The following is a 72089-nucleotide window of genomic DNA, read 5'->3' as shown; positions in this document are numbered from 1 at the left end:
TTCTTCCTCTTTTCCTTGGTGGTGTGGTCGGCCCTTCCTTCTTCTCTTCTTCTTCTCTTTATGGCCGAACCTCTTCATGCTTATGGAGTTTTAATTGGTGGCCGGATCTAGCTTGAGGAAGAAGGAGAGAAAGCCTACATCCCTTGGAGCTTGGTTGGTGGAAAAGATCTTCATCTTTTGGAAGCTTTGTGCTTGGCTGAAATTTGAAGAAAGGAGAAGGTGCTTTGGTGGTTTCTCATCTCGGAAGATCATTGCCCACACAACGTCCGAGGTTAGAAGAGGAATACGGTAGAAGATCAAGAGGTTTTTCTAAAAGGTATAACTAGTATTTTTTTCTTTCCGCATCATACTAGTTATTTTTGGAAATAATACTAAATACAAGAGGCATATGATTCTAGAGTTTCGAATTTATTTTCGATATAATGTTCTTTTATTTTTCTTTTCCTTGTGATTTGATTGTTCTTTTCGGTTAACCTAAAGTTATTTTAGGAAATTAAATATTAGCTTTCCATAAAAGGTTTTGTCTAGTCGGTGGTGGTTGCTCCCATATCCAAGAAGGCCATGTGCCTCGCCACGTCAGTACTGGGAACCAATTATGGAAATTAATATTTAATGGAATTAATAATTTAAGGTGACTTGGGTCGAATGTGTTAAGTTCCGCAGGAGATCCAAGTCAAAACCTAAAAGAACAAATAGATTAAGTTTTGGATCAAACGTGTTAAGTTCCACAGGCGATCCAAAATTTAATTTAAAAGAACACATGGTAGCTAGGAAAAGGTTCAGACCTTTATACAAAATTTTTGTACAGTGGAACCTCTAGGTTTTCCGAGTAGCAACCAACAATTGGTATCAGAGCTAGGGTTTTGCCTCTGTGTATTTGGTATTAGTTTAATTATGCACATGTCATACATAATTTAGGCAGGTTAATAGTAGGATGTGCTAACTTTGTGGATGCAGGATCCAACTATTATGGCTTATAGTTATTATGTGTGTGATTGGACCCTTGGACATGTCAAGGGCATTTTATTGTGTGTGCATGATTGTATTATAAAATACAGCAGGAGCTGTATTTAGTTTTATTAGGATTTTATTTTTGAGTTACATGTACATTCCTTTTATGGAATATAGGATCGATGGATGTAAATTTTATTTTATGTTCGATCTAGTTTACATGTACATTCCTTCGAGGAATATAGGATCAAAATGTAAAATTCTATTTATGTCGCGGATCGAATCTTGCAAAGCGTGGAACCTTCTAAGGACCAGAGGCGCAGCGGAACTAGGAGCAAGATGGATGCGACAGCTAGACCCGGTGGCAGTGGCCAAATATGGCAGCAGCTTGGGATGACAACACACGGAGGACAACAAGAGATAAAAGCCATAATAGTTGAAAATTAGATTTTCTATTTATTGCTTTTATATTGTGCTGTGTGTGCATGTTAGTTTACATATTTAGTAGGCTAGCATAGTTAAAATTCCTCATTTATAAATAACTAAGTGGGAGAGGGATTTTTAAGTAAATCCCATGGTCTCCATTACTGGTTTGTAAGTGATGCAAATAAGCTTGCGCGTTGGCTCTGAGTACCTTCCTCCATAACGGATGAGCTTGTTTGTGGATCACTAGAACAAACTTCCATTTTTGGATGACTATAGGAAGTTAATTAAGAGCGTGTGATCTTCCCCAACGGAAGGGGCATAATCTTATTAATGGACTTAGTGTCAAGTAATGGTATACACTTAGACACATCTAATAGTATCCTCCCCATCGGAGTCACTACTATTATTTGTGTGACCAAATGATACCAACTATTAATTTTATTTGTCAAAAAGTTAGGTTGACAAGATAATAAAATTAATGGGTTAAAACTCTCCTTTTACAAATGTTGAATTTGTATACGTCCACACTAACGTGACATGCAAAATTCACGGTGTTTGAGGTGTTGATGAATTTAAATAATATTGTTTGAGGAATCAATATTTTTAAATTCAAAAGTTTTTGACCAAATATTTGATCAAAGACAGATCAACTATTAATTTTATTCGTCATAAAGTAAAGTTGACAAGATAATAAAATTAATGAATAAAATCTCCTCTTCGATTTTGTATACGTCCACACTATCGTGACATACAAAATTCATGGGGATTTTTAAGGAGTTGATCTCGACCAAGTATTTTTGTGATTCTTAGGATTTAAAATGTTTGTCAATCCCCTAGTAGTCATACTATAAGAAAGACTTAGTAATCCCAATTGTAATGATTGGAAATAGGACTTGGACATTAAGGTAAACTGTCTTCTTAGAACTAAGAACAATATAGGTGTATTTAATTCATTAGTTGAAACATGTTTAGTGGTGTTATCTACCAGAACCTAGAGTGTAGATACAGATGCCATTAATCATGTCCGCAATTCATTGCAGGGTTCCAGGAAACCCGGCGACTAAATGAAAATTAAAACACTGTCTACATGGGCACTACTGTAAAAATGGTAGCTGTTGCAGTGGGAGATGTTTATCTTTTGATAAGAATAAAACATGGATTTTTCAGTAATTGTCTTTACGCACCAAGTTTAGAAAGAACTAGTTTTCAGTTTCTAAACTATTCTAAGAACTTGATATTCTCCCTTTTTTAATAACAAAGTTGTTATTAAGAAAAAGAGGGAAGTTATCTGTTCTGGTACGTTGGTTGGCAATTTATAAATCCAATAACTCTCATGATGCAATAAATGGAAATTAGTAACACATCTTCTAACTTTAAGAGAAAGTAACCTTCGAAAATGAACCAATTATATCTTTGGCTTCTAAGGCTAGGTTATATTAACTTGAGTAGAATTCATTGGTAGCTGATGAACTTTTGGGTTCATTAGTAGTGGAAATCTTTCCAACCTACGAGTCTTACTTGAAAGGAAAAATAACCAAGAAGCTTTTAAGTCTAAGGGGTATGGAGTCAAAGATATATTGGAATTGGTTCATTCTGATTTGTGTGATCCTATGACCATCCAGGCAAGAGGTTGTTTCAAATATTTCATCTATTTTATAGACAACTATTTGAGATACGGATATATTTACTTGATGTGCCGCAAGTCTAAGTGCTTTGATTAGTTCAAAGAGTATGAGGCTGATGTGGAGAAACGACAAAGTAAAAGTATCAAGACACTACGGTAAGATCATAGTGGCAAGTACCTCTTGGGAGAATTAGGAGTCATTTATCAAAAGTAGGGATTCAATCTAAACTAACTGCACCTGGTACACTCCAACAGAATGGTGTAGGAAAAAGAAGGTATAGGACTCTTATGGAAATAAGTAGATTGATGAGTTATTAAGAATATTATCAAAATCATTTTAAGGATATACTCTGGAAACGGGAGTGAATATAGTACCTTCTAAAGTCAGAACTCTCTACTCATATAGAATTGCTGAATAGGCGTAAGCCTATTTCGAAGCATATTCGGATTCGGGTAGTCCAACACATATGCAGAAGAGAGACAATGATAAGTTGGATAGGAATTCACTTGTTTGTGGGTTATCCTAGTAAAATGAAAGTAGGTTTATAGTCTTAAAAATCAGAAGGTCATTGTTAGCATCAATGACCGATTTTTAGAAAAGGACTATGTAATAAACCATGTGCCCATAAGAAAATTTGTTCTTAAAGAAATAATAAAAGGCATGTCTAATCTAGTACCAACTGTACAAGATGAGATACCACAAGGAAACTGCAACACGTATCACAAATGATACACAATTGCAGAAAGTGCCTTGTCGTAGTGGGAGGGTTGTTAGGCAACCTAAAAAAATTCATGTTTTGGGAGAGTTTTTGGACTCGATCCCTGGAGGACATGAACCTGATCTCCGGACATATGATAAAACACTCCAAGATAAAGATGCAACATCTTGGCAAAGAGTAATGAATAACAGAATTAGAATATATGTATTCTAATAAAATCTGGAAGCTTGTAGAACCACCAAATGGTGTAAAAGCCTTTGGGTGTAAAAATGTCTATAATAGGAAAAGAGGGATAGAAAGGAAGGTAGTAACTTTCAAAGCAAGGCTTGATGAAAAAGGAAACTTTTTCACTGGTAGTCATGCTTAAGTCTATCCGGATTCTTTTATCTATTTGGCAAGTGGATGTCAAGACAACATTCCTTAATGGAAGTCTTGATGAAAGCATCCATATAAAGCAACCAGAAGGGTTCATTGCAAAGGGCTAAGAGCATCTTGTGTGCAAGCTCAATCAGTTTATGGACTGAGGCAAAGCTTCAAGGTCTTGGAACATCCGGTTTATCAAAGTAATCCAGACCTATGGATTTATTGAGTAAACGGATAAGTCTTGTGTATACAAAAGGTGTGATGGAAACGTGGTGGTATTTCATGTACTATACGTAGATAACATTTTTGGTAGTTGGAAACAATATCAAAATATTGTCAGAAGTAAGGGTATGGTTGTCCAAATAATTCGATATAAAGGACTTGGGAGAATGTATATATTTTTGAGATCAAAGTAATAAGGGATCGAAAGAAAAAATATATTTTACTTATCCCAAGCTTGATACATCGGAAAATCCTTGCTCGTTTTAAGCATACAAAACTCCTCGAAAGGTTTCTTACCTTTTAAGCATGGAGTGTCTTTATCTAAAGAGATGTCTCCGATGACATCAAAGGAGATTGAGGACATGTAGGCAGTTCTTTATGCTTCGGCAGTTAGACAACCTAATGTATGCTATGCACGAGATCAGAAATCTGTTTTGCCAAGGGCATAGTTAGCAGATATCAAAGTAACCCTAGACAAGGACATTGGACTGCAGTAAAGCATATATTAAAGTACCTTAGAGGCGCTAGAGATTATATGCTAGCTTACAAGGCAGTTAATTTGGTTCCTGTGGGTTACACGGATTTTGACTTCCAATCGGATAGGGACAATAATAAGTCGACCTCGGGGTTTTGTGTTTACTTTAGGAGGAAAAGTCATAACTATGGAAGAGTGATAAGCATAGGTGTTTTTCTTGACTCCACCATAGAAGCTGAGTATATGGCAAGCCTCTGAGGTAGCCATAAAAGTTGAATGACTTAATTACCTCAAGATAGACTTAGATATGATTTCTAGTTTGTCCAAAGATTATTACAATTTATTGTAATAATAATGGTGCAGTAACAAACTCGAAGAAACCATGAGTCTATAAGGCAAGTAAACACAATAGAGCGCAAGTACTACCCAATACGAGAAATTGTATAACGAGGAGAAGTTGTTGCCGCCTAGATTGCATCAGATGATAACCTAAGGTCCTTAAGGCAAGAGCTTTTTGAAAGGCATGAGAATCAGATGTATGACAGCTTAGTCTTTTAGTATAAGTGGGAGATTGTTAGAGTGTATACTAAAAGCCTAGCTTTTGGTATAAATATTTATCTAGAAATAAGAATCACATTGGTCAAATGTCTACATTTATGATAAATGTAGTTGCTCAATTAATTTATATTGTAGATAACATGGTGTGTGGTGTCACACACAGAAGATCATGTTATCGGTTCCTTATAAATTATAAACAGTAGCTCACGACCAAGATGGAAAGGAACAAACCATTGGAAGGTCGTAGTGTAATTAGGTATTAGTTTATCTTAACTATATAATTACACTAGTACACTTAGAGTGTATTGAGTAGGACCATTTGAGGTCGTTCCTTTTATACTGACTTTATGAAGGAACAAAGACCTCAGTTATTATGGAAGTGTGTGCTCTTAATCCTAATATAATAACAAGCATATATATTTGATATTTATTTCTTTAATTTATCAATGGGTGAGATTTAGTTCGATGAATCAATAAGCCCGATAAGTTGGGAAATGATATCACTTATAGTGTGTGTTGTTGATTATAGAAGGAAACTGTGTCCTAGTAATCTAGGTTGAGAATGTCCCCAAGAGGAGCTCATAAGGATTGTCATGTTAAACCCTGCAGATGGACTTAGTTCGACATGATGATGAAGTTGAGTGGTACTACTTTTGGAGCTAGATATTAATTAAGTGAGTTGTCAGTAACTTACTTAATTAGTGGACATTTGTTATCTTAAACACAGGGAGACTAACACACTCATAATAAGAAGGAGCCCAAAATGTAATTTGGGATTGGTACGGTAGTTCAATAATAGTTCTTTAGTGAAATGAATTATTATTGATGAAATTAAGTTATGTGTTCGGGGCGAACACGGGATGCTTAATTTCATCGGGAGACCAAAACCAATTCCTCCTCTCGGTCCCTATCGTAGCCTCTAGTATATAGAGATTTATACCCACCGCATACCCACCTTCTTACCCATCCAATGGGGCCGGCCAAGCTAGCTTGGAACCCAAGCTAGGGCCGGCCAAGATCAAGTGGATGAGTCATGTAGGTGGCCGGCCAAAGCTTGGGTCCCAAGCTTAGGTGGCCGGCCACTAGAATATTAAAAAGGATTTTTATTAAAATTATTTCTTATATGGATATCATGATTTTAAAAGAGAGTTTAAAAATTAAAAATTTCCTTTTATAGCTTTCTACAAAAGATTAAGAGAAGAGATTAATCTCTTTCCTTATTTGTAGTTTAAAAGGATGGTTTTAATTTTTTGGTAAAAACTTTCCTTATTTGTAAATCATCTATATGTTTAAAAGAGAGTTTAAAATTTGAAATCTTTCCTTATTTGTTGATTAAAGGAGGATTTTAAATTTTAAGAAAACTTTCCTTTTTAACCATGTTCATGATTTAAAAGAAAGTTTAAAAATTAATAATTCTCTTTTATTAGTTTCTACAAAAGATTAAGAAAAGACTTGATATCTTTCCTTATTTGTAGATTAAAAGAGATTTTAATTTTTAGAGATAACTTTCTTTTTATCCACATGTTTAAAAGAAATATTTTAATTTATTAAATTTCCTTTTTATAAACCAATCATGAAGGGATTAAATTATTGGAGAAATTTTTATAAATTTCCGGAAACAAATTAGGAAGTTTTAATTCTTGTTTTAATTAAAACTTTCCTTGATTTGGGGCTTGAGGTGGCCGGCCATTGTATTTGAAAAAGAAAATTATTTTAATTAAATAATTTTTCTTTTCAATGGAAAAAGAATTAAGAAATTTTTTATTAAATTTTTCTTATTTGCCAAAACCAAGGATTATAAAAGAGGGGGTAGAGGAGACTTCAAGGTGAACGACTCTATTCTATTTTTCTTCCTCTTTTCCTTGGTAGTGTGGTCGGCCCTTCCTTCTTCTCTTCTTCTTCTCTTTGTGGCCGAACCTCTTCATGCTTATGGAGTTTTAATTGGTGGCCGGATCTAGCTTGAGGAAGAAGGAGAGAAAGCCTACATCCCTTGGAGCTTGGTTGGTGGAAAAGATCTTCATCTTTTGGAAGCTTTGTGCTTGGCCGAAATTTGAAGAAAGGAGAAGGTGCTTTGGTGGTTTCTCATCTCGGAAGATCGTTGCCCACACAACGTCCGAGGTTAGAAGAGGAATATAGTAGAAGATCAAGAGGTTTTTCTAAAAGGTATAACTAGTATTTTTTTCTTTCCGCATCATACTAGTTATTTTTGGAAATAATACTAAATACAAGAGGCATATGATTCTAGAGTTTCGAATTTGTTTTCGATATAGTGTTCTTTTGTTTTTCTTTTCCTTGTGATTTGATTGTTCTTTTCGGTTAACCTAAAGTTATTTTAGGAAATTAAATATTAGCTTTCCATAAAAGGTTTTGTCTAGTCGGTGGTGGTTGCTCCCATATCCAAGAAGGTCATGTGCCTCGCCACGTCAGTACTGGGAACCAATTATGGAAATTAATATTTAATAGAATTAATAACTTAAGGTGACTTGGGTCGAACGTGTTAAGTTCCGTAGGAGATCCAAGTCAAAACCTAAAAGAACAAATAGATTAAGTTTTGGATCAAACGTGTTAAGTTCCGCAGGCGATCCAAAATTTAATTTAAAAGAACACATGGTAGCTAGGAAAAGGTTCAGACCTTTGTACAAAATTTTTGTACAGTGGAACCTCTAGGTTTTCCGAGTAGCAACCAACAATTACACAGTCACTTTCTAATCATAGCACTGGAGTATCCACTTCAATTAGAATTCCCTAACAAGAATTAGTCTCTATGTTGAGATCTTTTAACTCTAGAAAGTGGGTAAGTATCGATGCTCTCTGTCACTAAGAGCATAATATGTGCAGTTGAATGGGTATCATCTGTCACTAAGAATCTCCCAGTTATTGTTAACGTTCCGCAAGTGTACGGATACGTCTTCAATAATAAAGAAAGATATCATATCCACAGGGACTGGTTATAACCACTAAAGATATCTCAACACGAATTAGCTAAACAACTAATCAATTGGTTTATAAAAGCTAGGTGCAACTATAGAAAGTAAAACCTAGAAGTAAAGGCATAAAAACAAGGATAAGGGCTATCATAAAGGATTTTCTAGGAGTTTTGGTTTCTTTGCAATGTTATTCAATGCAAATGATCTACCAAATCTTATTCCTCAATTGTCCATCATTTGTAGAAGGTTGTCGATTCTCTCTTGTAATAGACAATCGGCTTAGGACTAAAATCTATATCTAAATATGATCAATTAAGAATGATTCCTATGATGTCCTTACACGGGCTTGCCTGTCACATGCGTCCCTCGGATAATCAACATAGGAATGCATTACTTCTCAACCCATATTAAGATATAAAAGATTAATGCATACAATCTATCCTACCCCCTTGAATGTCCTTATTTCCCTTTCAAGATTTTTCCTCAATCGTCCTTACACGGGCTTGTCTATCACGTACATCCCTCGGATAATCGAATGAGAGATTACCTCTACAAGATCCACAAGACACTCAAACATTCAATCAAGTATGGTAATTAAGTCCAATCACATCAATCCACACAAGATGAAATAGATACAAACAAGACAACATCATAAAAATAGGAAATTGGCAAATCCACAAGAGTTTACATCAAATCACATTACAAATACTCCCTCCATCCTATAACAAAGAGATCTAATCCATAGAACAGGAAAAGAAACCCAAAGACAAGAAGATTACAAGCATCTTGATCCCAAAATCCAAGAAAAGAAAGGGAAGAAAAGCTTATCTACGATGAAGAACGGTCTTTGGATCCAATCCTTGTTCTCGGAGTCGATTCATTGAAGATCTACCCTTAGATCACCGGAAAATCCCTCCAAGAAGGTGAGGAATCACCCAAATCTCGTCCTCTCCCAAGAGGGAGAACTCCCCTTTCAAATGATGCAAGAAACCCTTATATAGGGCAGAAATTTTGGGCGTCACACGACCCTGAGACTAGGCCATGTGTGAGACACGACCTTGATCATTCCCTTCACTGCCCATCTCACATGACCGTGTAGTGCACACGACCGTGACATGCTCTACCACTGCCCTTCTTGCACAGCCGTGTAGATCTACATGGCCTCTGCTGCCTCCGGTTCTGGAACTCATGCACGGTCGTGTCTGCGACACGACCAGACCTTGTTTAGCTTTTAGAAGGCTTGCACGGCCGTGTCTGGGACATGGCCATGTACTGCTTTGGCTCTGGAAGGCTTGCAAATTGGCACGGCCGTGTGATACACACACGATCGTGACCTCTTCCTTTTCTGCAGAGGCTACACGGGTGATCATCACCACACGGCCTGGACATCGCCCTACTCTGCCAATGCTACATGGGTGAGGATCACCACACGCCCTAGGTCACTCTCCCAGACATGGTCGTGTTGCACTCCAAGACGGTGTCTTCCTCCTTTCGTTAACTTGAAGATTTAGCCTCGATCATAAATTCTTCTCCAAATACGACTCCTACGTACAGAAAATGCATAAAAGCATATCTCCGAACAAAAAGAGTAAATATGTTAAAAGCAAAGCTGGAAGTACGAAAATGCATAGATAAAGCATGTACAAAATATGTGAATATGCGTCAAAACATGCTAAACAAGTATATACAATCTACGCACATCAGTTATCTAGTATAGTAGCAACCTTAATATAGAGATAAATCCTTCACATCTACATGAATTGACCTCACATACATTTCATCAAATATATACAAGACACAATACACATAGAACATGATATAAATACTTCATAGCATAAGAAAATGTCCAAATACATAGTTCATACATCATAACTATTTTCTATATCATAGATTTGGAGAATCTATTCTATTATAAGGGATTACAATCCAAAGATAAATAAAGAAGCAAACTACAATTCAATACATGGAGATAGAGAGAAGATATGCTTATCTTTGAAGCGTAGCGTCCTTGAAAGCACTCTCTTGCTCTGGAGATGAACGGATTAATAAAGATGGGCGAGGATGAAGTCTAGGGCTCTCCCAAGGGGGAGAATCCTTCCCCAAATCCAAGATTAGTGAAAAGGGAGAGAAACCCCCTTTTATAGCAGGGGGCACGACCCATTCGGGTAGTCCGCCACAACCATGCCTTTTGGCACGACCTAGGTGTGGTTGGGCACGACCATAGAGGCACGGTCGTGCCAAAAGGCACGACCCCTCTTTGATTAGGCTCTGGTAAGTTGTCATGGTCGTGCCATTTGGCACGACCATGCCTTGATGTAGCTCTAGAAGAAGCACACCATCGTGTGAAAAAACGTGGCCCTGGCAAGGTCTTGACATGGCTCTAGAATGGCCCTAACATAGCCGTGTCTCATGAAAACATCTTTTAGACCATCTAGACGTGGTTTTCTCTGGTTGAAGTCTGCATCAAAGTTGTAGATCTTGAAGTTATCTACATTTTAATATTTGGAATAGCTCAAAACTCCAACTGAGAACAAAATTATGGTCGTTACAAAATTAGTCTACAGTGTAAAAAATTTCACACGGCTGAGACACGCCCGTGTGAATTCCACACAGCCAAAGCCTTGGAAAAGCTTGATCTTCACATGGTCGTGCCTCCTAAGCATCGCCCATACCTTTTGGAGGCTCTAGACTCCATTTAAGCTCCATTTTTGCTCTAAATCGCGTCATGTCAATAAGAAAATACACAAAGAGTAGATCTCCAAACAAAAGGAGTGGAAATATGATATTATAATGAAATAGAGTATAATAAATATAGATTATTCTAATGAAATATAAGTAGATGTGCTTCAAAATATGTATAAAAGTATATATAATCTACGCATATCAATAATCCTAAATCATTATCCCAGAGGATAGGGTGGAGTACATGACCGTAAGATCACTTAAATGAGACAAAGGTCTATCAAATTTTCTTTGATCGGTAAAATAGTTAGATTTAGTTGAGGCTTGTTCTACTTAAGCTTGAAAATTAGCCTCCAATTGTTATTATTAATTGCTTTGATTGATCAAGGTGAACCTTGGATCTACTAAGTATGTTAGTACCATGGTTTAAGAGGTTCTATAGTTATTTTAGGCACAAGAATTTGCAAAAAAAAATATCTCATCAATCGAAGGTCTCATCCTTCATTGTAGAAGAGTTCTTGGTGACATCTTTCTCACTGAGTGTTTAGATTATTATATATATGGTGAGAGAGATAATTTTACTTTCTCACGAGCTAAGACACCCAACTTGATCCAACTCACGATACATGTCGTCGGACTTAGCATAATATATCTATTCATGTGCCATTCTACACAACCCAAGTGGTCATGTATAGTTTTTTTAAAAAAAATCAAAATCAAAGTAAGTTAAGTCAAATTAAATTATTTTATCTCCATACATATATGTGATCAGACTATATTATCATGATATGGTATCAAACAAATTGCTGAACTCCTCTACACTAATATAGTATACGGATGATTCGGATCATCTCTCAGAAAAAAAATATAGCCATCAAATGATAATCTTAGGATTAAAATGTTGTTGGGATTTAGATTCTAATTTTTAATATTGAAATGAGAGTTCGTTTTGATTCTAAGACTAATAAATGGAAGATAATACAAGTAATTAAAACTCTAATTTAGCTAAACTAGAGTTGTAGAAGAATTAAAGGGAACATAATGCATTCAACACAACATAATCTAATCTAACATACTTTGAATCCAAATAAAGAACAATCTAACACTATTATTCAAACGAAATAAATCATTGCAAAAATTTAAATGAATTGAAATGCATTAATAGAATTGAGGAATGTAAAATGTAGGGGGCATTAAACTAAACACATTGCAAGCGTAAAAATTAAGCTAAGTTAAACTCTAAAGATAAAGTGGAGTTCTCTCTCTTCGATCAGATGGACGGTGGATGCGGATCGTGTAAGTACCTTATGGTAGTGTGATGTGATCAACCAAGTTAGAGTTAGGTCTTGTTATCCTTTTGATGCCTTGTGTCTAATGTGCAGGAACTTAGGAGCACAGTTAGTCGAGTGAAAGACGCGGCTAATGAAAAGGATGACACAGGAGAGAGTCGACGGGCTCGGTGTGCCTGAGGGACGATGTGCTACGGAAGAGTACGCTTGCAGACGAGAAGGAAGCACGTGGCATTTCCGAGGGATGAGAAGATGAAATGGAAGGTTGCTCGAGAAGGTCGGAAAATAAGTTTGGGTGAGCTCTACTGCGTATGGCCGAAATCATTCAAACGAGCGGAGCCAGAGCAGAAGACCCGGATGAAAAGTCAACCAGGAGTTGACTGGAGTCCGGGCACCTGGAGCTATTCCTGGCGCCCGGATCGACTTGGTCCAACTAGGGCGCCTTGGCAAGGCGCCCCTGTGCGAAGTCCATCCGGGCGCTCGGACTAGAGATTTTATCCAGATCCATTGTGATGGATCTGTTGCAATGTGAATACAGTTTTATGCACACCCAAGTGTTTGGAACCCTTCTAGGCGCCTGAATCAAGGCTGTAAATACAACCCTTGATCCCACTAATTCAAAACAATACTTGTAAATAATTTTCTTTTTTTTAGCTTTATAATCGAGTGCTTTAACTACTGTAAGAAGTTTCTCCTCCAGAAGGAGATTTGATAGTGCGCTTTCAATATTTTGGACTATCAATCCCCTGATTACAAACTAAGTAAAAAGATCTGCCTCTTCTTTCTTTTCTAGTTTCTTATTGATCTAGTGTTTTAAACTTAGTTTGAGAGAAAGGTGTTTGTTATTTTTGTTATCCAGGGCAATTCACCCCCTCTTGCTGATTGTAAGAGACCAACAAGTGGTATTAGAGTTCAACTGCTTCAGAAGGACTAATCACCGACCGAAGCATAAAAGATAATGGCCGGACCGAGCATCTATCCACAAAGTTTGAAGGGCAGTTCGCAAATTGAAAAAAGAAGATGGATGTATTCTTCAAAAATGATTTTTCAATTATTAATTATTATGAAGTATGGTTTTGTAGACCAAAGGGCAAAGGAGAACATCAGTGGACGAAAAAGGAACAAGTCGACTTCATGGCAAACGACAAGGCAGAGTTTAATCTACTAAACGTTTTACCTCCTAAAAAAGTCAACTAGATCAGATCCTACGAGTCAACCAAAGATATATGGGAAAAATTCCTAGAAATCCATGAAGAAACCTCGAAAGAAAAACTCGCTAGACGGGATTTGCTCTGGAACCATATTAGTAACCTCTGGTTAGAAGAAGGTGAAACCGTCGCACACCTCCACTCAAGGATCAAAAAATTCATCACCGAACTCATGAATCTTAGAGAAAAGGTAACCAACCGAGATTTGCTAAGGTACGCGCTTAACTCATTTCCTAGAACTCCTAAATGGTCAATCCTAGCAGATGCATATTTCATCTCTACAAACTTAGAGGTAAGTAATTTAGAAAAATGATTCTCCACTTTTGAAATTCATGAGTCAAGATATGCAGATCTAAAGAAGGAGTCAAAACACAACATTATCTTAAAGGCAAAAATGGATGAACTAGAATTCAAAACTTCTCTCGATGATGACGAAACGACATTCATGGTAAGGAAGTTCAAAAGTTTTTTTAAAACTAATAAGTTTAATTAAGTGCAGGCCAAAAAAAGAAAAGTAAGGTGCTATCATTGTAATGAAGAAGGGCATATCAAAAATAACTGCCTAAAGTTGAAGAACAGAGACAAGGGTAAGGAAAAAGACAAAAGAGCGACCTAGAAGAAACACAAGAATCTAAAAGCGACATGGGATGAAACATCGTCATCAGATTTAGATATCGTAGCCTATGCCGGACTTGCATTGATAGCAAGTCACCAAGAAGACGATGGAGCAAGTTCATCGGAGATGAGCATCGATGAAGGGGGAGCAACGTCAAAAGAAAGCAGCTCTATAGGGGGAGCATTAGAGATCGATAAGGTAAGTCAGGTATGGTCTCTACCTCCTGACCAGTTATTTAAATTTATTAAAATTTTATCAAAAAATTATTATCAATTAGAAAATAATAATAATAAATTATTAAAAGAAAATAATGAATTAATAGGAACTTTAGTAACATCTTGTCGATTAGAAGATTTCGATAAACTAAAAATTTAAAATAAAAAATTGAAAGTAGAAATAGAGAATTTGAAAAATTCTGCATGTTGGAATATTGCTAATTCAAATTTTAAAAATTATCAAGGACTAAATTAGTATTTTAGATATCACAAGGGCTAAATTAGAAAATTATCAAGAAAATATATTCCTAAAAATTTCTTAATTAATCCAATAGGAAGGAACCTATATTAGGTTTCAAAATCGTACTTAAATTAAATTTTTATGCATGTCATATTTTTAAATTGATTTAATTTTTTTGTTTACTTAGAATTATCTAAATTATTTCATATAATTTCTATTGGAAATTAATTTATTCTTTAATTTTTCCAAGAAAGGGAATTTCATCACTTATATGTAGGAAATATTTTAAATTTTTCTGACCATTAAATTATTTTTTATGAATTTTTTTTAACAAAAACTATATTTTTTTAATTTAAAAATAATTTATAGAGTAATTTTTTCAAACTTTATTTTTTTTGTGAAAATTTATCATGTTCCCTATTCAAAAAAAATATTTTCAAAATATTTTGACTGTTATTACATTTTATATGAATTATTTATCTAAATGCTACCTTTTAATATTAAAAATTCTCGAAAAGTTATTGTTTAAAAATTTGTTTTCTTTGCAAAGATACTTGCTATAATACACACTTAGAAAATTTTTCAAACTTTTTTGAGCTTTAAAACTATTTTTAAGAATTTTTTTTAAGAAAATATGTTTCTATATAGAAAAGAATTTATTATTACTTAGGGTAATTTCAATTTTTTGTAAAATTTTTATTTTTTGCTTTGACTATATCTGTTTAACAATTATAATTATTTTTATAATTTTCCCATGATTAATTTTTTTTTCATAATTTATCCCTTAGACCTCTGTTCTGAATTTATTTCCAGTATTACCCCTTTTTTTAATGTAATCAAAGGGGGAGAATTGGAAGTTAAGTCTAGGAGGAGCGTACATCTTTATTTTGTATTTTTTTAATAAAATTTTATACTAATTACTTTACTGTTAATTGTTTAAGATTATTCTAACTTAACTTGGATTGCTCACATCAAAAAGAGGGAGATTGTAAGTATCTGTGGTAGTTTTGATATGATCAACCAAGTCAGAGTTAGCTCCTATTGTCTTTTTGATGCTTTGTGTCTTAGTGTGCAGAAACTTAAGAGCACAGGAAGTCGAGCAAAAGATGTAGCTAATGAGAAGAACAGCACAGGAGAGAGTCGACGGGCTCAGTGCGTCCGAGGGATGAGGCGCTGCGGAAAAGTACGCTGGCAGACGAGAAGGAAGCGTGCAATGTTTCTGAGGGATGAGAAGCCGGAATGGAAGGTTGCTCGAGAATGCCAGAAAATAGATTCGGGTGAGCCCTATTCTAGATGACCGAAATCACCCAAGTGAACGAAGCTGGAGTGGAATACCCGGACAGAAAGTCAACGTAGAGTTGACTAGAGTCCAAGCGCTCGGAGCCATTCTGGGGACCTGGAGTCCAGGCGCCCAGAGATATTTCGGGTGCTTGGACTGACTTAGTCCAGCCGGGGCACCTTGGCGAGGCGCCCCTATGCGAAGGTTGTTTGGGTGCTCGGAACCCTTCTAGGAGCCCAGACCAGAGATTTTATCTAGATCCATTGCGATGCAATCTGTTACAAGGTGGATAAAGTTTTATTCATGCACAGACGCCTGGAACCCTTCTAAGCGCCCAGATCAGGGTTATAAATACAACCCTGATTCCAGTAATTCAAAACAACATTTGTAAAAAATCTTCTTTCTGTTTAGCTTTGTAATCGAGTGCTTTAACTATTTCTGTTTAGCTTTGTAATCGAGTGCTTTAACTACTGTAAGAGACTTCTCCGCCAAAAGGATATTTGATAGTGCACTTTGAACGTCTTGGACTAGCAATATCTTGATTACAAACCAAGTAAAAAGATCTACCTCTCCTTTCGTTTCTAGTTTCTTATTGAACAAGTGCTTTTAACTTAGTTTGAAAAGATTGAGAAAGGTGTTTGTTATTTTTGATGTGTAGGGCAATTTCCCCCCCCCCCCCCCCCCCCCTCTTGCCGGTCATAAGGGACCAACAGATCGGACCAAGCTTCGAGACCACAAAGCTTGTGGATGAAGGTGGAAGTGCCTCTCCTAACCCGGATGCAGACTTGTTGGTGTGGATTCTGGCGATGAAGATGAGAGCGTCTCTCCCAACAAGGACAAGCCAGGACAAGGGCCGATGAGGACAAGAAGAGCGGGAGACCACCATGTAGGATTGTTGCGCTAGGGGGGGTGAATACCGCTCGTGTCTAATTCGTTCGTTTAAAAAGTTGAGTAAAACACAGCGGAAAAAGATAGAAATGAAAAGAAAACAATGCTAACACGACCAAGATTTACTTGGTTCCAAGCCTGTGGTGACTCCTACTCCAAGGCCCACACGTGAGAGTACTTTCGATAGGTAATCACTAATCAATTCGTAAAGATTACAAGTACAGTTTGAAATAATTACAAGTAATTTGAAAACTAAGAATACCGACGACTTTGTAGGTTGAAATCTTCAGCAGAGTCATCGTCAAAGCTTTTGGACATCATAGAGGCTTTATCGGAGTAGTGCGCAAATATAGAAGTCATTCTAAATGTCGTTATCAAGATCCCGGTCGAATGCTGCTTATATAGGTTGTTTCAGGCACCTGGAACCCCTCCGGGTGCCTGGACCACATGTCCCGGCCAATCAACGTGCTCTACGTCAGCTTATGGATGACTTTTTGGGTCCGAGCGGCTAGATCGGCTAGATCAAGTTCGGGCGCCTGGACCGCCTGAGTGCCCCAAGCCCGTCCGGGGCGAGCCTAGTCTGGACGCCCAGACTGACTTTTTCCAGTTTTTTGTTTTCTGCAAAATGAAGTTAGTCCAGGAAGTATAAAATATATGTAAAATATGAATTTAACAGCCTCTGACTGTCCAATTCTGACTTTGAGTTTCGCTGAATCTCTAAGTCGAACCGATGTCTACTGTTCCCTCTTCGAGGAAACACGTCCTCACCTACTCCTCTTAGGAGAGTTTACCTTTTTCTAGATCGATTCTCCAGACCGTCTGGACTTTTGCTTAGCGTTTAACACTTCAGTTCTTCATGCTGAACGTTCGCTCAGACTTCCACCTAGTCCGTGACCACCAGGATTTTCACCTAGAGTACCTAACTCTAGGATTTCGCCTAAAGTGCTCGACCTGCCAAGACTTCGCCTTGCCTAACCGCAGTTAGGACTTTCCTTTACCTAGGGTTACCCCCATACTTTCTAGGGGGTAGATACCTAGGCTAAGTCCAATTTTTTGAAAATGCTAATAAAATTAGAATAAAATTAGAATTTTGAAAATATTTTTTCTAGAATTTTAAAACCAAGCTGAAAAAAATCATAACTTTTGAAAGAGCAATAGTATAAAGGAATAATTTTGAAAGTATTCAAATCCATCCTACTAAGCACATACCTAATTGTCTTCTAAGTGCACTAGACTCAAGTTCAGCTAAGGGTTTTATGAAAATATCAGCTAGGTTTGACTTAGACTCAACATAGTCAAGTACAATATCACCCTTAGCTACATGATCCCTTATAAAGTGATGTTTTACTTCTATGTGTTTAGTCCTTGAGTGGTAGATTGGATTTTTAGTTAAGTTGATAGAGCTTATGTTATCAATTGATATTTTTATATTCTAATTGATAATCCTTTAAAGTGTGCATCATCTATAGTAATTGTGATGCATATTCTCCTATTGCTATGTACTCTGCTTCAGTAGTAGATAGGGTAACATAGTGTTGCTTTCCTCTTGACTAGATTACTAGGCACTGATCTAGAAGTTAGCAGCTTCCACTTGTACTTTTTTTATATAGTTTGCACCCAGCATAATCTGAGTCAGAGTACCCAACTAAGTCAAATGTACTAGTCCTAGGGTACCAAAGTCCTACACTTAAGGTTCCCTTAATGTATCTAAGTATTCTCTTTACATTAGTTAAATGTGATTCTTTTGCACAAGACTAGTACTTAGCACACATACCTACTGCAAATAGAATATTAAGTCGATTTGTAGTTAGGTATAGTAGACTCCCTATTTCACTTCTATAATATTTCAAGTCTATTATTTTCCTTTTAAGTCAAAGTCAATTTTAACATTAGTTGTCATTGGGGTATTTATATTTTTAGAATTTTTCATTCCAAACTTTTTAATTAATTCCTTAGCATACTTTGTTTGAAAATATATATTCCTTCTTTTGGTTGTTTTATTTGTAAGCCTAAGAAAAAGTTAAGTTCTCCGACTTGGCTCATTTCAAATTCACTTTCCATTAAGTTAGTAAACTCTTTTAAAAATTTAGTATTGGTTGAGCCAAAAATTATGTCATCTACATAAATTTGAGCTATAAAGATGTCTTTTTCTAAGGTTTTAACAAATAAATTTTGATTTATTTATCCTTGGTTAAACCCCTTGGATATTAGGTAAGTTGATAGTCGTTCATACTAAGCCCTAGGTACTTGTTTTAGTCCATATAAGACTTTTTTTAATCTAAAGACATGGTTTGAGTGGTCTAAATCCTCAAATCCTGGGGGTTAATTTACATAAACTTCTTCTTTGATGAACCCATTTAAAAATTTAGATTTTACATCCATTTGGTATAACTTGAATCCTTTATGTACTGCATAGGCTAGCAGCATCCTGATGTATTCAAGCCTAGCCACAGGTGCATAATGTTGGATCGTGAAACGTCGATAGAGGGGGTGAATATCGATTCGAAAAACAGCGTTAATAAGAGTTAAGCGCAGCGGAATAAAAAAAACTTAGACAAACTGAACACGGTGTTTTTTACTTCGTTCGGAGCCTGTGTCGACTCCTACTCGAAGGCCCGTACTCCGTGAGTACTTTCGTTGGGCAATCACTAGCAGTTCGAAAGATGATTACAATTTAAAGTATAGGAATGCTTAGCAAAATAAAGAAAATACCGACAAGAATTAAAGAAAAGGAAAGAAGCGTATTGTCGGAGCGTCGCTGGAGCGCAGAGCAGTAGAGCAAGCACTAGAAGACTTTCTTTTCGTTGTTGTTCTGAAGCTCCCCTCTGACCCTTCTTTTATATGAGGCTCGGGGCGCCCCGAATCCCTTCCGTGCGCCCTGGTGGGACGTGGCATGTCCAACCAGCAAGCTCCACGTGGCGACGCGCAAGTTTGGATAAAACTTACCTCCGGGCGCCTGGACCTCCGGGCGTCCGGATCCCTTCCGGGCGCCCGGACCTCCTATTTCCAGGAACTCCTTCTCCTGCAAAATAGAGTTAGTCCGAGGCAAATATATATCCTGTAAAACAGTTTGTTTGCACAGTTAAAGTTCAACAATGTAATAGAAAAGAGTATGACTTAGATTTCGTCTTTCCGAGATCGGAATCTAGTCACGATCTCGACATAGATATCCGAAATGAATCTAAGTCGGATCGACGCCTAATGTTCCCTTCCCGGGAACGCGTCCTCGCAGTCACTCCCCTCCAGTGACTTACCTCACTTACCTGCCAGACGTCCGGTCAGCCCATCGACCCATCTGGACTTCGTGCCAGCTATCCGGTCAGCCCGTCGACCTAGCTGGACTTCGTGCCTAAGCGTCCGGTTAGCCCGTCGACCCGCTTGGACTTCGTGCCAGCTATCCGGTCAGCCCGTCGACCTAGCTGGGCTTCGTGCCAGACATCTGGTCAGCCCGTCGACCTGTCTGGACTTCTCCTGCACACTCGATCAAAGTGTCAGACAACAATAAACTAACTTAACCTGATTTTTCATTCATCAAAACCTGGGTTAAATCGTTAGTGCTAACCGCACCAACACATAGGTTTCATCATAATCTAACCCTTCTACTTGGCTGAACCCCTTTGCTACTAATCTAGCATTGTTTCTTACTATTTCACCTTTATCATCTAATTTATTTCTGAATACCCATTTAGTGTCAATTATGGATTTATTTATAGGTTTAGGTATAAGTTCTCAGACTTAGTTTCTTTCAAATTGAGCTAGTTCCTCTTGCATTGCAGTTATCCAGTCTGGGTTAGGTAATGCTTCTTCTATAGTCTTGGGTTCAATTTTGGAAATTAGACCTATTTGACTTAGGTTTCTATATGATGATCGAGTTCGAACTCCTAGGGTTCGATCACCCAAAATTTGGTCAACCAGGTGATTAGAGCTTATTCTAGAAGGCCTTACGTTAGGGTCAACAATTGATTCTTGTGATTCTCTAGGTTTAGGTTTAATTTAAATATCATCATCATCTTCTATGTTTCTTGTATTTTGATTAATATTTTCATTTATTGAATTAGGTATATTATTTTCTTCATCAAAAATTGCATTGGTTGTTTCTTCAACTTTTAGACTATTTTTATTTTAGACTCTATAAGCCCTACTGGTTGTGGAGTACCCTAAAAAGATTCTTGTTGTTGATTTTGATATAAATTTTCCTAAATAGTCCTTAATGTTTAGTATGTAGACTTTACACCCAAATACCTTTAAATAATTTAAGTTAGGAATTTTATTATAATATATTTCATATGGAGTTTTATTTTGATATTTATTTACTAATATTCTATTTTGAATGTAACATGTCATATTTATTACTTTGCCCCAGAATTGATTACTTAGGTTATATTAGTTTAACATGATTCTAGCAGCCTCTTGTAGTGTTCTATTTTTTTGTTCTACTAGACTATTTTATTGGAGGGTTCTAGGACATGAAAATTCATTATTATAGCCATTTGTTTGACAAAATTTGTTAAACCTATGTTTGTCAAATTTCCATCCATGGTCACTTTTAATTCTTTTGATTTTGGTGTCTTTTTCATTTTCTATTAATTTGCAAAAACTCTTAAAGATCTCAAGCATTTCATTTTTGATTTTTAAAAATTTTATCCAAGTAAATCTTGAGTAATCATCAATTATAACCAAGCAGTATTGGTTTCTGCTTAATGACTTGACTCCATGTGAATCAAATAGGTCTAAGTGTAGGAGCTCAAGTATTGAGTTAGGTCAATTCAGGTTGGTTAACTTCTGGGTTGACTTAGTTTATTTTTCTTGTTGACAAGCATTACAAATTGTATTTTCTAAATTTTTTAATTTGAGTAGACCTTTAACTAAGATATTTTGACTCATTTTTTAAATGAATCTGATATGAGTATGACTCAATCTTCTGTGCCACAATTTAGTCTCCTATTGTTGTGTCAAAAGACACTTGAGTGAGGAGGTTGGTAGGTTAATTGTGTAGATGTTCTTTTTCGTAATTCCCTTAAGTGTAATTTCAGGATTTTTGACATTTTTAATTAAATATTTAGAGTTTGAAAATGTTACTAAGTACCTAGAGTCATATAGTTGACTTATGTTAAGTAAGTTAAAATTCAATTTATCAACTAATGGAACTTTTTGAATAAAAAAAAATCAGAACTTAGTTTGATATTACCTGTTTCGATTACCTTAAGTTTTTCGTCATTGTCAAATGCAACTGACCCTAGATTTTTAAATTTTAGCTTAGTGAACTTCAATCGGTCTCCAGTCATGTGTCTAGAGCATCCACTATCCAACATCTATTGGTCTAAATCGTTATGTTCCTACACATAAAGTATTTGATTTGGATCCAATTTAAAAGGATTGTAAGATAGATTGATTGAATTCAATCCCTTAGTCTCCATCTCACCCAGTATAGATTGTCAATCATGTTATACCTATGGGTGATAGTCAGATTGTTGATTGAGTTTAATTGATTAAGTTTGAATTGAATTTATTGATTAAGTTTAATTAATTTAAAATTAGGTTTATTGATTAATTAATTAAGTTTGGATTAATTAAGTGATTAAGTTTAACTGATTGAGTTTAATTGATTAAGTTTGAATTGGATTTATTGATTAAGTTTAATTAATTTTGAATTAGGTTAATTGATTAAGTTTGAATTGGATTTATTGATTAAGTTTAATTAATTTTGAATTAGGTTTATTGATTAAGTTTAATTAATTTTGAATTAGGTTTATTGATTAATTAATTAAGTTTGAATTAATTAAGTGATTAAGTTAATTAATTAAGTTAAATTATTTTTTTTAACCTAAGTCCATCTCACCTTTTTCTAGATTGTCAATCAGGGAACCTTATAGGTTTTTGTGAGATGGTTAATTTTATCTTCAATTTTAATTAATGTCTAAGGATTGATTTACATTTGAGTTAGACTCAGGTTTACCAGTTAGTCAATTAAATATTTATTTCATTTCTGTGGTGAGACACTAGACCTTCTTGGGTATTAGATCATTAACCACTTCTAGATAAAGTATTTTAAAGAAATTGAATATTAATTCCTTTTCTGATAATCCTAGGTCTAACTAGTCAAGTGTGAATCAAGTCTAAGTCCTTATATACCCTAGTCTAAGCATGTATAATAAAAGCAGTAAAGTAAACATCAAACAAGTCTATCTAATGACAAAAATGATCTTTCTATTGGCTCCCCTTGGATCATAACCTCGATACGATCTATCAAGATAGTGGATTTGATCCTTGGGGATCCAATATTGACCAAGTCTAACTTGATTAATCAAGTTAGACTTGGGAACCCATGCTTGGACTATTCTTTTATTGGCACAATTAACAAGAGATAAATACGATTTATATTTATGTTTCACCTTATACCTGCGTTCGGATCGATTGTATACGACTCTTTATTTTCTAAGAATCAGATCAAGATTCTTAGAACCCAAGGTGAACCGTTCCAATGTTTCCTTCAGTTCCTTGACTTGACTTTTCAGTCTGGAATTTTCTTCCTTAAGTTGTTAAACTTGAGTTAAAATTCCAGTCTGAACAGGTTCAGTCAAGGAGCTTGGGTTAGCCACTTCCTTAAGGGTTGTTACCTCCTTTTGAAGTGACTTGGCCCGGACGTTGGATTTAGCTAACTTTCGCATGAGATAATTTACTAAGTTATGCAGTTTATCTATTTGAGAAGAACTTACAGTGGGGTTAGGCCCTTCGGAAACTGATAAAGATCCATGGCTTCTCTCAGACTCTATTTTCAACTCACTCTCGATTTCAAATTTGTCGACTTGTTCTTGGGTCGTAAGTGCGAGGAAGCTCATCTGCTCGACATCTACGTCAGAATCTTCTGAAGAGAATTCATCCCATGTCACTTGAAGTGCCTTCTTCTTCCATTGCTTATTTGTTTCCTTCTGGTTCAGACAATTGACTTTGATGTGTCCCTTGTTGTTGCAATTGTAGCACATTACTTCGGGCTTAACTTTTGGACTCAGTTGAGCTGTCTTTGACTGTATCACCTTCTTGATGTCCTTTTTGGTGAATCCTTTCTTCTTCTTGTAGAGTTTTCGTACAAGGTTGATGAACTCGGCAGTGATCTCGTTATCGTCATCTTCTGAGTCCAGTTTATCTCCAGACTCAAGTTCGGTTCGACGCTTGGTTTTTGGTTCCCGCGTTTTGCTTGTTTCTGCAATCAAAGCAATACCTTTCTCGATCCAAGTAGTATTAGTTTGTTCGTGAAGCTCGAATTCGAAAAATAATTCGTCTAATTTTATTAAGGAAATGTCATTGGATACTTTGTAAGTATCTACCATGGATGCCCACAAAGTGTTTCTTGAAAATGCATTGAGCGCATACCTGATAACATCGTGGTTTTCCACCTTTTGACCAATTACCTGGAGGTCGTTGAGCAGGTCTTGAATCTGCACGTGAAGTTGGCTTGCTGATTCACCTTCTTGTATTTTTATGTTATACATTTTATTTAATATCAAATCATATTTGCTTACCTTCGTGTTGGAAGTTCCCTCGTGCAGCTCGATCAACTTTTCCCACAGCTCCTTTGCGCTTGAGAATGGGTCGACTCAGTTCAGATCTTCTTTTCTCTAACCGCATTGTTGAGTCTAAGTAGCTTTAGAGTCAGCTTTGATCTTCTTTCCAGTTGGTGCATCCCATTTGTCGCACGGGACAAGGACTCCATCTTCGGTGGGATATGTGGATCCTGTCTCGATGATTATCCATATCTTACCTTGTGTCTTGAGGTGGTACTCCATTTGACTCTTCCAGTAGCCGAAGTCTTCGCTGAAGAAGAGGCCGGGGAGGGTGTGCAGTGATATAACTTTCTTGGTGGGTCATTAAGGAAATCTTGCACATAGTTAGAAAAAAATAGAAACTTGTCCCAAAACTTGGTCTTGGATTAGTAGCGCGGGATAAAGAATTTAAATAAATGAACTCGAGTGGTGTTGCACCAGTTTTGAGAAGGGAGAAATCTCGATTGCGATAAAACTAATCGGAATGAGGCAATTGTACCGATTCTGATCTACTCCGAAAAAAATAAAAGACTGATACTATGAAAAAATTGCTTGAATGGTGGTTTCACTGATTCGAAGCGACCTCGCTCTGATACCAATTGTAGGATCGTTGTGTTAGAGGGGGGTGAATAGCGCTCGTGGCTAATTCGTTCGTTTAAAAAGTTGAGTAAAACACAGCAGAATAAAGACAGAAATGAAAAGAAAACAACGCTAACATGACTAAGATTTACTTGGTTTGGAGCCTGTGACGACTCATACTCTAAGGCCCGCACATGAGAGTACTTTCGATGGATAATCACTAATCAATTCGTAAAGATTACAAGTATAATTTGAAATAATTACAAGTAATTCAAAAACTAAGAATACTGATGACTTTGTAGGATGAAAGCTTCAGCAGAGTCATCGTCGGAGCTTTTGGACGTCGTAGAGGATTTATTGGAGCAGTGCGTAAATGCAGAAGTCATTCTAAATGACGTTATCAAGCTCTTGACCGAATGCTGCTTATATAGGTTGTTCCAGGTTCTTGGACCACGTGTCTCCGCCAATCGACGTGCTTCATGTCAGCTTGTGGATGAATTTTCAGGTTCGAGCGCCTGGACTGAGTCCGGGCACCCAGACTAGCTCTGGGCGCCCAGACCCCTTCCTAGCACCTGGATCTACTTTTTCTAACTTTTTATTTTCTGCAAAATAAAGTTAGTCCAGGCAGTATAAAATATATGTAAAATATGAATTTGATAACTTCTGACTATCCGGTTCTGACTTTATATTTCGCTGAAACTCTAGGTTGAACTGACGCCTACTATTTCCTCTTCGAAGGAACGCGTCCTCACCTACTCCTCTCAGGAGAGTTTACCTTTTGCCAGATCGGTCCTCCAGACCGTCTGGACTTTTGTTTAGCGTATGAGACTTCAAGTCTTCATGCTGAACGTCCGCTCAGACTTCCATCTGGTCTGCGACCACTAGGATTTTCACCTAGAGTCCCCAACTCTAGAATTTCGCCCAAAGTGCTCGACCCACCAAGACTTCGCTTTGCCTAACCGTAGTTAGAACTTTCCTTTACTTAGGATTACCTCCCCCCTAGGGTTTTCCACCTTCCTTAAATCCACTAGGACTTTACCTAAGAATACTTAGGACTTTTCTTGCAAGCTTATTCAGACTTGTTAGATAACAAGACATCCTAACTTTGGACCCTTTGCCATAATCAAAACTTAGGTTCGATAGTCTGGTAATCCTTGTACCAACACACCATGCCTACTTCTTGATCAAAGATGGACTCTTGGAAGCTAAGAGGGTGGATGGCCACCATACCCTCTTCTCCTCCTCAAGCTATGTGTTCTCTCGTAAGGAAACCCCTCCCAACAAAGGTGAGATGGAGGTGGAGATACCACCGGAGATGGATGGAACCTCTCCCAACCAAGATAAGGGCTTAGATGGAGGAAAACAATGAAGATGGAGATGAAGGAGGAAGAAGATGACTCTAATGGATCGATCCCATGCCCTAGATCTGAGTTGAAGCTTTTATATGACCCCATTGAGGCAACCCGTGCCATGACCTTACTAGATAACATGCCTAGGTCGTGTCAACCACCGAGGTGAAGTTTGCAACTTCCAAACAAGCTTCCAGAGTGGGACACGGCCAAGACATGCTCCCTGCTATGGTGTGCTCCAAGCTCAGTTGATTTCTTCTTGAAGTTCCTAAAAAATAAGATACACTCATATGTCAGTAAAATGCTATCAATTAGAAAGGATTTGAAGTGAAGATCAAAACAAAATTTTACTAGTAAAATATGATATAAATATGGAAATAAACACAGGAGATGATTAAAAATGCCAAGTAAGAACACAAAATAATACATCAAATCATTTCTTATCACACCCTCACACTTTATTTCTTGCACGTTTCTAGCAAGTAAACAAAGCTAGAAAATAATCAAAACTCATCTCACTATCAATCATCTATCAACACTTTGAAGATTGTAAAGGTAATTACTTAGGACCATCATATTTGCAAGGATCAAAACATTCATGAATCTAATTCTTACACTAGTCAATAAGCATGACGATTTCAATCAACTTGAATAAACTAAGAATAATAAAGCCTCATAAGATAAATAGTTTTTCTCTCGCTCTTGTAAACATTTGCAAGGTGGAGTTTTCCACTCAATGCTACTCATGACATTGCACTACCATATGTTTGCTTATTATCTACTCTTCACTATGGTAAACATACACATATATAAATCTGAAGGACTTATTAAAGTTGTAATGTGACAAAAAGAAGTCAAAAGAAATAAGAAGGATAGGTAAAATAAGAAGAGAAGCCAAAAAGAACATGATAGTTTTGGGATGATGAACATGATGAATACAACCACATAACATGCACAAAAGTCTCAGCCAAATATTCTAAAGTTTAACTTCCTTTCACCCAACTAAGAAAAACTTCTTTTGATCTTCTTCTTTTATTTTTTATTTTTTATTCCAAATCCACCATGGTTGTGGCACACAACACGACCAGACCATGTTTTTTTTTGAATCATGGAACATATAGAATGGGGGCACGATCGTGTTCCTCAACAAAGTCTGTCCATGTTGAATTCTATGGATAATTTTTTCTATCTTGAACCTCTCAGAATAGGGCACGACCATGTCACTTAACATGATTTTCCCATGTTCTATTTGGGAACTCTCATTATTCACATAGAACTCCCCCCACACTTAGAATTTGTTCATCTCAGATAATGTAACTCATCATAATATCAAAGAATAGGGCAAAGAATAAATCAATAAAGATGTGGCAAGGAAAATGTAATGAACAATGATAGTGCTAAGGGAATTATTGAACTAGTAACTAACTAAGAAAGGAAATCACAAAGTGAACAAGTAAGAGGGTCTTCATCACATTCATGCAAGTTCAAAAATAACAATTGTTATGAGTGCAACTCACATACGAAAGGATAACAAATAAGCATGGCTATAATCCTCACTAGATAAATATCAACTATCATAATCCATCATCACACTAATGACAACATATAAGCAGAGTATTAATCATGTCAAATGATCTAAAAACTCAATGGTCAAACTTAAAAAGATTTTACAATTCTCAAAGTATTATGAGGTAACATGCATGGAATTACAAAACAAAACTACATAAAGTATAAAACAAGAAAGCAAAGTAATCAAAGCAAAGAAAAACAAAACAAACACAAACAAAAAGATAAAGGAAAACAAGAAAAAGAAAGGAAAGAAATGGACTCCCCTTTATTTATGATAGTTGAAGGTGATTCAATAGCAGAAGCCAAGCCGAAAGTGGGATGGCCCGAGTAGAGGTGAGGGTTTCCTTCATGTGGTTAACGTCGTTAAGTGTCGCTCCCTCCGTCGTCGACTCCTCGTATGTTCTTCTAGGTGATTGGAGATGGTTCAAATGTAGAATTCACTCCAAAGGTGAAATAATTATAAATGAGGTAAAGATAGCTCCCTCCACCATTTTTTCCTTAGTGCTTAGTGGTTGAAAACAATTTATTTTGAGCATCTAACCTTGGAGTGGAATGATCCAAGTTGGGGTGAGCACCACTTCCTCCACCATTTTCTCTTTAATTTCTAGCAGATAGAGGTAATTCAGTAGAAGTTAAGTTTTGAGAGATGTCTTAAGACAATCACTTTATGATTTTACTATTTATTTGATAAATATAAATTCACTATTTGAATGCATATTATATGTTTGAATAGTCTTAAACTCATTTACTGAATGCCCACAATACAATTTATAGCATGAGAGAATTTGTGATTAAATCACAACTTGTGATTATCTCTACATGTGCAATTATGAATGTATTCAAATTTTCCTAATCATCAAATTGGTGCATTCGGACATCATCAATTCTATAAGACTAGCATGGGTTATACTCCTTGGTTCGGCCAAACAACTATTTCTCACTAGCTGAAGACATTGGAATATCGAGAGTTAAATGTGAATGCTAGTTATGGTGACTAGTTCATTGGAGTGACTTGCTGTAAGACTTTATATGATTCTCTACATATATGGATATGTCTGTGAAGTTCTTATTGTAGCTCAAGTGCAAGTTTCTTTCGACTTGAGGTATATAAGTCATCTTGGCCATGGAGACTTATACTTTGACATCTTAAGTAAGCATCTCTTGGAGATATTGACCCGTGATGATTGGATAAGTTAAAGTATCCGAAGGTGTTTAGATAGCCCATAGAGGATTCACCATTTCTTACGAGAAGAAGTATACCCTATGACCACTCGTTAGGATTATTACTCAAAGTCTTTGGCCAAAGCATCACATGTTAAGAATATGTGACTCTTGTACACATGTACAAGTAATTTAAATTCATAAAATAAGAAGTATTACTTAGACTAGGTGTAACGTAGTCAGTCTAGTGGGGGCAGACACATAGACCATGTCCTGAACTAAGTGGGTATAAGACGAGTAAAAGGAATGAGGTACGACTCACTGTAACTACTGAAGGGTTCAAAATTAGTTCTTAGATCGACTGTGATTTTCTGGTTAATTGAGGATCATGATATACTACTAGGTGTCACTCATGATCGTTTCATAATTAAGTAGTTAATTATGAACAACCAAGATAAATTGGGAACCTATTGGGTCACACGTACTACGAGTCTCTAAAAGACGTAAAATAAGTTAGAGAATATGATTCCCATATCAAGAGATAAATATTTAGTTGGAACATACATGAGATAAATATGAAAATATTTGTCGGAATGAAAGCGCGAATGGACCATATCTCTTATGAAAGAGTTGGACCCTATTTGATTTAGTCATGAATCAATTTGGTTTAGCTATAAACTAACTTGATTTAGTTGTGAACCAAACCAAAGAGTTAATGAGTTAATTTTTAGTTGAGACATAATAGGTTGGATTTGGGGTTTTTAATCCAACTCATTAAAGAGGACTATATATTGATATGGTTAAGAGAGAATTAACATACAATTCATTATTGTCTTGATTATGTTTTAGAAGCCTAAACTCAATACCTCTCTCTCCCTCTTCCTCTCTCTTGTCACTGACCATAATAAGAGGTTCTCCTATTGTTGCCATGAGCCACACAAAGGAAGAAGATCTTCCTTTTGTTGGGAATACAATCAAAGTTCTACATTGGAAATACATGGAAAACATCATGAGTTTATAAGATGAAGATATTGTTGGAACCCCAAGGTTGGTTTTGTTGTGATCAACAAGTTAAGTTAGGTTCTGTTGTTTTCTAACCTTGTGTCTAAGTATCCAGGAGCTTAGGAGCACAGGTACTCGAGCGGAAGACGCAGCTAGCGAGAAGGACGGCACGCGGTGCGTCCGAGGGACGAGGCGCTGCGGAAGAGTACACCGGCGGACGAGAAGGAAGTGCGCGCGATCGTTCCGAGGTACGAAAGCCGGAGCGGAAGATTGCTCGGGGAGCAAGAGACGTAGCTAGCGCGAAGGTCGGCACGGGGTGCGATCAAGGGACAAAGTCTGCGGATGAGTATGCTGGTGGACGAGAAGGGACACGCGGCAATTCCGAGGGACGAGAAGCCGGAGGGAAGCACGCTCGAGAAGATCGGAAGATGGGTTCGGGTGAGCCCTATTCCGGATGTCAGAGATCACCCAATCAAGCGGATTCGGAGCAAAAGACCCGGACCGAAACGGGGACTTAACGAAGAAGTGGTCCCGGACAAAAAGTCAACCGCAGTTGACTTTTTGCTCCGGGGCGCCCGGAATGCTTCCGAGCGCCCGGAGCTGTCCGGGGCGCCCGGAATGCTTCCGGGCGCCCGGACCCTGATTTTGACCAAGATCGCGATTTACGCGATCTGAACGTTGGGGGATAAAACTTTATCCCCCCAGGGCGCCCGGAACCCTTCCAGGCGCCCCGACCAAGGTTATAAATATAGCCTTGGTCCAGAAGCTCTTCATCAGTTCAGAAATTGTAAACAACACTTGTGTGCTTCCACTGTTTAGATTAGCTTTTTGTGCTTACACTGTAAACGAGGCTTCTCCTCAAGGAGCTCTTAGTGCGATCTTCATCCTTGGATTAACAACCTCCCGGTTGTAACCAAGTCAAATTCGTGCCTCGTTTTTATGCTTTATTTCTGTTTAATCTATTTTTATGTGTTAGCTTAATCGCACGAGAAAGGGTTGTGTTTGATTTTTTTGGCTATTCAACCCCCTTCTACTCGCATCGATCCTACAATTGGTATCGAAGCCGGGGTGAGGACTAACCACCGAACGAAGCAACAAGATGGCGGATCCAACATCCACGCACCAAAATTCAAAGGGAACTGCTAAATGGAAAAAGCGAATGGAGGTATTTCTTGAAACAGATTATGATTTATTACTAACAATGGAATTTGGCTATGAAGCACCAGAGGGCAAAGCAAGAAATCAATGGTCAAAGAATGAGCAGGCTGACCACGTGGCAAACAAGAAAGCAGAATTTCATCTGCTAAGTGTACTTCCAACACAAGAAGTCAATCGAGTCGGTACCTACAACTCGGCAAAGGAGCTTTGGGAGAAATTCCTTGAGTTACACGAAGGAACATCCGAAGCCAAACTTGCAAGACGGGATTTACTTCGTAACCAGCTTACAAACCTCCGATTTGAAGAAGGTGAAACAATTGCACATCTACACTCGAGGATTCAGGAACTCATCACCAGACTTACGAATCTCAGAGAAGAGGTAAGTAACCGAGATTCGCTAAGGTATGCCCTAAATTCCTTTCCTAGAAACCCAAAATGGGCATCACTAGTAGATGCCTTTTACATTTCAAAAGATCTAGAAAAAATTTCATTAGACGAATTCTTTTCAACTTTTGAAGTGCATGAGTCAAGATGTGCAGGTCCGAAGGAGCCCAAGAATAATGTTGCCCTTAAAGCTTCGAGAGACGAACCTGAGTCAGAATCTTCTCTCGACGACGAGGAAATGGTAATGATGGTAAGACGATTTAAAAATATTTGTAAATCTAGGAAATCTAACCATCCGCAGGGAAGAAAGAAAAGAACCATCCGCTGCTACCATTGCGATGAAGAAGGGCACGTCAAGGACAATTGCCCTAAACTGAAGAACAACGGGAAGGACAAGGGTAAGAAGCCTATTCAAAAGCGCAAGGCCCTAAAAGCGACGTGGGACGATACGTCGTCGGAATCAGAAGTCGAGGAGTTCTCCGGGCTCGCGTTAATGGCGAGTCATCAAGACGACGACTGCGAATCAAGCTCTTCCGAAATGAGCATCGAAAGCATCAATGAAGGGGAGCCACGTCCGAAGAAAGCAGTTCAGGGGGAGAAACTGACAACGAGATCGACAAGGTAAGTGAGGTACGATCTCTTCCTCCTAATAAAATGTTTAAATTCATTAAAATTTTAACAAAAGATTGCTGCAAATTAGAAAATGAAAATAAAGATTTAAAAGCAATATTAGCTACATCTTGTCCGTTAGAAATGCTAGATAAATCAAATTTAGAAAATGAAAAATTAAAATTAGAAATTCAAAATTTAAAAATTCAAGTAGAAAACTTGAAAAACTCTGCTTGCTCATCTAAAACCAATTTTAGAAGGTTCAATAATTTGAATTGGTATTATAGATATCACCAGGGACAAATTAAAAATATCTCTAGAAAATATGTCCCTAAGAAATTTTTAGTTAATCCAGTAGGTTGGAACCTTTATTGGGTTCCTAAATCTTGCTTAGTGTAAATTTTAAAATCAAAGTTAGCGCTTTAAGTGAGAAAATTAAACAAAAATTTCTTTATGGGCTTTGACTAGAAAGTGGTTGTTGCTCCAATAACCAAGAAGGCCTAGTGCCTCGCCACTGCCTGGAAGCCAAATATTGAAATAAATGTTTAATTAATAAAGCATTAATACTAGAATTATTTAATGCTTTAAAAAGTTATTCAAACATGGTTCAAAATTTTGACTTAAATTTTTTTAAATTCTATTTTCAAAAATAACTTTTACTTAGAGTATTTAGAAAAATTTTCAAAAACTATTTTTTCCTAAGTTAAAATCTTAAAAAAAATAAATAAATAAAATAAATTTCAAAATTCTTTTACTTAAAATTTTACTTAGAATTTATTCTGCTTTTATTGATTCAAAAATATTTTTTAAAATATTTAATTAAGTTTTATTGATTGCAAAATTCTTTTTCTAACTTAGAATCTTTTGACTTAGAATTTTTTTTAAGGTAGCTTTTCAAAATTTTCTAAGTCTTTAACCCTTAGATTTTTTCTTGGAACCCCATTTTTTTTGTGATCAAAGGGGGAGAAGGATAAGTATAAGTCTAGGGGGAGGTAGCCTAAAACTATTTTTTTTCTATCTTTGTGCACTAAATTGTAAATTTAGTTAGTTTATTTTTTTGTCTAGTTAACCCTAGCTTAACTTGGGTTGATCACACCAAAAAGGGGGAGATTGTTGGAACCCCAAGGTTGGTTTTGGTGTGATCAACAAGTTAAGTTAGGTTCTGTTGTTTTCTAACCTTGTGTCTAAGTATGCAGGAGCTTAGGAGCACAAATACTCGAGCGGAAGACGCAGCTAGCGAGAAGGACGGCACGCGGTGCGTCCGAGAGACAAGGCGCTGCGGAAGAGTACATCGGCGGACGAGAAGGAAGTGTGCGCGATCGTTCCGAGGTACGAAAGCCGAAGCGGAAGATTGCTCGGGGAGCAAGAGACGCAGCTAGCGCGAAGGTCGGCACGGGGTGCGATCAAGGGACAAAGTCTGCGGATGAGTACGCTGGTGGACGAGAAGGGACACGCGGCAATTCCGAGGGACGAGAAGCCGGAGGGAAGCACGCTCGAGAAGACCGGAAGATGGGTTCGGGTGAGCCCTATTCCGGATGTCAGAGATCACCCAATCAAGCGGATCCGGAGCAGAAGACCCGGACCGAAACGGGGACTTAACGGAGAAGTGGTCCCGAACAAAAAGTCAACCGCAGTTGACTTTTTGCTCCGGGGCGCCCGGAACCAATCCGGGCGCCCGGAGCTGTCCGGGGCGCCCGGAACCAATCCGGGCGCCCGGAGCTGTCCGGGGCGCCCGGACCCTGATTTTGACCAAGATCGCGATTTACGCAATCTGAACGTTGGGGGATAAAACTTTATCCCCCCCCCCCCAGGGCGCCCGGAACCCTTCCAGGCGCCCCGACCAAGGCTATAAATATAGCCTTGGTCCAGAAGCTCTTCATCAATTCAGAAATTGTAAACAACACTTGTGTGCTTCCACTGTTTAGATTAGCTTCTGTCTTAAACGAGGCTTCTCCGCCTGAAGGAGCTCTTAGTGCGATCTTCATCCTTGGATTAACAACCTCCCCGGTTGTAACCAAGTCAAATTCGGTGCCTCGTTTTTATGCTTTATTTTCTGTTTAATCTATTTTTTATGTGTTAGCTTAATCGCACGAGAAAGGGTTGTGTTTGATTTTTTTTTCAGGGCTATTCAACCCCCCCCCCCTTCTACCCGGCCGCATCGATCCTACAGATATCTCCATTAGTATGAGGCATTTTGGGTAGAGCCTAAAATTAAATTCATGAGGACTTAGGCCCAAAGTGGATAATATCATACTATTATAGAAATATTCAAAATCTTTTGGTACTAACAATTGGTATCAGAGCGAGGCTGCTCTTCACCGGACTAACCACCGGAAGAAGCATGAGCTAGAACCATGATCTAAATCAAACCATGTGGGTGGAACATTGAACAAAGTATGGGAGACCCTAAGTAGGTCAGTGATTTGATGCTCGAGGGGAGGCCCTAAACAGATCAAGAGTAACTTGATACTCAAGGGGAGACATGAACTATGAGAATAATGGTGGTCCTTCGTTTGAGGGGAGGATTGTTGGGAATAAAATCAAAGTCCCACATTAAAAGTACATGGAAAAGATCATGGGTTAATAAGATTAAGATATCTTCATTGGTATGAGGCCTTTTGGGTAGAGCAAAAAAATAAATCCATGATAGTTTAGGCCCAAAGTGGACAATATCATACTATTATAGAGATATCTAAAATCTTTTGGTCCTAACACCTTTTGCTTTTTCTTCCTTTTCTTGATCCTTCTCTTTCGCTCGTGGCTAGTACCTTCTGAAGGTGAAGCTTGTTTTCTTGGAGTTATCTTAAAGAGTTTGGTGTGGATACGAATAGAGGTGAGGTTTGATAACATTGCAAAAGGTTGATGCCCTTCTTATTATAGGTCATTCGTAAGGTATACCTATAATAATTATTATTCGATTTTTTTTTATTTTATGATCTTGTCTGCGCAATTATATCTTACATCGTGTGGTTTCTATGATGTAAAAAATTAGTTTATTTATCATTAAGTCTTCTGCTGTGTATGTTTACGAAACGTGTTTTTAACACACACCGTATTAGGCATATTCCAACAAAAGTATTTCAGTCCGGAGACTGTATGATTTCATTTAAAGTTAGGGTCTTTCTCAGCATGAATTTTAGATCCCTCTGAGTTATAACCACTTCTACTGCATAGTAGAAGGCATCACACAATAGCTTAAATCATAGTCTCCAATCCGGAGGTCTCCAGCTATTTTGCACCCGTGTGGAAATCAACTCATCATCTTTATTTGCTATCATTATCCCACTTGACTTCTATTCAAGTTGATAATTCTGGGTATTGATATCTGGCAACTATTTATCCAACTCCATATATACATACTCCAACTAATTATAAAAGAGTTTTAACTCAAATTAAGGTGATTGCACAATTGAAAGGAATAATCTTGGAGATACTTCCTCCACTACACGAATTTCTACACTTTCATCTACAACAAAATTATAGGCAAGATTAGTAGATAACTGATCAGCATCATCATCCTCAACATCTGCAACATCAACAATTTTATCAAGAGTTTTTCCTACAACATCCTCATCATAAAAATTGACATCATCTATAACTTCATTATCACAACACAAAGAATAATAGGAGTCCTGTAGAGCAACAAAATCAGAGATAAGATGATCACTACCTCTATAATTCATCTCCTGAAGAACACCGATATTATTAGAAATAGTCTATGAGGGAAGCTTATTGGAGTATTGTGCTTGCAAGTGGCTAATGGATGATGCAAGTTGGTCCATATGTATCTGGTAATTTTTTAGTGATGCTTTAATTCTACTAGAACTAGAGATTATTAGTTGCAAATTCTACATGAGCCCTTCTATTTTCTACAATGTGATTTTCATTTGACTAGAAGCGAGAGTTTGCTAGACTTGTTGGAATAGTTGGAATTTGTTAGGCAATAGATTATTCTGAAATTTAAGTGACCATTGGTATGTTGGAGGAGGTGTGGTCGACTGTATATATTGGTTCATTCCGAGCTGATTGACAATAAAAGTTATCTCATTCAATTTTCTCTCACTTCAAAGTTACTTAGTAATTTGTTGTTGTGTGTTTCCATACTTAAAATTAAATAATTTATTTGATAGAGAAAATATTGTCTACCGTTGTTTGATGAGTATAGTTATAACTATCATCTTGTTGCATCCAACTAGGAATGCATGCATTGGACAATGGATCATGTACATTTTGCTATTGAGAATTGTTCAAGAGAAATTATCTCATCCAATTTACTTTCCATTCTATATTGCCCAATACCAGAAACATAGGTCTCATTAATGTCTCTAAACTGATGAAAATACACATCCATGTTTCCTCACAAAAATAATTTCCTATTCTTACACTGAAACTCTGAAACAAATAAGATCAAAAGATAGAAAATATACAAGAACAAAATACATGAGCACTGATAAATAAGACACCATAAAATAAACAGAAAAGAATTCAAAGAAAAGCAATCTCAAGATTATCAAATATCGATACACTCCTCGACAACAATGTCATTTTGATCAAATCATATTGTCATGATACAGAATCAAATAAATTATCGAATCCCTCTACACTAATATAGCATAGGGATGATTTAGATTGTCTCTAAATGTCATTGGAGGTTTGGGTTTTAGTTTTTAATGTTGAAATGAGGATTTGTGTTGGATTCTAAGACTAATAAATGAAAGAAAATTCAAGTAATTAAAACTCTAACCTAGCTAAACTACAATTACAGAAGAATTAAAAGGAATATAAAGCATTAAAGGAAATCTAATCTAATCTAATTTACTTGCATCCAAATGAAGAATAACCTAACACTAACAATCAAATGAAATAAAGCATTGTGAGAATTTAAATGAATTGAAATGGGTTAACAAAATTGAAAGTAATGTACAATATAAGGGGCATTAAACTGAACACATTACAAGCATTAAAACTAAGCTAAGCTAAGCTAAACTCTAAAGATAAAGTGGAGTTCACTTCTTTTGCAAAAGGTGAAACCGTCACCTTAGCGGCCCCCTGGGTCTGGCCCCACAAATATCCAGAGGGGATAAATTACGGTTAAGTTGGACAGGAGGGGTAATTGGGGGTGGAGTTCACTTCTTTTGATCCGATGAACGGTGGATGCAGATTGGACCAAACTTCGAGATCAAAAAGCTTGTGGATGAAGATGGAAGCATCTCTCCTAACTTGGATAAGGATTTGTTAGTGCATATTACGATGATGAAAATGAGAGCACCTCTCTAACCAAAATAAGGCTGATGCGAATAAGAAGAGCGGGAGACCATCACACATACTTTTTGATTGAAAATGGACTCTTGGAAACTAAGAGGGTGGATGACCATCACACCATCTTCTCTTCCTCAAGCTGTGTTCCCTTGTGAGGAAACCCCTCCCAACCGAGGTGAGATAAAGGTGGAGATGACCGATGGAGATGGATGGAAGCACCTCTCCCAACCGAGATGAGGGCTTGAATGAAGGATAGCAATGGAGGTGGAGATGAAGGAGCAAGAAGATGACTCTAATGGATCAATCCCCTATCCTAGATTTGAGTTGAAGCTTTTATATGACCCCATTAAGTCGACCCGCGCTATGGGAGTGCTAGATAGCACAGTCAAACCATGCCAACTACTTCCAAACAAGCTTCTAGAGTGGAACATGGTCAGAACATAACCGGGGATATAGCCCGGCCATGTACCCTGTTGTAGTATTCTCTAAGCTCAATCGATTTTCCTTTGAGTTCCTATAAAATAAGATATCAGTAAAATGCTATTAATCAGAAAAGATTTGAAGTAAAAAAATTAAAATAATTTTTTACTTATGAAACTGATATAAATATGAAATTAAACACATGAAATGAAATAATTAAAAATTTTAAGTAAGAATATAAAATAATACGTTAAATAGTTGATTAATCAAATAGATTAAATAATATAATATAATATAAACAAAGCTTAGATTTATTATTTTAAAATAAAATATATGCATTTAAAAAAACCTCAATTAAATAATTTTATAAATGTTTTAATTATTTATAATTTCAAAAAAAAAATCATTTCAATTATTCAATAAAAATCATCATATTTTCTGCCTATCTATTGATGGTCTAATATTAATTATGAATGGAAAATTTCAGCCCAACCCTCGTATTTAGAATTAATCCCGAGCTTGCCACAATAGAAACTATCACGCGAGTCAGAGGCTTGTTCAAGAGGTTATCGCACAGACGTCACCGGCTGAAGCGGCTTTGGTTTTGCCCAATCCTTTCCTTTCTTCTGCGTCTCGGTAACTCTCACAACGCCAATCTCTCGCTTTTTCTCCATCTCGTTGCTTCCCTCATATTTTGCTTCCCGACGATCTCCTTTTGGAAGGTATATATCTCCTTTAGCGTTTTCTCGATTTATCTCTCAAAGCTCGTATGGGTTGGATCTGGTTTTTTGATTCATTTTCTTTGTGGATTTTTCATTGACGACGCTTGAAGATTGCCTTTTGGGATCTAGAGTAGTTAGGGAATTAGGTTTTTCTTATTTGTTGCTATTTTTGTTTCTGCCATGGGAATAATTGTATGTTCCAAAGACAAAGTAAACGTGATTTGGAGATCCGTACATAGCATTAATTACGAGGTTATGTATTTCAAGAAAAAAAAATCATCAGATTTTGGATCATGATTGCTCAATTTAATATCGAGGAATCAAATTGAATCCTTTTATGTAAAGAAACCAAATTGAATGGAAGATAAACGGTTGCTCACTTATTTGGTTTTCTGTCGTCTGTGCGGGATTAACTACCAAAATCTCATTTGGATTTTGATCTTATCACAAAGTGTTTCTTTATGTTGTTTTCATTCTCTGTTTAGCTTTATTTGAATTGGTTTAGCAATTAAACCTCATTCTCATCTTGACCTTATTGTAAAGTCTTTCTCACTGTGGTGCTCTGTCTGATTTCATTTGGGTAGATTATGCCAACTGTCTTCAACTCAAATAATATTTTTCAGAGTTTCAATTGAATCGTTGGTTTTGGAATGGCCGACAAGGAGAAGGTAGGAGAGGGTACTTCCCGTGGAGCTGACTGGGAAGTTGTATCCCTCACAGCATCCGCTTATGCTGCTGCACCTGGTCCACATGAGGTTGACCCTTCTGATGAAAGTAAAGTGATGAAGAGCGAGAGCATAAGTAATCCTGAGTCATCTACTGCTGCATTATTCATGTCTGGTCACTTTATTTTTCCACCCAGTGAACATGAGAATCTCCCAATACAACCGGATACAAATGAGATCTCTGGTCGCCCAGAGGAAAATATTGGAAGCCCTGAAATGGTTGATGCTGATGACATAGATCAGTTGCAAACTGAATCAAAAGATGACCTACATGGAGTTGAGTTTTTGGATGAGGGGAGTAAATTTTCTGTGCATGAAATGGGATTTGAAGAGGTTAAGGGATCCCAAAGGTCTACATTGGTCGGATTGGAGCAATTTATACTCGCTGATCCTGATTCTGTTGCTAGTCATTCTGAAATGCAGAGAAGTGTCACCAAAATTGAGACTAGTGAATCTTTAGATGTGAATACAGATTCTTTTGAAGAGCACAAAATAGATGATGAAGATGACTCTGATGGACCTGAGCTTCCTTCCCAAGCATGGTGGAAGGCACATGTAGCATCTGTGTATCGCCAGGCAAAGGAAGCTAATACATTTTGGTCTGTTGTAGTGGCTGCTGCTGTTGTTGGCATTATAGTTCTTGGGAGACGATGGCAACAGGATAAATGGAAGTTTACCATCACTGATGAGGTATGTTTTGTTCCATTGTGAAAATGCACTATGATGAAAACTAACTACTTTGTTTTCATAAACACCACCAAGGATTTAAAAGGTGTATATAGGTGCTATGTAGATGACTCACAACATAGTGCATATGCATATGCAGGACACATGGTGTAAAATTTTCAGCCTTGTTAGAGTTTCAATCTTTGATAGGAATACTACTACAGATTTTGTAGCATGTCATTTGAAATTTGGATTAGCATATGTTGTTGTCTGAAATGAAGGGGAGCCTTGGCGCAACGGTAAAGTTGTTGCTATATGACCAAAAGGTCATGGGTTCAAATCCGAAACAGCCTCTTGCAAAAAGCAGGGTAAGGCTGCGTACAATGGATCCTTCCCCGAGATCCCACATGCCGGGTGCTTCGTGCACCGAGCTGCCCTTTTATCTATTGTTGTCTGAAATAACCTATCACACCTCACACACATTAGGTAAACATGCTAATAATTTTACTAGTTTGGAAGATAAACTGCAGTAAAGAAAGTAATATTCCATAGTAAACAATGTTGATTATAATTCTAATCATCTTAAAATTGGTTAATACAATAATTAATTAATATGGTATTTATTAATTAAAGAAAGTATTTGTTAAACAATTTAAAATCAATTAATACAGAAATTAATTAATAAATATTTATTAAATATTGAATTAATTAATTAGTGATTAACTAATCACTACTATAATTAATTAATACAAGTAATTAATTTATAAAATTAATAGTGTATTGCATAAATTATATAACTTATATAATAACCTTGATTATAAAGTTTTTAATCAATTAATTGATTATATTATAAATTTTATAATGTAAATTTTCAAATAAAACTATAGTTATAAATTTTTTTATATAAACTTTAAACTCAAACAGCTTTTGAGGTTGAAACTCCTGAGACTCGACATTTCTCTGTGCCAATGCATATTGATTGCCTCATTCTCGAGTCTCCATTCTTGAATCCAATTTCATGAGTATGCTTAACTATGATATTTTCATAGATATTGTCTAATAGTAGATGAGGTAATATGCCATAGATACCATTATAACACATGTCGCATAGAAGCAATTTGTGTGCATACATGTGTTTATGTCATGGTTTGAAGTGTTGACCCATGCCACTTGAAAAAGACGGTATTTATCGTTCTACCATGGGACCGGCACCGCGACTGTAAGGCCATCATGAGGTTGCGGAGGGTGCCATGACCCTCGGGACTCGGAGGGTGCCATGACCCTCGGGACTCGGAGGGTGTCGTGACCCCGCGACAGTCTCCGTGGGGCAATTGTTGTCACAATATTTTTAAGGTTATTTTTTTTATTTTTTAAATAGATTTATTTTTATTATAAATAAATTATTAATTATTATATAACGGTTAATTATATATAATAGTTATAAAAATAATATATTATTACTAATAGTTATAAAATATTAAGAATTGTTTTAAATTTTTAAATAATTTTAAAATTAATAAAATAATTTATAAAATAATTTAAAATTTCATTATATGTTGAAAATTGAATGTGAATTTAAATAAACATTTTTAAAAAAAAATAATTCTTAAACATTTCAAATAAATTTTAAAATATTAAAAAAATTACAAATACATTCAAAAAATAATTTAAGACCTTCAAAAAATTTTCTAATTAGCTTTGAGTCTTTCAAATAATTCTATAATTTTAAATTTATTTTTGATTTTTGAGAATTACTTTTTTTAAAAATAATTTTATAAAAATTTAATAGACATTATTTTATAAGAAAATATTAAAATATGAATTTAACATATCAAAATATAACATCAATAGTGAGCATATTTAATAATCAAATATTAATAAAATTAATTTTTAATTAATATACACTCATATTAATTTTTTTTTTAAAAAAATATCGAAACTGGATTGGCACGACATGATACAGTATCAAATCGTATTATTCCGGTCTAGGACTGAAACTCCGACATGAGTTGAAATTTTAAATCTTGGTCCATGTATCTATATATCTGTGTGTGTGTGTGTGTGTGTATATATATATATATATATATATATATATATGATGTTCGAAGTGTATTATATAAATCAACATATTTAGTTTATATACACAAAAAAAATGTCAATTATTACAATGCAAAATACTTATAGTTGTCAAAATTATATTTCATGATTGTATCATATGATACAATGTACTTCATGTTTAAAAAGATATGATTCTTACTTATGGATTAGAAGTGAAAAGGAGATTCAATACAATTTGATATGAATCTTGTTTAATACAACTCTTATAAAAACCATCTAAAGTTAAATGTAATCAACTAAATTAAATCTAACTCATTGAAAATTATAAACAAACAACTTAACCAAATTTTATTATAAAACAATATAAAGTGATGATTTTTATATGCTATGACAAAAGCAAAACATTCAAACATAGTGAAATATCAAAATTAACAATGATGTACAACAACAACCACCAAGTTTTACCCCACTAAGTGGAGTTGGCTAAAGTTAACAATTATGTAGAAGAAAAAAAAAACTTATCAAATAGAGACGAAAATTGACAAAAACAAATGTGAACTCCTAACAATGATATTCAAGAAAAAATCTTGTTAAATTGATGTTAGAGTGATAATAAGAGCAAAATTAATATTGACTTAGAAGTCATATCATATATAAGTTATCTTCCATTTGACGACAAATATTTTTTCTATTTCAAAAGTATTTGGCGAGAATTTTTCCTATCGTTCATTTTATTCCAATTTTAATAGAATGAAATAAGCAATAATTTGTTCATTATCATCAACTAAGAATTAAGAATTTATGTATTTGTTATCATTCAACATCAAATTCATCTATTATATTATGCTCTTAAATAAATATTGTATTATTTTATATATTTTAATTATCAAAATTATTGTGTATAAAATGGAATTATTTTTTAAATATATTTTATATTTTTTTTTATTTGACGCATGTCATTCACAATTTGATAATTCATCAAACAATTTAGGATAGGAACCTCGATTCAACAATCTTGCTATAATATGATGATCAAATATTAATCAACAACTTAAAATGTATGATATACAAGTCACATGCACAAATTAGTATCAAAAGTGTTTATCACTTATCAAACAAGTTTCAAGTTAACATTACTAAGTTACCAAATAAGGTAACTTAGACCTTTTGTGAACAAGTTCAAATGAACCGAATAATTTTTTTTTCTCAAACTACATATGCAAATTGTATATGGCATATGTGGTTGGTTTCTAGATCCACCTAGGTGATTGTATATGTGACCTAATCGTTTGCTTTTTAAAACCATGCATACTACCTGTCCCTTTCTTAGTTATAGTTGATTCTGAAATAAAATTACATTAAGTAGCTCGTATAAATTCTTCTGATGTATATTCATGCTAATTACAATTAGGTTCTTATTGATGAAATAAAGTGAATAAAGAAGACAAAAACATATGTATATAAGCTCTAGATAGAGTTGGTAATAATAAGTTATGATATGTTCAGGAAGTACAGATTTATTTTTAATATTTGATCAAATATGGTTAAGAAAGTTTTATACCCTATTTACAAGAGAAGAAAATTAAGAAAAAAAAGGGGAAAAGTTTGAGAGAAAAGTAGGGAAGCTAGTAGTGAGCATCACGTCTATGAGAAAAGTGAAGGGACAATATAGAAGTACAGAGATTAAATAAGCCCATTTTCTTCCCAACTCAATTATCCCAATACTAGAAAGAAAAGTGAAGGAACATTAAAATATTCCCTATCTTCCTATTTTGCTCATGTTGCCACCTTTATCTTGCAATTAGAGCCCTCCTATGCTTGCCTCTTCTACCTCTTCATTATCTATTGACCACATGAATACTTCTGAATCGTTGTGTTGTCGTCTTCCTCGATGCTTGAGCATGGTGGTGTGGCATCCTCTTCCACTTGTCAACGACTTTGGTAAGGTGATGGCATTCACCCACTGTTCTTAGCTTGAGAAAGTTGAAGTGATGCTATTGCCAAATGTCATATCAATTTACAGCAGAAACACTTTCCCCTAATTGCATTTAGTAAACACCTTATCCCTCATCTATATGTTTTACCCTTTAGTAAACACCCTCATTTTTATTCTCCTTCACAGATCTTGCGTCCACTACTATTAACGATCTCCACCCTTGCCTACTGCATATACACCACATCCCCCACCATTTATGATCATTTTGCCAACCCTTGTTGATCATAATCTCTATCCATTTTCCAAGGTAGTGTTGTCCTGTATCCTCTATCTTTCTCTCTCTCTTTTGGTGCTGGTGACCCCTTCAATTTCTTTATCTGGAATTCCTTCTTCCTTTATCCTTTTCACTTGTGGTTGAGTGAATTTGCTGTAGTCCTTGATCCTTGTTGTGCTTCTCCAATAACCATGTAATTATCCTTGTCGATCTGCTTGTGCATTGCTCTTGCTCACTGCTAGGGGACTATAATTCCAGAACAATAGTCAACTATTGTCAAGGTTTAAAATCTTGTTCCTTGGTTAGAGCAAGATGTGCCAATGGAATGTAGGTCCTAGTGTTGGTCCTTCAATTGAACCTTGAAGGAAGAAAAGAGCGGGGAGGAGTTCCTGATTGGTTGGAACCCTGAGACCTTTCCCTCACCTATTGAAAGGTTTGTTGCACCTCATCTTTGTCGAGGAAGCTTCTGATTGGTCTTGTCTGTGTAGAGGAAGGCTCATGGCCCACCTTGGGAAGGCTTTGTTGTGTCTCATCTTAGCAGAGGAAATACAGTTTAACTCATCGTATGCGTCAATCCTCTAGCAGAGCCACAATGATATTGACACATTAAAAATGAGTTTTTATTGTAGCAATTGACATGAACGATTATTTTGAACCATTACCATTGTTCACTATCATCTGGCCTGCTAATGGAATGATACTTTGAACCATGACCATGTGCACTCCATTTGCCCCAAAGTTCGTTGGACATGTTCTCATGGTATTGAGACTACTTACTCCCCACCATTCTTAGCAATAACCCGCAATATGTGGTCACCTGGTTTGAAATAGTCACAAGAAGAGACACAAACTGTGATCTATGGACTGACCCATTAAATTATTTTATCATTTAAATCATATTTATTATCCTTTGCATCTTAAAAAAAAATTATACTCATCTCTTCTGTCTCCTTATATTGCACATCATTGTGTATTATTCTTCTTATTGTTGTTATAGTTATTATCATGACGATGATCATCATCATCTAAGTATGTGCTTTGAAGATTGTCATACTCTATTGTTAGTCTTGCACTGGCAGAATTTTGAAAAATATGATTAATAGTGTTGTCACCATGGATCTAAGCAACATTATTATTGGAGTGAGATTGGACCATCTTGAAATTAAATCTTCCAATACTTGTAACGGCCTTACATGTATGTTTGGGTTGCTTTTACAGAGATTATTGCACAATTTTGTAAGCTAGATACTCTATCGTTGAAGAGAGGAAGAACTATGAGAACATTGAGGAAGACCTCAAAAATAATCAAGAACGTCTATCCCTATTGAATGTAATGAATTTGATCATGATTACAATCATGATGACATGTTCATATGGGCCTTAACATTGTGAGTTGACATATATTGAAACAATTGCAATAGATACGTGCCATTGATAGGAAAATAATTATAATCAGTAAATTGTATGTCAGCAACTGAAGAGTCAATAAATCCAATATAGGATACTATTTTATTATTATTATTAAAAATCTTCCTAAACACCAACGGAAAATTTTCATCATGGAGCTTGTAGTATATTTTGAAGACTTCATGATGCTTACACCTCAAGCTTGCTGATAAAATTAAACTTCAGTTCATTTTTCAATTTTGAGGATCTTATATCTTACCAAGAGTCTTTTGAACCTCCACTTGTGTTTGTTAATTTTTTAAGAAATGAGATACTAAATGTTATGTGTTTATGCTTTCAAGCATGATCAAATGATTAAATCAAAAGGGTATATTAGAGAACCTAAATGAACTTTTCACTATATATCTCTGATTGACTAATTTAAAGCTGAAACTGGAAGAAACACTTAACGTGAGTCTATGGAGAATACAAAATTATACTAGGAGGTAGTGGCAGGTCTAGGTAGAGCTGAAGGGTGACAGTTGCACCCATTGAGTTCATGAAAATTAAAGGATATAATTATTTCACTATTAATCTTTTATAAATAAATTTGGTGAGTAGGTTCAAAGATGAGTACTAGATTTCATTATTCTATAAGTTGAATCAATTAAATTCAAAAATATGAACAGGAAAGTAAGACTAAGGTGTAAAGAATAATAAAGTGTGATCAAACGGATTAGAGTTAGTTATAACCACTGTTATAGTCTTGTGCATGGTTCAATGGAGGGATAGATTTCATCTAGGACATATAGAGGCTATATTGTTTCAGGCTTTGATGCATTATTTTGGATGACATATGTATAAGAAATGTTTTCTAATACTCAATGCTATCCGTGAGGTGGGCATGGCAAACCAGTACTCAATGATATCATTGTTCAGTTGGAAAAAACATGGTAAAGATACAAAAATACAAAATACCTTACAGGTTCATGATTATTCATGTCCAAGAATGATCAATAAGTTGTTTCTTGTATTAGCTAGTACCATTTATTTGTTTTTCCTTGAAATGAATTAAAACCATTTTGGATCAATATTTAGATTGCTCCGTGAAAGTTTTTTTTTTCCTTTTTAAATGTTCCTTCATCATTAAGCAAGCGTGAGCTTGCTGCAGCCTAAGGAGTTTGCATGATTACTACTAGTATAACTATAATGGATGCTAATACCTATTCATTTCCCAATCTCTCGTGTAAATAAGCTCACTCATTTATGTGAAAGTGCATAGAGTTGGCTGTTGCTCCCAATCCTGTCTTGTATTTCACTGAACATGAAGCCGTCTTCAGTCATTGCTGCCATGACTTGCATCCTTAATGGTGCAATACTTCTCTAGTTCACCAGAATGACACTGGGGACTAACTCACATCTAATTCTAGCATGTGAATGTAACCTATGTTGCAATCAGGAGGCATTTTATTTTGACAAAAATATCTCCCAAGGGGTCCACTTCTGATCTTGTCAATGCATGTTGCACTTGTCAGTTATATTGCTGATGCAATTATGTGACAGTCTATTTTCATGTTTACAGGATAGTATGTTACATTCTATTCTCATGTTTGCATATAGGCTTCACAATACTAGTACAATGCTTTAAGAAATTCAGCTATCTCCTTTTTTTTATTATTATTCCCTCAAGTTCTTTGTCAGATGAGGGATATCACTTGCTTGAGATACCGTATGTTACTGAATTCCAATCAATGAATCTATTTGTGTAGCTTCTTTTTTTCTGTCATAAACTAAAATTTTAAATCACCTTTAACAGAAGATGAGCAGGATGCTGAGACCTGTTGGCCGGTTTAAGAATGCTCTGCTTGGTGGCCACCAGCCTAGCAAAGGGATACACTAAGATTCACATATCACTCAGGGAGAAGATGACGACGACGACAACAAGAAGGAAGAAGAAATAAGTTCATATAGCTCATGAGGTGTATTTCTGGGAATAGGCACTTCAAATGCCTCTGTGACTTACAAACTCAACAATTTTACCCTATTCCTGTTAATTTTTATTGGGAATCTGTTTAATATGCTTTGGGTATATGTATGAGGATCTTCAGGATCATAACTTCATGCAATTATTTTCTCTGAGAACTATTGTACTCGCTGGAAATCTGTGTTCAGTATTTAAGAATATTATTCATGCTTGAGTTTGCAAATCATTTCTTAGTTTCAAATCATATGCACTGAGAAAAAGTGCACCTCTAAATCTATTTTATGACATTGTTTTATATAATTAATAAGATATATTAGGTAATTAATAAGGATGATTAAGACTCCTATGTTTAGACATCCTAACCTCTTTAAATCGTTCGAGGTGTTTTGCAACAAGTTAGAGTACAGGAAATCTTGAGACATTAAGGTTTTACTTATTGCTCCATGAATTCATTTTCTATTTGAACTATATGGCTCAGTTCTGAAAGAAAGTATATATTAAACATATTAAGTGGATTGAGTTCTTATAAGACTACATTTGCTAGTTGATGTACTAAGATGTATTACATTGCACACTATAAACATGATGATTATAGCATAATTCAATCTTCTTAAAGATAAATATATTACTTGTCTTGACTTAGGATTAGTTTTTCAAGATATTCAACATATTGGGTGGGTTGAGTTATTATAAGAGTGTATATTTTAGTTGATATACTAAGAATTGTATTATTGTCACATTGCACACCATAAACATGATGATTATAGCATAATTCAATATTCTTAAAGATAAATATATTACTTGTCTTGACTTAGGATTAATTTTTTTAAGATGTTTAAAATGGGAACTATCGCGTGTAATCAAAGACCTATTCAAGGATGTACACCGATGCATTCTTAGAATTTCACATAGAGATTTTTTATATGGGAATTGCATATGAATGACCTAGTTGAACACTTTGAAAAGGATAAAATGATTTCTATTATGTTAGATTGATTTTATTGGCTCTAATTATAATGAGATGTTGTACGAATTATGCACATCACAAGTTACACATGTTAAACAATAAAAACAACAAAATAAAATATAGGATTACACCACTACCTATATATCCCATGACCTCTGAAAAGATATTAGCATGACCTTTGTTTTAGATTGTTAATCTAGAAAACATAGTAAGATATTTAGTGAGTGAAAAATTGACTATTTGAGACTTACTCTTGTCACTAGATAAATTTACTTACAGTAATTTAGTATATCAATTAAAAAAAAAAATAGTAGTCCAGTGCATGAGGCTCCCGTCATTTATTATCCCGGTGAAGGATCCATTGTACGTAATCTTACTCTATTTTTTTTCAAGAGGCTGTTTCTAGGATTCAAACTCGTAATCTTTTAGTCACAAAGTAACAACTTTACTATTGTGCCAAGGCTCCCTTTCAAATTTAGTAAACTAATCATCGATTATAATCTATTAAAAATCATGTATAGTCAGGTTTAGGGTCCTTAGGTAACAACACTTTTATATATATAATCTAATCAACTCACTGATGTTAGACTTTCTAGATCTAGCCACACAAGTTCCGGCTAGAATAATTATTACTATTGATCAACATAAGCATAGATGCTTTATTAGAGCCAAACATGGCCATTGTGTACACACCGACAATAATCCCCACCTAAATATGATCATTGACCTACTTCTTTACACAGGAACTTCCCTATTAGAATAACAAAGCCAAACAAAAATATTAGTAGAACAACTATATAGTACTTTGATTCAACAAACTCAGATAATAAAAGATCTAAGAAGAAACATAGACTTCTTAAAAGATGCACAAAACTCTTTAAACAAAAGATTTAGTCGATTAAATTTACTTAGAATTCCTACCAAGAAAAAAAATACTAAGCCTTTCAAAACTTATTTAAGAACATAGACCTATGAATTAGGAATTTCAATCAAACAATTTGAACTACAATCCAAAACTGTTTTACTTCAAGTTAAAGAACAAATTATATCACATAAAACTCAATTTGAAGAACTAAAGGTATACATAAAACCCTTGAAGACATAAAATATAAATGAACAAATTGAACTTCGAAAATTCATACTACGAAGAAACATTAGAATTTTCTAAACAATATTCCAAAAATCAAGACAACGGGTATAGTAAACTAGAAGTTATTGGACAAGGGATCAAGTACTAGAAAACTCCTAGATAACTTAACAATACAATACCACAGAGTGGAGAGAAAGCATAGATAACTTAACAAAAGAACTAAGTAAGTTATCCACTAGAAACATAATCCCTAGACGATAACCTAAAACTTATTCATCAAAATGAGTTTGACAAGAACTCAAACTGAATCATTTGTAGGCCCCTCATGAACAGTGAGAGGACAATTAGAAACCAATACAAACTCCTAGATAAATACTATAACAAGACGGCGTACAATACATCCACGTACCAGTTGGAAGAATTGATAGATATAGAAAGAAACTTAGTAACATTTTCCAATGAACAATTAAATTCACTAAATCCTAGACGACTAACCAAGGAATATTTCCTTTTCTACGACACTTTACCGACATCATAGGACACAACCTCTTCATCTTCTTGATGGAGGAGAAGAAAGATTAAAAAGTCTGCAAGAACACTTTTACAGCGAAGACACAATTATATCCACTTAGGACTAATTGTGTTTGGTCTTAGAGGATTAACGGGAAAAAGTATAGCAGCTAAAGTATTTTTAGTCCTCTATAACTCTCGATTCTCAAACAATGAAAAGGCAATTATAGGACTTATTGAGGTAGACATAAATAGTAATCTGGGCATTATGTACTTTTGCCAAAACTTCAATATGACTAAGTTAGATTTCATAAAACATATTAAGATCATTGTTCAAGCAAAAGGATATGGAAATTTCCAAAAACATAACATACAGATTGATATAATTTTTTAGGCAAGACAATGACTCAAATTAATAATAACTTCATGGTACAAACACATAACATCATTGAAGCCCTTACTACAAGAGGAATTTATTTCCTAAAACTTAAAGACTTTGCTTCAGAAATCCTAGTAGGACTATATTGGAGCCTCAATTTAGATCTAAACACTCAACCACAAACTCTTCAACCAACATACTCAATAATCTATAATGATAGGTATGACGACTCGATAGTTAGATTTAATAATTATAAACCCTCCACATCACACAATGAGGAAAATGAAGAAGATGATAATGTCAATCTAATGAATATTGAAAATAACAATAACAATACGTTAGACCAACAAACATACGATATAAATTACTCATCACAACAAGGGTTTTTTGATTACTTAGATGAATTCATATACATATCTGCAGAAATAGCAATCCACCTAACTCCAAGAGACCTAGTGGAACTTGAACACTTTGAAAACAACAACATAAACTTGATAAGGATTGGGAATTATATTTTGATGAAGAACAAAATATAATTGCTAAAAAATATGCAGAAGTAAATCTTATGAATCCTGCAAAATCTAGTAACTTAGGCACATTGAGACCACAACCATTACAAGTCTGATACCCCTAAAGTTCAATGAGAACAATGGACTATGGAGAAGGGCATCCCCCACGAACAAAAATAGCTCCATATACAAACAATAATCCTTTACTTCGAACCATAGGCAAAAGAAGACCACTCGAAATAACCTACTTTGGGAATAATTCAATACTTCTAAACATAGCTGAATGTGATGATCTTCAAATATATAATACCTACCTAGAACAATGGATTGTATCGGTCAAAAGAGATTACCAAGAAAGGCATAAACTTGACATAGAAACTAGAGAAGCTATGATGAGGGTAGGAGAAAATTACTTAAGTGATGTTGCTAAAGCTGCTTGGGAAGCTTATAAAATAAATTTCCTAGAGGAAATAGCTCATATAGCCTCCCAAGGTAACAACATATTAAACTTTTGCTATATCATCCATAGATTATTTACAACTAGAGATACTAATACATGCTTAAATTTATGACAGAGGGAAGCTATGAGAGATTTGGAACAACTCCAACTATTTAGCTAGAATTGGATTAAACCATTTTGTAACGATTTCCTCACACTTACAGCAATCTCGGAAAATTATTGTAATCCTAAACTAGGAGAAAGACTATTTAGTAAACTACCAGATGATATAGGAAAAGAAATTCATAAGGCATGGACAAATGCACCCCAATACGATAATATAAGGGTACACATACAACATATTATATCAGTCCTTAAAGACAAATGCACATACATCCAAATATAGAAATAACTTAAAAACAATAGTATGACTTCTGCAGCCAAATATATACTCCACAATAATATGAGCTTAATCAACATAGACAACGCCAGAAATGAAGGTATGTTAGGTCCACTAGAAAACCCATGACACAACAACCAAAACTTAACACTAACCCCAGAAAAATGTACTATGTACGAAAGAGTAGGGAAAATAAATTTAAATAAAGATAAACATGTTAGGGAGTTTAAACCAAAGAAAATATATGCGAACACTATCGGTTGTTTTGCTTGTAATGAACCAAGACATTTGTCTTCTACATGCCCTAACAAAAAGAATTTATATACAAGAGAGGCTAAGTTAGTCACTTGTACTAATTTAGACTTAGTAGAAATACAATCAGATGTTTCTGGTACTTCCTCTATATATTTCATAGTATCTATTAGATCGAAATCGCTAAGGGGAGAAGGGGGGGGTGAATAGCACTCATGACTTTTTCACCTTTTTACGTAAAACTATTAAGAGAGAAAATGTAGCGAAAATAAAGAAGTAAATAAGGGGAAGAGAATCTAAGCCAACACGTGTTGGTTTTACTTGGTTCAGAGCTTGTGACGACTCTTACTTCAAGGCCCGCACTTGAGAGTACTTTCATTGGAAAATCACTAATCAATCAAGTTGTTACAAAAGCAATTCAAATTTAAATATAAGTAATTGAAAAACAAAAGATACCGATAACTTAGAAGAAAAGATCTTAAGTGTAATTGTCATCAAATAAGCGTTTGAGAGTTGTAGAATCATTTTTTTGAGCAGTGTACAAGAGAGAAACTTCTTTTAATTGATGTTTTGAAGGTGCTGGTCGAACCCTTATTTTATATCCCCATTCGGGTGCTTTGACTCCTCCTCAGGCATCCCCATAGGGTTGACATGACTTGCTCTCATCGAAACTTCATTCAGCAAACTCTATCCATCTTTGGGCACCCGGACTGGTTTAGGCATGCACTTGGACAGCTGACATAAGGTGGCCAATCTACGTGTGCCACCTCAGCCCACACAGATGCCTGGATTCACCCTAGTCCAAGCGCCTGGACCATGTCTGGGCGCTTGGACGTTCGGGTGTCCGAACCCAGTCTGGGCGCCTAGATGCTCATTTTCCAACTAACTTACACTTTCAATCACTAGCACCACAAGGTTAGAGACAGACAATAATATGTAAAGAAAAGTAATATTTGACAGTGTCTGGATTGTCTGGTTCTAATTTTGAGTTTCATTGAAACTCTAGGTCGGACCGACGCCTACTGTTCCCTTAACAGGGAACACATCCTCACCTACTCTTCTCAAGAGAGTTTATCTTTTGTCAAACTGATCCTCCAGATCATTTAGACTTTTACTCATTATTCGAGACTTCAGGACTTTCACCTAGTGTCCTCGACACTAAGATTTCTTGCTTAGTGTCCGCGACCTCTAGGACTTTCACCTAGTGTCTTCAACCCTAAGATTTTTATCTGACGCCCTTGACCTCCTAAGACTTCGCCCAATCTTCAGACCAGGACTTTATTACCTAGCCACAACTAGGACTTTTCACCTACCTAGTGTCCACTAGGACTTTTACCTTGCTTAAGTACACTTAGGACTTTTCTGTACACTCAGTCAAACTTGTTAAAATAACAATTAACCTTAACTTTGAATCTTTGCCAATCAACAAAATCATGTTCAATTATCTAGTACTCCATTAACTAACATTCTTTCTCTTTTTAATTATGGCAACCTAGTTCAAAGGTAAGTAAAAACATAGAGCATATACAAAGTAGATAAGTTAAATAAAAAAATGCTTCGCCTTAATTTATTCTCTCCCCCTGAAATTAATGTCTTAGAGAACCTTAACTTTTAACCTTATTCTCTCTCCCTTTGACATATATTAAAAAACTAGGGAATCAAAATAGCATGGTATTAAGTTATGGAAGAACATGTAATTAATATAAACACACTTTGTTACTTTAATAAAAAAAGAGATAATAATTTAAGTGTAGTAAATGAAATGTATTTTTAAAAATATTTAAATTATAATTTCTTCAAGGTATAGAATATTAAGATATGTAACGATTTTCAAACATACTCATCTCCCCTTGAATTAAAACTCTCCCATTTTGATATACACAAAAAAAACATAAATCACCTAGGGTCCATTAGGTCTCAACAAAACCCCTTTTGAAAAACACTTAGAATATTTGAGATAAAACATTGTTTTCAAAAGATCTAGAGTTTTCAAAAGATTTACCATAATAATGTTTAAGATATTCTAGAGTATTTGCAAAAAAATTTCAGAGTATTCCAAAGGTTTTCAAAAATATTTGTCAAAGACATGTGTAAGAAATGAGTTTTCAAACATAGTTTTAAAGATTTACAAATGAATTTTAAAATAATTTTATCAATTATATTTGATCTTTTAATTAGGACTCCCCCTTAATCTGACACATATGTAGTAATCCTTGTTAACCACAAGAAAATTGACCTACATGTCTTAGGGGATGATCAAAATCAAAAGAACAACTAAATTATTTTTTTAAAAAAAATTCAAGGTATTTTCGAGCATTGACACAATTTTCAATGACTAAAGATTTTTCAAAAACATTTCTTTTTCAAAAGAATTTTTAAAATAATTTTCCATTAGACAATTACTTGAAAAACAAAAACATTTTTAAAAATAAATACTTAAAGATAGGCATATTTTGAAAAGCCTTTTAAAAACATTTTAACATTTTTGAAAACATATCATAGTAGCAAATTTTGAAACACTTTTAAAAATTATGTGTTTCAAAAGATGCTTCAACATTACCACCACCTTAATTTGACACACCTTGATTAACTTGGTAAACTGCAAGGAATTCTACCTAAGGGTATAGGGGTCTTGGTTCTAATGTTGACTCAAGGATTTTGTGTCTAAGTGTTGGTTAATCAATTTTCAAGTGATAATTTAATAGAATTTAAGCAAGAAGAAAATAATCAATGAAATGAGCAAGCCAATAATTTAAGATTAATATCCTTATAGTCTAAGCATGCATTTCAAAAATATCTCTATGAAATTATCTTTATTGAATATCTGAGTTAGTTGATTATCAATCACGGATTTTAGTTAATTGAATTTTGAATTATATTTAGTTAAGGTTTAGATTAATCAATTTAAAGTTTGAATTAATTCGTAATAATTAAGTAGTTTAATTAATCAATATAGGTTTAATTGATTAACTTGGTTTTAATCCTATTAAGTTAGATCAATTAAATGAATTTGATTAATTAAGATTTAATTAAATTATATTAATTAGATTGAATTAACTTTATAACTAACTTAATTAGTTGAGTTATGTCTAACTAATTAGATTAATTAATTTGTTAAGAATTAAAAGTTTCAATTAAGTTTGATTAATTAAGTAGATAAATTAATTAGTTAATTAAATGAACTTGGTTAATTAAGTTTAATTGAATTAATTAATTAAGTTAGATTTGTTAATTATGTTTGAATTGATTAAGTATTAATTAAATGAATTAATTAATTGGATTGAGTTTGACTAATTAATTTAGTTTGATAACAAGTTGAGTTTGACTTAAATCCATCTCACTCATTTTTAGATTTTCAAACATGGAACCTAATAAGATATGTGAGATGGTTATCAATCTTGATTAAGTTAATTTGTAATCTAAGAATTGATTGACATTTGAGTTAGATTCAGATTTAACCGTCAGTTAGTTAAATATCCATTTCAAAAACTGGCTTCCAGACTGTAGCGAGAATAGAGGCCTTCTTGGGTATCGAAACAATGATCACTTCTAGACAAAACCTTTTTATAAAATTGTATATTTAACCTTCTTATTGAAAAATCCTGGTGTAATTAGTTTAGGATGTAACGAGGTAGCTTCGATTAGTTTCACTTAGCTAAGTAGACCAAATAGGGTATGTCTTACCCAACTTGACTCCCTAGACCAAGCTTTCCTAACGTACTATCATCTCACCCCATCCTACTACTAGGTTGAGCAAATCTTAATCAAGCCTAGGTCCTTATCTAACCATTCTCGATGAAGTATTTAGTAAACATAAATGACATGGCATTTATCAATATAGATTAATTAAGCATATGCATGTTCATGGCAATTATGCATGGATCAACCAAGTCAAGCAATTATTAATTAATTTGTTCCATACTTATAAGGTATATTATAGTTAATTTTAAGATTTAAGTTTCAAGTTTAAGTTAACTTTTAAAGTTAAATTAAAATTTAATTTTAATTTTATGTTTTAAGTTTTAAGTTTAAGTTATGTTTTAAGTTTTAAGTTTTAAGTTTAAGTTATGTTTTAAGTTTAGATTTATTGATTAGTTTCATAATTGAAGGATACTTGATTATAACTTGGTTTATGGAGTTTAAGTTTATTGTTAAGATTTGATTTAAACTTGTAACCCAAGTCTAGATTTTATGAGTTGGTAAAATTATTAATTAACTTTTCTAATTTATCAATTTTATTTTTTTAAATATTATTTATTTTTCTAATTTTCTGAAACTTGAGTTTGAATTTTTAAACTTTGAACAATTATTTTCTTTGCTTTCAAAATTCATGGTAGAATTCAATTTTTGATTTTTTTTTCTGGACATTGACTTTTGTAATGTCCAAACTTCTGGCACTTGAAGCACTTGATGTGCTCCTTCCCTTTCTAAACTTTTGGTGTCGGCTTCTCCTTTACCTCCAGTTGTGCGGATCGACTTTTGTAAGTAAGACACTTTTATAATGCCCTCTTTCATCGCATTCAAAATATATTATATGATTTTTAAATTTTGAACTTACAAGGTTATCTTTTGAATTCTTGTTAGGATTCTCCCCCTTGACTATTGTCATCTCGGATTTGGACTTGGCTTTTGATTTAGCTTTGGATTTGAGTTCAGACTCGGTCTCAACAACTTGTGCTTGTACTGATTGTGCAAGGCAATTTACTTGATCTTGTTCTTCTTCATCTGACTCTTCCATGATTCAGATCGTGTCACTTTCAAAGCCTTGGTGTTGGAAGTCTCTTTGTGTAGCTCGATCAATTTCTTCCAAATCTCTTTGGCACTTTTGAAAGGTCTGACCCGATTAAATTCTTCTTTGGTTAGGCCACATAGTAATGTTAGAGTCACCTTAGTGTCAACCCCGATCTTCCTTTGCGTTGGTTCACCCCATTTGTTACAGACAAGTGGTACTCCATCTTCGGTGGGGAGCGTGAATCTAGTTTTAATTATGGACCATATTTACACCTGGGTCCTTATGTGGTATGCCATTCGACCCTTCCAGTAGCCAAAATCCTCCTCAGACAAAAAAGGTGGGTGGGCCGAGGGTGCACCAAGACTTGGTCTTAGATTATTAGTGTGGGAAGAGAATAAGACGAAAAACTAACTTGAATGGTGTTACACCAATTTCAAAAAAATTTGAAGAAATGATAAATTTGTCAGAAGAGGTTATTACACTAATTCTAACTTATGACAAAAATTTAAAAATGAAAATTTTACAAAAAAATAGATGAAAAAGTAACAAAAAAGATTATTCGAACGGTAGTTGTACCGATTCAGAGTAGTCCCGCTCTGATACCAATTGTTGGATCGAAAGTGCTAGAGGGGGGGTTGAATAACGCTCATGGCTTTTTCACTTTTTTGTGTAAAACTATCGAGAAAAGAAAACGCAACAGAAATAAAGAAGTAAAGAAGGGGAAGAGAATCGAAGCCAACACATGTTGGTTTTATTTGGTTTAGAGCCTGTGACAACTCCTACTCTAAGGCCTGCACTTGATAATGCTTTCATTGGACAATCACTAATCAATCGAGTCGTTACAAAAGAAATTCAAATTTAAGTACAAGTAACTGAAAAATAAAAGATACTGATGACTTAGAAGAAAATATCTTGAGCCTAGTCATCCTCGGAGCAGCATTCGGGCATCGGAGCAGCATTTTTTGAGCAACACGTAAGAGAGAAACTTCTTTTAATTAATGTTCTGAAGGTACTACTCGAACCCTCCTTTTATAGCCCCATCCGGGTGCCTGGACTCCTCCTCGAGCGCCTCCACAGGGCTAACATGACGTGCTCTCGTAGAAACTTCATTCAGCAAACTCTATCCATCTCTAGGTGCATGGACTGGTCTGGGCGCCTGGATCGCTGACGTGGGGCTGCCAATCCACGTGCACCACCTCATCCTGCGTAGGTGCCTGGATTCACCCTAGTTCGAGCTCCTAAACCATGTTCGAGCGCCTGGATGCTCATTTTCTAGCCAACTTGCACTTTCAATCACCTACACCACAAGGTTAGAGACAAACAATAATATATAAAGAAAAGTAATATTTGACCATATCTAAACTATTTGGTCATGACTTTGAGTTTCACTAAAACTCTAGGTTAGACCGACATCTAATATTCTTTCAATGGGAAACATGTCCTCACCTATTCCTCTTAGGAGAGTTTACCTTTTTCCAAACCGATCCTCCAAACTATTTAGACTTTTGTTCAGCATCCGAGACTTCAGGACTTTCACATAGTGTTCTCTGTTAGTCCCGGTACAATTGGCAAGAGGGGCTAAATTGCCTGAAATCATAGTTTAAAAAATATCTCTTGCTTTTCTTAACAAGGATGCATAATTATATTAAGCAACTCAAGACAATTAACATTAATGAAAATAATAACTTAAAAAGGAATAGGTAAGAAGGCTAGGATTTACTTGGTTACAACTTAGGTGGTTGTTAATCCAAGGAAGATAAAAGCATTAACAAAAATCTCCTACATTGAAGGTAGAGAAACCTCTTACACTCTTTGAAAAGTTTAGATATTAGCTAGGAATTGAATACAGAAGTTATTGTGGAATTTCTAAGTCCAGGGGTCTTTTTATAGCTCCTAGAAAATGTTATTTGTAGCTTAAAGGTGTCTTCAAAGTGGTCCAAGGCGCCTTCAATAGGATAGGTTTTATCCGCCAAAGATAAAACTTTATCATCAGCTAACGGATAGTGAAGGCGCCTTCCATATGCTTGAAGGTACCTTCTTTAAAGCATTCAAGGTGCCTTCCATAGGCCATGGAAGGCGTCTTCCACAAGGCGGATCAGCCTCCAGCTAGCTAGTCTTCTTCGCATGAGTGATGCTTCTGTTATCCGGAGTTGAGCTCACTCGAACCAACTCTGACTTTCTCTTCGAGCATGCTTCCTCCCTCCTTCTCCTCCCTTAAACATTGCACACGTCCTTCTCGTCCACTAGTATACTCTTCCGCAACTCTTCGTCCCTCAGATGCACCAAGTCCGTCGGCTCTTTTCCCGTGTCATCATTCTCGTCTGCTGCATCTTCTGATTGACTTCTTGTACTCCTAAGTTCTTGCACACTTAAGACACAAGGCATCAAAACACCAAAAGACCTAACTTAACATTAAAATTACCACAGGGTACTTATATCCTCGACCCTAGGATTTTTGCCTGGTGTCTTCGACCTCTAGGAATTTCACCTGGTGTCATCGACCTTAGGATTTTTGCTTGATGTCCTCGACCTGCTAAGACTTCATCCAATCCTCTGGACTAGGACTTCGTTGCCTAGCAGCAACTAGAACTTTCCACCTGCCTAGTGTTCACTAGGACTTTCACATTGCCTAAGTTCACTTAGGACTTTCCTATATACTCAATCAAACTAATTAGAATAATAATTAACCTTAACTTTGAACTTTTGTTAATCATCAAAATCAGGTTCAATTATCAAGTGATCCATATATTAACAGTATCCGTAGAAGAGATTGAGGATATACAATCTTCTTTTGATTACACCCTGATTAATTCATTCTTAGACAAACCATGTAGAGCACCAAATCCATATGACCATTTTCATCAGGAAATGGATGCGCTATCAAATCAATGGAAGAATCTATTCTCTCCCGACGATTTGAACCTAATGTTCACATAGCCCAACCCAAATATGGTTACTATAGGGCGACCCGACTTACCCGAATGCCCCCATGATTGGGCACTAAAAATTGGAATAGACAATGTTCTCTATTTTACTTGTGGTTTCTACCCAACCATAGATAAAATAGGAACTTACAAAATTTGTAAAAGACAAATATGCAACCAATCTTTGATATCATGATACCCGTTACTCATCAAGTTTGAGCTAGTACACAAAACGTACTGCTTGAAACCAGGGTATCTGTATTGGAAACTCAACTTAACTTACTAGAAGTAGAGTTACCCAATCTAAGGCCAGCCTCCACTTCCTCTATGCCCGAAGGCAAAGGAAAAGGACTTTTGCTCACCGAGCCAAACTCAAATACTGATTTAGTCTTTATAAAATCCCCTAGTATCTGTAATACTTGAAGAACCACTGACATTTGCGTCAGGTGCTTGGTCAATATCCATGATCATGAATTTATACTTCATGTTTTTCTTGATAGTGGTGTCACTAATTTCACTATCGATGGTGCCTTTCCATCCTATCTCTAGCCCTTATCAAAACGGCTACACAACCAATGGTCAGCACATAGTTTGATGGCCAACAATTGTCCTATACTAAGTTTGTCACAAACATTGACATAAGGTTTTACAATAACTGTGACACTTTTAACACCCCTCTTTTGTTTTCCAAGATTTGGATCAAGCCCCTATTACATAAAAATATCCACTTAATTCTCGGTCTAAATTTTCTTATCACTCCTGATCGAGCTCTCCCACTTAAAAAAGACTATGTTCTTTTCCTGTCCACCCTTGTCGTCTCTCCTATTATCTTTGATTATCCTTCCGTCATGTGTAAGCATGGTGATGCCCCTTCCAATGCTCCTTATGTTCCTTCCATTACTAATCCCTCCTCCTCCACTGCCCCAAATGCATAGCCAATCACCTTTAATAAGGAGTCATGCAAATGTCTTAGCAAAAACTCATGCAAGGGTTCTTGCCTACTAAATACTTAGGAACTTTCTTATTCACTAGCTTTACAAGACTATCAGAAAAATTAGAAATACTTGATTGTATAAGCCCTTATCCAGAAGATAGTACCAGAAATTGGAAGATACCTAAAGACATTTTCTCTCCAACATCTTTACTTCAATTAATAAATAGACAACAACCAGACTTAGATTCCTTAATTTCTAGGTTAGAAAACTAGAAATTATAGGAGAGAACCCTACAAGATATTGGGAAAGAGATAAGGTATACTACAAATTAGTAATAATAAATCTGGATCTAACCATAAAAGCATAAGACTTAAGATAAACTAACTAGGAAATAGAAGAGTGTGCTATGCACATCAAACAATTACTAAATCTTAGAGCAATCTAAAGATCTATTTCTAGACATAGAAACCTGACTTTTATAGTACATAAAGAATTCAAACAAAAATGTGGTCAATCAAGAATGATATTTAATTACAAAAGGTTAAATGATAATTGTTAAGAAAACAATTACAAAATACCTAATAAAGACCAACTACTTAACAAAATATAAAACTCAAAATGGTATTCAAATTTGATATGAGATCAGTATTCTGGCAAATTAAGATGCATCCTGATTCTATTGAATGGACAATCTTCTCATGTCCAGAAGGACATTTTGAATGGTTAGTAATGTCATTCGGACTTAAGGTAGCACCCTAAATTTTCTAAAGGAAGATAGATGACATTTTTAGAAATGTCTTTATGTTCTCCTGCATCTACATTGATGATATGTTAATCTTTTCTAAAATAAAAGATGAACATTTTGCTCATCTACATATTATTTTTAACCTCTTTGAAAAACATGACCTCATAGTTTCGTGGAAGAAAATGAAACTAGCCACAAAACAAATAGATTTTCTTGGAACAGAAATTAGATAAGGAAAAATTACACTCCAACCTCATATTTCATCCAAGATACTCACTTTTCCAGACAAAATGGAAGAAACGAAAATATTAAGAGTGTTTTTAGGACTCTTAAATTATGTTAGATATTACCTCAAGGAAATAAGAAAATTTAGTGGACCCTTATACAACAAAACATTAATTATCGGTCAAAAATACTTTAATCAACAAGGCATAGAGCTAGTTAAACAAATCAAACAATGCGTTAGGACTATTCTAGTTTTAACTCTACCACTGGACTCTAATTATTTGGTCATAGAAATAGATAGATGTGAAATAGGCTAGGGAGGAGTTTTATTTAGAAAAGCCTTTCAAATATGACCCTAAAACCTTAGAATCTTTGTGTAGATATACCTCACAAAAATACAAAGCAAAAGGTCACTTAACTTCTCTAGATTATGAAATTCTAGCGGTCATTTACATTCTTGACACATTCATGCTCTTTATTTGCAATAAATAAGAAATTACTATCTGAACTGACTGCGAGGCAATTGGAAATATAGTCAACAAACTAAAGGATTATGTAAAAGCTTAAGCACAAAATGATGGCTTAAGTTCACAAATACAATTATAAATAAAGAATTAAAAATATAGTGGAAACATATTAAGGGGACAAATAATTCCCTAGCAGATACTTTTGTAAGTACCTTGTAGTAGTTTTGATGTGATCAACCAAGTCAAGTTAGGTCCTGTTGTGATTTGACGCCCAGTGTCTGAGTGTGCAGGAACTTAGGAGCACAGGAAGTCGAGCAAAAGATGTAGCTAGCAAGAAGGACGACACAGGAAAGAGTCGACAGACTCATTGCATTTGAGGAACGAGGTGCTGCATAAGAGTATGCTGGTGGATGAGAAGGAAGTACGCAGCGATTCCGAGGGATGAGAAGCCGAAGCGGATGATTGCTCGAGAAGGCCAAAAAATGGGTTCAGGTGAGCCTTATTACGAATGAACAAAATCACCCAAGTGAGCAGAATCGGAGCGGAAGCCAGATGAAAAGTCAACTGGCTGTTGACTGTGGTCCAGGCACCCGGAGCTGGTGCGGGCGCCTGGACCACTTCGGGTGTCAGGGCGCCTCCGTGGGCGCCCTAAACTGTGGATCAAGTTTAATAGGGTCCAAGCGCCGGGAGCGGGTCCAGGTGCCCGGACCAAAAAGTTTATCGAGATGCCATCTGTTGTGATCCGGTGTGATGTGGATAAAGTTTTATCCACGTCCAGGCACCTGTAACCCTTCCAGGTGCCCTAATCAGGGCTATAAATATAGTCTTGATCCCAGTAGCTAAATATAATACTTGTAAATGATTCTTCTTTTGTTTAGTTTTGTAATTGAGTGCTTTAACTTCTATAAGAGGATTCTTTGCCTGAAGGAGACTTATAGTGAGCTTTCAACGTCTTTGATTAGTAATCCCCTAATTGAAAACCAAGTAAGCAATCCACCTCTTATTTCTTTTTGTTAATTAGTTTCTTTTTGTGCAAGTATTTGTATTAATCAGGCTATAAGTTGAGAAAGGTTTGAATTTATTTGTGTAGGGTAATTCACCCTCTCTTACCGACAACAAGGGATAAACAAGTAGTATCAGAGCTCAACCACTTCAGAAGGACTAACCGCCGACCGAATCACAAAAGATGATGGCCAGACCAAGCATCTACCCACCTAAGTTTGAGAGGGAGTTCACGATTTAGAAAAGGAAGATAGAGGTATTCTTCAAAATAGATTTTGATTTATTATTAATATTAAAGTATGATTTTGTAGCACTGAAGGACAAAGAAGAATATCAAGGGACTAGGAAGGAGCAAGTAGACTTTGTAACAAATGGACAAGCTGAATTCCATCTATTGAGAGTGCTACCTCCACAAGAAGTCAACAGAATCAGCGCCTACAAATCAGCAAAGAAACTTTGGGGAGAAGTTCCTGGAACTACACGAAGGTACGTCCGAAGCCAAACTCACGAGACGGGATTTGCTCTAGAACCAGATCTGCAACCTCCGATTAGAAGAAGGTGAAACCGTCGCACACCTCCACTCGAGGATCAAGGAACTCATCACTAAACTTATGAATCTCAGAGAAAAAGTAACCAACCGAGATTCGCTAAGGTATGCACTTAATACATTTTCTAAGACCTCTGAATGGTCAGCCCTAGTAGATGCATATTTCATCTCTAGGGACTTAGAGGTAAGTGATTTAGAAGAGTTATTTTCAATATGTTAAATTCATGAATCTAGAAATGCAGATCTAAAAATGAGGACGAAGCAGAACATTGGCCTAAAGATAAAAGTGGATGAACCAGAATTTGAAACCTCTCTTGATGATGACGAAATGACATTCATGATAAGGAAGTTCAAAAGTTTTTTTTTTTTAAACTAATAAGTTTAATCAAGTGTAGGGTAAAAGAAGAAAAAGAAAGGTAAGATGCTACCACTGCAATGAAGAAGGGCACGTGAAAGACAACTGCCCAAAATTGAAAAGCAAGGACAAAAACAAAGACAAGAGCAAGGACAAAAGACCAACCCAAAAAAGGCACAAGAACCTAAAGACGACATGGGACGAAACTTCATAAGAATCAGAAATCGAAGCCTACGCCAGACTTGCACTGATGGTAAGTCATGAAGAAGGTAATGAAGCAAGCTCATCAGAAATGAGCATCGAAAGCATCAATGAAGGGGGAGCAACGTTAAAAGAAAGTAGCTCTACAGGGGGAGTCTCAAATGATGAGATCGACAAGGTAAGTCAGGTATGATCTCTTTCTCCTGATAAATTATTTAAATTTATAAAAATATTATCAAAATATTCTTGTAAATTATAAATAAATAATAAAAAATTATTAAAATAAAATAATGAATTAAAAGGAACCTTAACTACATCTAGTCAATTACAATATTTTGATAAAATAAAAAAAGAAAATAAAAATTTGAAAGAATAAATACAAAGTTTGGAAAATTCTGCATATTCGAATGTTATTTATTCAAATTTTAGAAATTTTCAAGAACTCAAATGACATCTTAGATATTAGAAGGGCCAAATTAGAAAATTGTTAATAAAATATATCCCTAAGAAATTTTTGATAAACATCGTTGGAAGGAACATATATTGGGTTCAAAAATCATACTTAAATTAAATTCTTATGCATGTCATACTTTTAATTGATTTAAATTTTTTTATTGTTTGCTTAGAATTATCAAATAAATTGTTTTACATAATTTTTGTTAGAAATTAATTTTTTTTTGAGAAATTTAATTTCATCTCTTATCCATAGACAAATTTTTAGAATTTTCTGTTTATTATATTATTTTTTATAATTTTTCTAATAAAAATCATATTTTTTAATTTAAAAATATTTCTCAGAGTTATCATTGTAAACTTCATTTTTTATGTGAAACCTTATCATTTTCTCTATCTAAGAAAATATTTCTAAAAGTTTTTTACTGTTGGTGAATTTTTTATGAATTATTTATCAAAATATAAATTTTTAATATTAAAAATCTATGAAAATTTAATTCTTGAAAATTTATTTTTTCTATAAAAATGCATGCTCTATTACATTTAAAAAAATCATAATTTTCTAATCTTGAGAACTATTTTTAAATATTTTTTTTAATAAAATACAAATTTTATAGTAAATATTTTATTTCTACTTAAGTCAATTTCATAATTTAGTGAAATTTTTTTCACAGCTTTTGTTATGTCAGTTTTACTGTAATAATTTTTTTTTAGAATTTTTAAATAATTAAAAATATTTTTCAAATTAATCTTTTTCCAAACTTGGTTTATAAATTGTAAAAATCTAAATTTTTTGAAATTTAAACCCATGATTTTCTGGATGATAGTCATTATAATTTTATCCCTTAGACTCTGTTTTAAATCTATTTCAAGTTATGTTCATAGCTTACCCCTATTTTTAATGTGATTACAAGGAAAGAATAAGGTTAAGTCTCGAGGGAGGGTAATATTTTTTATTTTTGCACATTTTTTCTTAAATGCAAAATATATTTTTACTCTTATTTGTTTTTAGTTTACCCTAATTTAACTTAAGTTGCTCATATCAAACAGGGGGAGATTGTAAGTACCCAGTGATAGTTTTAATTTGATCAACCAAGTCAAGTTAGGTGTTATTATGGTTTGATGTCCTGTGTCTGAGTGTGCAGGAACTTAGCAGCATAGAAGGTCGAGCGAAAGACACAGCTAGCAAGAAGGGTGACATAGGAAAGAGTTGACAGGCTCGGTGCATTCAAAAGATGCAGCTAGTGAGAAGGCAAAGCGGAAGGTTGCTCAAAAAGGCCGAAAAATGGGTTTAGGTGAGTCCTATTTCGGATGGCCGAAATCACCCACGCGAGCAGAGCCGGAGTGGAAGCCAAACGAAAAGTCAACTGACTATTGACTGTGGTCTAGGTGCTGGGACCACTTCGGGTGCCGAGGGCACCCTCGACTATGGATCAAGTCTAACAGGGTCCGGGCACCCGGAGCAGGTCCAGATCTCGGACCAGAAAGTTTATCAAGATGCCACCTGTTGCGATCCAGTGCGACGTGGATAAAGTTTGATCCAAGTTCAGGGGCTTCGAACCCTTCTAGGCACCCCGATCAGGACTATAAATATACCCCTAATCCCAGTAGCTAAATACAACACTTGTAAACGATTCTTCTTTTGTTTAGCTTTGTAATTGAGTGTTTTAACTGTAAGTACCCCAAGGTAGTTTTGATGTGATCAACCAAGTCAGGTTAGGTCCTGTTGGTATTAACCCCTGTGTCTAAGTGTGTTGGAACTTAGGAGCGCAGGAAGTCGAGCAAAATATGCAGCTAGCGAGAAGGACAACATAGAAGAGAGCTGATGGGCTTGGTGCGTCCGAGGGACGAAGTGCTGCAGAAGAGTATGCAAGCGGATGAGAAGGAGGTGCGTAACGTTTTCAAGGGATGAGAAGTCGGTGCGGAAGATTGCTCAAAGGCCGAGAGTTGGGTTCGGGTGAACCATATTCTGAATGTCAGAGATCACCCAAGCAAGTGAAGCCGGAGTGAAAGACCCGGACCAATGTGAGTAGAAACGGAGCGGAAGACCGAGACCGAAAATCAACAAAAAGTTGATTTTTCGATCCGAGAGCCCAGAACCCTTCCGGGCACCTAGAGTAGGATTTTATCCGGAACGTGACGTGGCATGTTCCGTTGCGATGGGGATAAAAGTTTATCCCCCCATGTGCCTGAAACTCTTCCAAGCACCCCGACCAGGGCTATAAATACAGTTCTGGTCCCAGAATGTTAGAACAACATTGGAGAACACTTGTAATTCATTTCTTTTCAATCTTGTTCTGTAACTAAGTGGTTTAATTGTTGTAAAGAGATTTCTTTGCCTGAAAGAGAGTTTAGTGCGCTTTCATCTTTCTTGAATTAACAACCTCCCCGGTTGTAACCAAGTAAACTCTTTCCTACCTCTTCCTTTTTTTATTAAGACTCTTAATTATTTTATGCAAGTGTTAATTGTTATAAAGTTATAAAGTTCGAGGAAGGTTCATCTTCAAGGAAAAACATTACCTTAAAAGCTAAAATGGATGAACCAGATTTCGAGACATCACTTGACGATGACGAAACATCGTTAATGGTAAGAAAATTTAAAAAATTATTTAAATCTAATAAATTTAATCAAGTGCAGGGTACAAAAAAAAGAAAAGTAAGATGCTACCATTTTAATAAAGAAGGACATATCAAAGATAACTACCCAAAATTGAAAAACAAAGACAAGGACAAGGAAAAGAACAAGATGCCAGCCTGACCCAAGTATAATCTAAAGGCGACGTGGAACGACACGTCATCCGAATTGGAGATAGAAGCCCTCACCAGACTTGCGCTAGTAGCAAGTCACCAAGAAGATGAAGACGAAGCAAGCTCGTCCGAAATGAGCATCGAGTACATCGATGAAGGGGCAGCGACATCAAAAGAAAGCAGTACTTTAGGGGGAGCTTCAAATTACGAGATCGACAAGGTAAGTTAGGTACGGTCTTTTCCTCCTGACAAGTTATTTCAGTTCATAAAACTATTATCAGAAAATTATTATAAATTAGAGAAAGAAAATAAGGATTTAAAATCAACCTTACCTAGTTCTTGTCGATTAGAAGATTTTGAAAAAGTAAAAATTGAAAATGAAAAATTGAAAAAGGAAATAGAAAATTTGAAAAGTCATGCATGCTCAACTTTTATTCCTTCTAATTTTAGAAATTATTCAGGACTTAACTAGTATCTTAAATATCATAAAGGTCAAATTAGAAAAATATTACAGAAATATATTCCTAAGAAATTAGTAATTAATCCTATAGAAAGGAATCTATTTTGGATTCCAAAAACATATTTAGATTGATTGTTTTTAGACTTAGGGCTTTTAGAGAGAATTAAATATTCAATTTCTTCAAAAGAATTTGTCTAGAAAGTGGTTGTTGTTCCAATATCCTAAAATGTCTGTGCCTCGCCACAGCTTGGAAGTCAATTATTGAAATAAGTATTTAATTGACTAACTGTTAAGTATTTAGTAGTTATAAAAATGCTTTGAATTGTTTGTCAAAATTTTTGATCATTTTAAGTTATTGTGAAACTTTATCTAAACAATTTTTTTCGTTAGAAAACTTTCTATGAATTAATTATCAAAATAAAAATTTGTTTAATTTTCCCTAAAATTAAAGATTTTTTTTTCTATTCAACCCTTGTTATTTTTTTTTAAAAAAAATGGTTTTCCCTTATACTTTTTATTTAACTTTTCTAAATTCATTTTAAAAGTATTCTATTTTTAATGTGATCAAAAGGGGGAGTGGTGAAGATTAAGTCTAGGGGAAGGGTAGTACAAATTTTTAAGCTGTGTACTTGTAAACTTTTTTGTGCATTACTTGCAAATTCTTTTACTTGCAAAAATTATAACTGTTATTTGTTTGAGGATTACCCTAACTTAGCTTGGGTTTACTCACATCAAAAAAGGAGAGATTGTAAGTACCCCAAGATAGTTTTGATATGATCAACCAAATCAGGTTAGGTCTTATTGGTATTTAACCCCTGTGTCTAAGTGTGCAGGAACTTAGGAGCGCAGGAAGTCGAGCGAAAGACATAACTAGTGAGAAGGACGACACAGAAGAGAGCTGACGGGCTTGGTGCATCCAAGGGATGAGGTGCTGTGGAAGAGTACGCGACCAAACAAGAAGGAGGCGCACAACATTTCCGAGGGACAAGAAGTAGGGCCAGAAGTTGGGTTCAAATGAGCCTTATTCCAGATAGTCGAGATCATCCAAGCTAGCGGAAGACCCAGACCAATGCTAGCGGAAACGGAGCAGAAAATCAATAAAAAGTTGATTTTTCGTTCCGAGGTGCCCTGAGCTGGTCCGGGGCGCGCGGACCTAGTCCGAGCACCCGCACTCCGGGTGCCCAGAGCAGGATTTTATCCGGAACACGATGTGACATGTTCCGTTGCAACGAAAATAAAAGTTTATCCCCCAGGCGCCTAGAACCCTTCCAAGCACCCCGACCAAGGTTATAAATACAAACCTAGTCCTAAAAGGTCAGAACAACACTGGAGAACACTTGTAATTCATTTCTTTTTAATCTTGTTCTGTAACTGAGTGCTTTAATTGTTGTAAAGAGGTTTCTCTGCCTGAATGAGAGTTTAGTGTGTTTTCATCTTCCTTGGATTAACAACCTCCCCGATTGTAACCAAGTAAACTCTTTCATGTCTCTTCCTTTCTTTATTTAATCCTCTTAATTATTTTATGCAAGTGTTAATTGTTATAAAGCTATAAAGTTTGATGAAGGTTCATTTTTGTTTGCAGGACTATTCACCCCCTCTAGCCGACCGCCAAGGGTCCAACATTAACTGCTGTAAGAGACTTCTCCATTTGAAGGAGATTTATAATGATCTTTCAACGTCTTGAATTAGCAATCTCCTAATTGCAAACTAAGTAAACTATCTGCCTCTTATTTCTTTTTGTTAATTAGTTTGTTTTTGTGCAAGTGCTTGTATTAATCAAGCTATAAGTCGAGAAAGGTTTGAGTTTATTTGTGCAGTATAATTCACTCCCCTTTTTCCGTCAGCAAGAGACCAACAACTTTATCCTGACTTTTACATTAAACTTCACTAAATATTACAGGATCAATGGATCAACAAAAGAAGGTACGAACTTTTTCCACAAAAACCATGAGGTTTGGCAACTAAGAATTACAACAGTTTACAAACTATAAGGATCAATTCTATTTTTCCTCGAGAGACAAACTTGACAATATACAAAACTGTTTACTTGAAAATATACAAAACTGTTTACTTGAAAATATACAAAACTGTTTACTTGACAATATTTAGAATATCCCCACAATTCTTGGTAGTGTCAATTACAAGATAGCAATAATTAATGCTTTATCCAACTACTTATTGACCACAGTGCTAAAACCAAAAGGTAAGAAGTTTTCTTGCTATACAATCTATTCAGGAACACAAGAAAGAGTTTACTATGACTAGGAAGAAGTCAAAATAGTCACACAAGGATGTGAAAAACCATCCTACAAAGGATTTTACTGCATAGATGAAACATTCACTTCTGCCAGGGAAATAATTGGCCCTAACTTCTTTATAAGCACCTTACTTAAGGCAAGATGAAAATCTGACAAAATACAGTCTAACAAAACTTATGCTCAAATAGCCACAGCTAAACTTGATAAAATAGAAACTCAGCCTTCAAGCTTTATCCATAGACCTCATTACTTAACTCTGGCCCAACTAAAAGTAAATGGCGCCTCAATTTCAAAATAAAGAGCCTTAAAATCTATGCTATTAGGACTTCCTACAACTATCCCAAAAGACATCTTCACACATGTTCGAAGTATGGTAGAGAAATCAACCTTCAACACTTTCCTTGAGCTATGTGACATACTCAAACACTACAACAAAATCCTCATTCAACAACACTGAAACGACAACGGTTTTATGCCAAATCGTTGTTGTTTTGACTTTTAACAACGGTTTTAATAAAAAATCGTTGTCTTTTAGCAGTTTTTTTTTGTCTACGACAACGTTTTTTAAAAATCGTTGTCTATTTATGTTTTTTTGGAGCTACGACAACGATTTTTAAAGGCTACGACAACAGTTTTTGAAAACTGTTGTCTGTGTGCGCTTTCTTGGAGTTATGACAACGGTTTTTGAAAACCGTTGTCTATTAAGTGATGTTGAAAACCGGTGTTTTTTTTCCTTCGCCGTTTTTTCCCCTTCGCCATTTTTTACCGCTGCTTTTTTTCTTTCCCTCTCCCCGAAAATTTTTTACCGCCGCATTCCCCCCTTACCTTCTCTATCCTAAGCATTTTCGTCCCTCTTTTCTCACAATCTCTCGCTCACTGGAGCCGCGTAGGAGCAGCAACAGCCGGGAAGAGAGATCGCATTTGTCCCCTCCCTCTCTCTCCTCCTTTCTCTGCTCCTCCACTACGGCCATCGCGGTGCCACCAGCGGCGGAGCACTAGACGCGTCAGCCTTTTCCGGCGATTCGGATCCACATCGCCATTGCCAACGGATTTTCCTTTGTTTTTTTGGTTAAGCAATAAAGCATCTCCTTTCCCTTCGCTTTCCAATTGCCAAATCTAACTCCCAACTTTGAACTGCCATCGACCCCGTTCCCTTTCGTCGTCGCGATTCACCCACGCCCATCGATCGCCGAGGGATCCTCCCACTTCGGGCCATCTCAGGCCATTTGAACTTGAAAGCCATGGATTTCAACTAGATTTTGTCTCTTATGGATCCGCCGGAACCCTCCGGCGGCGGCGGCGGCAGCGGAAGCGGCAAAGAAACGAGTGGAGGTGTGGGAGGAAGAGTACCTCGCGTAGTTTTCCTTCAGAACCTCATTCTCCACCTCGCCACCCCCTTTCTGTTCTCCTTCCTGGCGGGACTTGTCGGTATGGCCATTGAGCAACTCTCGGTCTCTTCCCTGGTCTCGCTACCATCGTCTTGTAGAATTGTTTCTAGTGGTTAGCTTCTTTATGCTTGTTCACAATGTTCTTCACTATCAGGCATAATTTCTTTCGTGTAGAGTTTCCCTAACCAAAATGGTGACCAAGTTGACCTAGCGTAGTTTGCAAATTTCACATTTAATTAATCTGTTCTTGTATACCCGTTGATTCAATCTTATGACTTTGAGTTCATGTCCATTATTGATTGCTTCATGTGTTGAATAATGGTTTTTTTTCTCTATTATACATGGAAATTACTTTATTTGTTAACAATATATACTTATCATGTTGTTTCCTCTTTCCCTTTACATTCCATCTATAATATGTATTTGGTATGTTTTCAAGCTGGTGAACTATTTTTTATTGTTGTGGCACCTTTACCTTAGAAGTGCTAACAAGCTCAATGCACATGATGAATCTCTTTGCTATCCTTTCAAACTGCTAATTTCTAGCTTCAATATGCATTGACATTGACCTGTTATGCTTGGATATCTTCTAGGTGTAGATGTTAGAACATCCAAGATATGCGAACTTGGAATATTGA

General features: G+C 35.6%; 1 protein-coding gene across 3 annotated transcripts; it reads left to right on the top strand.

Annotated features, from left to right (window-relative positions):
* The first annotated feature begins 38227 nt into the window (after positions 1–38227).
* On the top strand, positions 38228–47691 carry LOC122046953 (ATG8-interacting protein 1-like). Of its 3 annotated transcripts, none has more exons than XM_042607914.1 (3): positions 38228–38350; positions 39060–39851; positions 47298–47691. In XM_042607914.1, the coding sequence occupies exons 2-3, from the start codon at positions 39087–39089 to the stop codon at positions 47379–47381; spliced, it is 849 nt and encodes a 282-aa protein (XP_042463848.1). In that variant the 5' UTR covers positions 38228–38350; positions 39060–39086; the 3' UTR covers positions 47382–47691. The 3 variants fall into 3 exon arrangements, with proteins under 3 accessions (XP_042463848.1, XP_042463846.1, XP_042463847.1); XM_042607912.1 differs by having other exon boundaries at positions 38279–38436; XM_042607913.1 differs by having other exon boundaries at positions 38280–38436; positions 39021–39851.
* Positions 47692–72089: the final 24398 nt, after the last annotated feature.

The sequence above is a fragment of the Zingiber officinale genome, chromosome 2B (assembly GCF_018446385.1).
Source record: "Zingiber officinale cultivar Zhangliang chromosome 2B, Zo_v1.1, whole genome shotgun sequence".
Taxonomy (NCBI): Eukaryota; Viridiplantae; Streptophyta; class Magnoliopsida; order Zingiberales; family Zingiberaceae; genus Zingiber; species Zingiber officinale.
Note: the sequence above shows the minus strand (reverse complement) of the source record. Positions and strands in the feature narration are given on the sequence as shown.

Coding starts and splice junctions, on each gene's coding strand:
- LOC122046953 (XM_042607914.1), top strand. CDS start 39,087: ATGGCCGACAAGGAGAAGGTAGGAGAGGGTACTTCCCGTGGAGCTGAC. Junction 39,852..47,297: donor AGTTTACCATCACTGATGAG/GTATGTTTTGTT, acceptor CACCTTTAACAG/AAGATGAGCAGGATGCTGAG.